Source organism: Balaenoptera borealis, assembly GCF_965194805.1.
Source record: "Balaenoptera borealis genome assembly, chromosome: 10".
In the NCBI taxonomy this organism is placed as follows: domain Eukaryota; kingdom Metazoa; phylum Chordata; class Mammalia; order Artiodactyla; family Balaenopteridae; genus Balaenoptera; species Balaenoptera borealis.
Window position 1 is genome coordinate 115,512,828 of NC_138874.1, and position 70,144 is coordinate 115,582,971.

The following is a 70,144-nucleotide window of genomic DNA, read 5'->3' on the forward strand; positions in this document are numbered from 1 at the left end:
TCTTCAGGACCGAGTTCGAAGCTCCTTGTCAGTGTTGAGTTCGGAGAGGGCGCAACCTCCCTTTCCCTAACCTCCCATTCCATCCCCACCTTTATGTAATTTCCTTTTAGCTTAAAATTTCACTTTGTTAAATATACACTCACATCACACACGCACACACCATTCTCCCAGCTGCCGTAGGAGTTGCAAGGAACGTACGGCGCCCCGACATCCAGGAGCCCCGGAAGCCAGGTTCCTGACAGTCCGGAGCCCCAGGGGTCAGGAGCCTGGGGCTCTCACTTGGCCCGCCGGTAAGCCCCAACCTCCCGCGTTTCACCGGCTCCGGGCTTCCGCGCGGGCCTGGGGGGAGGGGCTTCTGCGCGGGCCGGAGGCGGGGCGGGGCTTCCGCGTGTAGCCGCCCGAGCCCCTCCCCCATCGACCGCCGGCGCTCGATTGCTCTTGTCTGGCGGTGGCAGCATGGCGGCGGGGGCGGTTGAGGCGGCGGCTGCCGTTGTGGAGGTCGGCTCAGCCGGGCAGTTTGAGGAGCTGCTGCGCCTCACAGCCAAGTGAGCGGGGCGGCGGGCGGCGGGCGGCGGGCGGCAGAGGTGAGGGGACGCGGCGGGGGCCGGCCGCGCGGGCTGCCCGGCTCCCTCGCACCTGGCCCGGCCTGGGCGGAGCCGCCGGCGCGGCCCGGACCCCGAGGCCAGGTCCCCGCCCCGGAAGGGGAGCGGGGTACACCGCAGACCCCCGGCCCCGGCCCGCCGGGCGCCCCGAGGCCCGGGTCCCGCCCTGCCGCCCGGCCCGGCCTCCCGGGGCGCGGCGACGCGGGGACTCAGCCGCGGGTCGGGGGTGGGCGCGGAGACCCCGGCCCCCGCCCGCTTCATCACGGGCGGGCGGCGGAGGAAGGCCTAGCTGGGTCGGCGGTCCTGCCTCCTTTCCGAGGGGCGTTTAAGGGTGTTGGTGATGGGGCAGAGCGCACTGTGTGGCGCTGTCCGGGCCGAGGACGGGGGTCTCCTGTTTCCTGGACGGGCTCAGCCGCGGTCCGCTCTGGCTTGGCCCACGTGCCTCTCGCCCTTGGGACGGCGTCCGAAGGAGACCCACCGGGGTGCAGAGGCCGGACCTGGGGGAACACATGGAAACCCCGAGCTTGCGAGTCGGCGCCGGCGGGCGGGCACGGGGCCTCCGCAGCCGTCTCGCGGCTTTCTCTGCCCGAGCGCTCGGGGGCTGGGCGGCGTCTCGGGGCATGGCCGGTGGGGGCGGCGGAGCGCCAGCCGATTGCCTGGGAGCCAGCCCCAGAGCCGCTGCGCACGTTTCATAACCAGGCCTCAGGAGTGTCCTCTGCGGCGAGAGGGGTAGGACAGTGCCCACCCGGGGGTGTGGGAGCGGACACGCGTGCTGCCTGGCCGGCGGGAGCACTCGCGGCCCCTTCGCGCCCGGGCTCTTCTGCGGGCTGCGGCGCGGCTGCGCGGGCTCGCTGGCAGTGGAAGCGTATCGGCGCGAGTGCAGGAGCGGATCGCGCTTGGAAGCGGGTAGTGAGTACGCTGGCGAGCGGCTGAGCTGCGGAGTGCGGGTGCGTTGGGAGAGTTGCCGTCTGGCTTCGCCGCCGTGCTGAAGTTAAAAGGTGTTCGCCAGAGCCGCTCTTGCGGCGTTTCCGGTCTTGCTGGGAAACTGACAGAAACGGGCGAGTGGGGCGGGGCGGGCGGGGCGGGGGGGGGCGCGAAGAGAATGACGTGGACTCATTGATGAAAGGTGATTCATCCAGCGCTCCCCCATCTTCCGGCGGCCCACTTGTGGAGTGCCCCAGAGGCGGCGTCTTGAGGAGCAGAGCTCGTGTGGACCTGCCCTTCCTAAGTGTTCAGTTCACGGTCACCTGGAGGACTATTTTGCTTTTGTGTGTTTCACATTTTTGATTTTATGTATCGTTTTTTAAAGAAAAAAGTCATTAAGACATCACAGTTGGAAAAAGTTTAAATGTTAATTCTTGCCACGGGCCCGTACTTGTAATGATCCGGAAACCAATATACCTTTTTCGTGGTGATTAGTTTAAATGGGCACGTGGGAAGGAAGTGATGCTTGGCATCTGCGGAAGGAACAAATCTCTGCTACTTTTGGTGAAAGTGGCAGCATTTCAGAATATTAAATAGTGCTTGTTAATGTAGTTACTTAACGTCTACTTTACAAATCATCACTTCTCAATTTTAAAATTTCATGTGAATTGAAAACTTTTTGCTTAAGTCTAATAATCAGACGTTTATATGTTACTGAAACCTCAGTTGGTCTATACAGTGGGGATATTAATACCCATTTACAGAGTAATTAAGGTTTTTGCCCATTTGTAAAATATTTAACAGAGTCTAATACTATGTGATCTTAATAAATGGTAGCTGGTGTTGCCTGCAGAAGCATAACTATAAGAGCAGAACACCTGTAATAAGAGAAAAACAACCATTTATCGATCAATAATTATCTTACTGATAAAGAACCAAGGTTCATTACATTGTTTAACATCACAGTAGTTAGGGATTTGGATCTCGTCTTTCTCTAAAGGTTTTCCTTAAACAATGCACCCTGCATATTGGGCTGTCCATGAAGGTGGAGAGAATACTTACATATAATCCAAGAGAGGGTGACAGCGTTTATGTTTGTTTCAGGTTTATGTCCTTATGATACTAGGCATTGTGTACCTAATTGGAAAGGAAGTTAAGCATCTAAATATGAGAATATTGTGGATAATGTAAAATAACATTAATATCATTCTTTAATGTTTTCAAAGTGCTTGTATATTTTTGTTTGATCTTCCCAACCTCCCAGGGTGTTATTGCTATTTTACAGATGTAGAAGTTAAGTTAAATTACTCTTCCGAGCCACATTAGTAGTAACGGAATTTGTGTATGTGTACTTTTTTCTTTTCTTTTTTACATACGTTGGCACATACTGTTAAAAAGTTGGGTAACCTATTTTAATTTTTTAAAAATGTACTCATTGTGAGCATTTTCCCATGTCATTAAACATTCTTTGATATATGATTTTTAATGGCTTTATGATACTTTATTGTATGACCATTAAGAAAACTATCTTGTTGAACAATAGATTTTACAGTTATTTGCTATGTAAAATACTGGGAAAATATTCATATACGTACATCTTTGTCTCTTTAATGACTTCTGTAGGATAGATACTTGAAAGTGTGTCAGTATCTTGAAATTTCAGAAAGGTTCCAATTTAATTTTTACAGGTAGGATATGAAAGTGCCATCTCACTTTATCCTTTTTGTCATTGAATATTATGATTTTAAAAATCTCTTTTTCAGTTTGGTAAAAAGTGGTATCTAACTTTTAAAAGATTGAGGTATTAACTTATATACTGTAGTAAAATGCATAGATCTTAATTGCTGGGTGTGATGAATTTTGACATTTGTATTAACACGAGTAACCATCATTCAGGACAAGAATGTAGAGCCCCAGAATGCTCTTTAGGCTCTTTCCAGTAATCCCCCACCAGTGATCTGCTTTCTGTCACCGTAGATGAGTTGTGCCTCTTCTTGGACTTCATGTAAATGGAGTCGCAGAACTCCTGGTCTTTCATGTCTGGGTTGTTGTGCTCAGTGTGTTTTTGGGATTCATCCATGCTGCCGTGTATCTGTAGTTGGTTCCTGTTTTATTGCTGAGGGGTATTCCGTTGTGTCAATATACAGCAGTTTCTCCAGTTTGTGGACATTGGGTTACTTGCAGGTTTCGGCTGTTATGCACCGGGCTGCTGTGAACATTCCTGTGCCGTCGTTTCGTGGGCCTGTCTTCCTTCCCACCATCCCTTAGGCCCCAGAGGCCCCCCGCCACGCTGTGCAGAAGCTCTGCGAGAGGAGGCTGGAGTAGGCCGAGGCTCACGCGGGAGGCTTTGCGGGGCCAGGTAGCTCACTTCTGCCCCGCATCCCACTGGCCACAGCTCAGTTCCAGGGCCCCAGCCTGGGACACAAGGGAGACTGAGAGGTGTAGTCTAGCTGCATGCCCGAGAGGAAGAGGCAGCAGGGATTGGTGAAATACTTCCTCCATAGTCTCTGCCCACCTACCCGCTCGCTGAAGCTCCTGCCTTCTGCTGCTGCACTTGGAACCCATGGAGTAGGGGCCCTGCCATGTGTCCTTTCCCACCTTAGGCGGCTCTGCCTTTAGCGCCTCCTGCTTTACTCTTGTGTGCCCCTGGGCAGCCCTCCGGTCTTCCTCGGTCCTGCCTGTGACCCCTGTCCTCCATTTTCCTTTGTATCAGCACATGACCTTGCTTCCTACCTGGAAAACAGGGCTTCCAGAAGCATCTTCCAGAGCTCTTCTTCGACTTGCCCCTCCCCTGACACCTAGACATTTACTTGTAGCTTCACCCATTCTTGATTCCTTTGCTCCTGACCCGGAGGAGATTGTCCCTCTTCTCAAGGCGAATTCTTCTCTGTTCTCAATTTCCCTCTCCTGCCACCTTTGAGACCTTGAATCCTTAGCTGTCTCTCGTATCTTCAGCCTCTCCCTCCCCATTTGCACTGTCCCCTCACAAAATAAACGATGAAAATTTTCCTGTATTGAAAACAGCCCGTTCCTTGCTCCTGTCCTGATCCTTCCTCTGTCTCTGTTTGCAGCCCGGTCTTTTACAGAGTAGGTTTCTAGCTGTCTCTGCGTCCTCAGTCCAGTGGTCCACACGCTGCTTCTGTCATCCGCTGGACTGAACTCTCACTGTTGCTGCTTGCCCTTCCTGCTGCATTTGATGATTGTCTCCCCTTCCTTCTTGACTTCCGGGAGACCCTTGAACCTTGCTGTGTGCCTCTTAGGTCCCTTCTCTGGTCTACCACCAGGGCTCCTTTACCGCCATCTGTCCTAACTTAGTGTTGATGAGCCCCAGAGGCTCTGCCCTCGGCCGCCTCTTTATCCTCCTGTGTGGATGAGCATGGCGCCGGCGCTGTTTCTTGATTCCCAGATGTGCAGATCAGGCATGGACTTCTTTCCTGAGCTCCAGACTGTCACAGCCCACTAGACTTCCTTTTCTCTCAGGTTGGCAGCTTCTGTACTGTGATTCGTGGCTAGTGCTACCACTAGCCATCAGTCACTAAGCCAGAAACTTGGAGGTACTGAAATTTAGACTGTGCTCCAGTGCCACCAAATCCTGCCCCCCGCTCTCTCAAGTCCCCAGTGCCTCCCTCGGCTTCTGGCCCCCAAAACTGCATGGTAAGCTCCTCCTTCTCTCCATACTTAGCTCACACGAGCTAAGTATCCTATTCCTTTCCTTGCCCAAGGTTAGTTGTCCTTGTTTCCTTTCTCCGTGTAACATATTTTTCAATGTGTTTTAATGGGTTTTCAGATTTTTTTGTAGTCAAGGGGGATTATATTTGAATTTGGAATTCTGTAAAACTGAAGGGTTTTTCAGTTGGGTATGAGGATAGACTTAAATATATCTTTGCCAAGATAATTTTATAAGAAAATAGTTGATAGATATTTACTGAGATTCCTGAGAATTTCACTGACAATTTATTAATCGCTATTCTGTCTGTTCATACTGTCAATTTTTAGAAAATCTTCTGTAGCATAATAAAAAAAAGTATGTGAAAAGCAGCTCCCTTTTTTTTCCCTTTGTTTTGTGCTTATATACCTTCATTTGCAACGTTTTATTTCTATTCCTATGGTCACTTCATCACAGTACCATGTCTAAAAAGTAAATACTAACATGAATAGTAGTAACGCATATACAGTCATTTTTCACAAACGTTGTGCCTTGACTACAGAAATCTAGTTTCCATCTTTCTTTCCTAAGGGTCTCAAAATAGAGTTAATTTACGTGGCTAGTAGTTGAGGTGGATGAATATTCAGAACCACTTCATGTGAGCTAAGTATTGACTCAAGAAATATCATTAACTTGAAAATTCATCCGAAAGATTCTCAGGACCTTGCAAGTTGTTATATTTCTGTTTGTGTTTAATATAACAAGATTCTAGCAGTACAAAAACAATTCAGGCGGTCCTTGTACAGGTTTCTTTGCTAATAGATTTGATCTGCATCAGTATTTGCTTATTTCTAAAGCTACTATATTTTTAAAACCTGCGCTTTATGGATTTACAGGTCCCTCCTCGTAGTCCATTTCTGGGCACCATGGGCCCCACAGTGTGCTCAGATGAACGACGTGATGGCAGAGCTAGCCAGAGAGCACCCCCAGGTTTCATTTGTCAAGGTACTGTGTTTTCAGTGTCATGTCTTTTAAGAATTTAATTCTGATTTATGGGTTAGACTACATTTTATTAACATATAAGGGAGGACTGGTGTGGGATTCCTCATGTTCATAGCTGGTGTTGGGATCACAGTAGATTATTCTTAAACATCTTAAAATGGTTTTGCATTTTTCAAATACCGAGTGGTGTAAAACTCACCACACTTTCCCCGACACATGCTTGGTTGGGAGGACAGGATGGCAGTCGGGGGAGTGTCTACGTGGGCAAAAAGCAGATGAGATCATTCATTGTGGGGAATTGTGGTTTTAATATAGTAAAGATAGTAACAAGACTTACTTCATTGAAAAGCTAGGTGTGACATGGAAAGTGATTCAAGAAAGGGTGTGTGAAGGCCGCTGTAGGGACCTGGGGAGTAGGAAGAGGTTGCTCTCGGGGCCAGGGAGGTGCAGACCTGCAGGAGAAACTGAGTTCTTCTGACCTGCCAGGAAGCAGAGGAAAAGGAAGCCAGTCTCTCCCTTGCTGCCTTTTTTTTTTTCACCCCGTTGTGCATGCTCTGCGTTCCTAGTATCTTTCTTGAGTAGGTAGTACTAGGAAAGTGAGAGTTGTGACTGGATTAGCTCACTTGGTTTAGGCACATTTAACGCTATCAATCAGGACTTAGTACTCATTTAGGCAGCAGGGCCAAAATAGGAGCTGAATATCTTAGAAATGAAATTTGGGGAAGGGAGAAAGCTGAATCCTTAGTATTTAAAAAAGCAGACAGGAAACCAAAGCTTTATTTTTATTTTTATTTTTTTTAAATAAAGTTATTTATTTTGGGCTGCATTGGGTCTTTGCTGCTGTGCGCGGGCTTTTCTCTAGTTGGGGCAAGCCGCGGCTTCTCTTCGTTGCGGTGCACGGGCTTCTCATTGCGGTGGCTTCTCTTGTTGCAGAGCACGGGCTCTAGGCATGTGGGCTTCGGTAGTTGTGGCACGCGGGGCTCAGTAGTTGTGGCTCGCGGACTCTAGAGCGCAGGCTCAGTAGTTGTGGCGCACGGGCTTAGTTGCTGCGCGGCATGTGGGATCTTCCCGGACCAGGGCTCAAACCCATGTCCCGTGCATTGGCAGGCGGATTCTTAACCACTGTGCCACCAGGGAAGCCCAAAGCCTTGTTTTTTAAAACCAGGGTTTGTGAGTTCAGAGGATATGTTGGCAAGTATACCTGTATATGGGGTTAAAAGTGACATCAACTGTATTGCTTGTATGCCGCTTTTTATGAAAACTGAAGACCCAGAATTCTGACATACTAATCCATTTGTATAGTGAGTGATATAATTTTCAGACAGTTTCTATATAAATAAGTGTGCTTTGAATAGGTATTGCACTTAGATGGTTCAGAAATCAAAACAGTATAAAAAGATGCACATTGAGAAGGTCTGCCCCGCTCCTTCCCCTGTCAGCCCTGTTGTCCCGTAAGTAGCTGCTTGTATTAATTGTGCATGAATCCTTCCAGTGTTCTTTATGCAGATAGAGCAAGTATGACTATAGTGGTTAGCTTTTTAAAATTTAAGGACTGAATTAAAATTCCAGTGAAATGTGGAGTGAAACCTTAGAATGTAACCCTAAAATGTCCAATATAAATAATGGAAGGGAACATTAAAACTGCATGTTTGGTCAGTGATAAAAGATAATGATTACAAGTGAAATGAATGATTAAACATTCAATCATAAGATTAATCAAGATGATGGTAATTGTTGTAAGTCTGCTTTTATGTGTATAATGTTACTGGTTTAAGTAGCACGTTGTTCTTAGCTGCCATTTGAATGATTTATTTAAAGTGACTATAGAATTACTTCTCACATTGGTACCAAACTTGGCAGTGAGACTTTAAGTTGTTCAAGTGCTTAAGTGTCTCAGCAAGCCAAGGGTTGGGAAGCCCTTATCTGTTGGGGATACCTGAACCCAACTGCACCTGCCATTCACGGAGAGGGTGACAGGGCTAGGTGGGTAGTTTGCCCAGGTCGTTACTTTCTGCAAATTCACTCTGTGGCATAGTTTTTCTTACTTAGACATCCTCAGAGGTAAAGATCATTTGCATGGAATTTGGAAGGTAGGTACTTTTTTTTTTTTTTTTAAAGAGCTCCTGACTTATTTATTTATTTATTTATTTAGCTGTGTTAGGTCTTCGTTTCTATGCGAGGGCTTTCTCTAGTTGTGGCAAGCGGGGGCCACTCTTCATCGCGGCGCGCGGGCCTCTCACTGTCGCAGCCTCTCTTGTTGCGGAGCACAGGCTCCAGACGCGCAGGCTCAGTAGTTGTGGCTCACGGGCCTAGTCGCTCCACAGCACGTGGGGTCCTCCTGGACCAGGGCTCGAACCCGTGTCCCCTGCACTGGCAGGCAGACTCTCAACCACTGCGCCACCAGGGAAGCCCGGTAGGTACTTTTAAAGGCCACAGTGCTGAACAATAGTCAGCCCAGGAGAGGTAAAATATTTGAGAGATCTCTTGGCATTTCCCAGTAAGAGAGGCATGTGGTTCATTTCAGAACAGCTTTCTCAGTGAGAGCTTTGTGAAGCTTCTAGGGTATAGAATTGATGTTCTACTACCCTCTGTTTCTTTTGATTTCTTGGTCTTTTTTTTTTTTTAAATGACTGCCATCATTCGGCATTTTTGACTTGACATACGAGAGGTTAGTTCATTCTATGACTTCGATTTACAGAATCATTATATAGATGGTTTTAAACACTTATGTTTTTAATAGTTTGATTGTAAAGGTTTGTGATCATCAACAATTCCTTATTTTGTAGAAGATGGTAAAATAATACCAGAGAAAAGCTAGCATACATTTTTGGTCCCAGTAGTTTGTGCTCATTGGAATAGGTTGCCGAAAGGCAAGATTTTCACATATATTGCATCTGAATCCCCTCCCTTCCTGGACTGATGATATGGTAATAAAGTACCTGTGCTCCTTCCTGGTGCCATGTTTAGGCCGCGTGCTGGTTGCACTCACCTGCATCGGCTGCCATGTCCAGTCAGGTCCTGGGGCTGTGTCCCACCCTGATGTTCTCACACCTCCAGGGGCATGGAGGAGATCCATGAGTTATTTGTGTTGCTGGAAGTCTCACAGAAACCTTCGTGGGTTCAGAATAAAATTAACCAGCTAATTAAAATATCAAGTGCCTTTGCTTTTCAAATTATGTAAAGTCAGTTTAAAACATTAAATCAAATTGTTTGGTAGATAGACTATTTCAAGATAGTTTCTGGTAGGGGGGTGGGAAGGAGGAAGAATAGTACTGGGTCATGAAATTGGGTACCACTAGTCATATTCATGGTCCAAGTCAAATCCCTCTTTTAATAGGAGTGGCAATTTATTTTAAAAATTTTGTAGTTGATTTTATTATTTTATTTTTTAAGTAAAGATTGTGTGTATTTAAGGTGTACAACATGATGATTTAAATCAAATCCATTTTGTGTGAAGTCTTTCTTGTGTACCTCCATGGCTTTTTTTTTTTTTCTTTCCCTCTTTCCTCTCTCTCCGAACTTAGTCTGTGCCATTGTTTGGACTCTTAGTCGGGGAATATCTTGTATCTTCATCTGCTCTGTCGTTTCGTTCCCGTTTTGTTGGCTTCTTGACTAGATGGTGGGATACTTGAGGTAGGGACCTTTACCTTACCGTGTTTTGTTGTTGTTGTTGTTTGTTCATTTTTGTTTTTGTTTTAAATTGCTTTCCTTTGTGCAGGTGGGAGCAGAGAATATTGATCAGTTTATTTGGCATCTTAGAGAGCATGTGTAGGATTCCATTTTTTAGGAACTCTAAGATGTCTCTCAGATAATTCTAGTAGAATTGTTAAATCTTAAAAATATCCTAGTTTTAATCGATGCTGTCTTGGTAATGAAAAAATACCACAATTAACATAGTTTATTAGCTGTTTCTGGGCTAAGTTTGACAAAGTCTTAAAAAAAAAGTTATCAGAAATGTTAATTTAAATACTATTTTGAAATTTATATTTGACTATATGACAAATAAAGAATTTGATTTTGAAAATTTTTCCTTTTGTATCTTGTCACAGGGCAGAAAGAAGCCCTGTAGGAGGTATAACAGAATGTCCTGGAATGTCAGGTGGTTTTGTTTGCTTGTTTTATTGAAATACAGCTGATTTATACTGGAATGTCGAATTTCATCATTCTGGCCTTAACCTTGGAGGCTCATTGCCACCACTGGCAAGTAGTCATTCCCATTTTGGCTTAGGAATAGTGACCACTGTTAGTTCAATATTCTGTTCAAAATTTATTTCTTGAATACTTAATTATACGCCACACAGTATGCTAGTTACTGGGAATGTGGAACAGTAAAGGTACAGACAGTAAATGGGTAACACATAGTACCAAGGTAATTCAGGTGGTAGTAAGTTCAGCAAAAGAAATGAATAGGCAGGCTATGAAAGATGGGGACTTGGGTGGGTGGGGTGCTTTATTTAGGTTGGGCTGAAAAGGTGTATCTAATAAGTGAGAGTTAAAAAATGAGAAGGTGGCAGTCATTGGAAGAGCTGGGAGAGAGCTTTTAGGTAGAGGCTTAGCAAGTGCAGACTTTAGAGGATCAGCACTTGGCCAGTGGGGCTGGAGGGTAGTGAAGGAGGAGAGGCTCTGACATGAAGTTGCAGGGTAGGCAAGGGCCGAGTGGCCTTGTGGGCAGTGGTCAAGTTTTGGTTTTATTCCAAGTGCAGTGGAAGTGACATAGTCTGATTCCTAAGTCGATTACTGTGGCTGCCATGTGGAGAATGGTTTGAAGGGGGTAAGGGTGCAGACTAGAAGCAGGTATACTAGTTAGGAGGCTGTTTCACTGGGCCAGGTGAGAGATGCCTTGGACACTAGTGGGGAGAATGTTGAAATAATGTCGTGGTCTGAGTCGGCTTATATTTTGGAGGGGGGCACCCAGGAGACCTGCTGATGGATTGGATGTCAGGGGTGAAGGAAATAAGATGAGTCAAGGTTGTCTCCTTTTTGATTCGAGCAAGTAGATGGCTTAAATGAGATAGGGATGCCCTGGGGAGGAACAGGTTTAGTGGGAGATATCCAGTAGGGATCTGAGTGCAGATGTCGAGTGTGTGGCTTGGAGGTGAGAGGAGCGGTGTGGCCTGGAGAGAACTTGGGTGGCAGTACCATACTGGTGCTCCTTAGAGCCCGGGGGTCGTATGAGACCGCTCTAGGAAAATGAGTGTAGGTAAGAGGAGCAGACTCGGGACCAAGTCCTGGGATGTGCAGCCATGCAGTGGTCGCCCAAGGGTGAAGGAAGAAGCCAGAGGCTCAGTCTGAGAGTTGGAGGAAAAGAAACCACAGAAAGCCAAGGGAAGGGTGTCAGAGAAAGTGGGTGTGGTCATCCTTACTGAATGATACTGAAAGGTCCGTAAAATGAAGAAAAAAGGCGTAGCCATTGGACCCGGTGAAGTGGCAGCAGGGCCTCGGAGAGTGGAGTGAGGCTCTGGAGCCCGACTGCTCCACCGCCCCGCGGTGTTGTACTCGCGACCCTGTTACCTAGCCGCTTTAAGTCCCGGCTTCTTCCGAAAGACAGCACCTATTGTGACGATTAAGTGAACTCAGTGCCTGAACGTACTTAGAACGGTGTTAGCCCTTATCATCACGATGGTCAGTGGTGACCCTGGTAAATTGAAGGAGATGATGCAGAATTCCCTTCCTCTGGACTCATCTTGCTTTAGTAACACTTCCCTGCCCTCCTCCCCCTTCTCCACAGACACAAAGCACGCTGCGTGGGGAGGGTCCAAGTTTGAGATTCACGGTATAGGAAGCATGTGGTTCCCCCAGAGGCCTTCCGGCTGGGAATCCATTCTGGAAATATTCGTGTCTGTTTTGTCCTGAAGTCATGTGTAAGTCCTGTCTTTGAAATTTGATTATTTCTTGTTTGATTGTTGTAGTAGAAAAGTTAACCATAGTATAGTGAAAAAAGCACAGGCTTTGTAGTCAAACAAACATGGGTTTGTTTCTCAGCCCTGCTGCTTATTAACTGTGTCTGGAGTGACCTCTTTACCTGGCCCCCTGTGAAGCTGAGATGATTACATGCCCCATACTTCCCGGGCTGTGACAGGTCTAGGTGCTCTCATGTAAAGGCATGTCGTGGTTTATGGCACAGAGCAGGCCTCCAAGGAAGGTATTAGCTCTTATTGGCCATCTTTGATCTCTTTGGAATGCAGAAGAAAATTAAAATTAAAAATTTTTAGTATTTATACATTTATCTTCTACTTCCATTGTTATTAACGGTTATGTTGTTTTACATCCAACGGAAATATTTCCGAAGAGTTTTAGTGTTGTGAAGGTTTCGGACTTCAGGTGCCCTTGATATTCTGGGGAACGGCTTTGCCTTTAATGGTGCTCCTGGCCCGGGCTCAGGAGGATTTGCCTGTCACCGTTGCCTTTGTCTTATTAAGATCTCGTCTTCTGGGAGCTCATTTAAGGGAGGCACGTGTAGTGATCCTCCTGGCTTCAGCAGGAATTTCAAGAGCATCATTTGCTTCCCAGCAGAGTTGTCAGTAAGGGACCCTACTGGAAACCAGCAGGAATATGAGAAGAGATCAAGTTTCAAAAGCATGTAGGAATTTGATTTTATGAGTCAGGACGCTTCTTGTTTTGTTCTGGTTTAAAACTCTGTTATCTTGTTTCTGCTTAGTGTTGCCTGGTTTTTGACTTGTGTTACTTTTCTGTTAGAATCCAGGAGTGCCAGCGAGGGGGGGCGGTCTTCACTGAGCCTGGCCCAGTCAGTGCCCAGTGTGTGGCGGGCACTCACCAGATGCTAGCCGGAAGACAGATAGTGACGCGCTGCCTTTGGCATCACCTTTGTGCTCTTCTTCGGTCTGAGTGTGGAACTGTATGAAGGAATATGGCACAGAAGTTTCTTAGACTTTAGAAAGAGTCTCTTCTAAATAGCTGTCTCCGAATGCTTTACCTTCTCTTTGTTCTTTTTTCAGTTTTATGGGACAGTTGACATCGACTTTAAAATGTATATAATTTTTCACATTGGAGAATGCAAATAATTTAGAAGATTGTTTCAAAAGGGCGTTGTAAAGAAATGAGAATTAAGGTGGTAAGAGAGCACCCAAGGGCGTATGGGCTGGAGACACGCGCCAAAGACAGACGGCTGCTTCCCGCTTTGTCACTGCTGCCCGTTTGATGGGCTAGGGCTCCAGACAAAAATAGTGTCTCCAGCCCGGTGAGGGTCTTTCACTCCTGGAAGAATGCAGTGTATATAGTTTAAACTCTTTAACAGTAGAATTTATCAATAAATTTTATTTCCTACAGGTGTAGTGTGAATTTAGATTTTTATTGGTTTTCAGAGTTTATATTACATTGAGAGTCCTGTGAGGGAAAGATAACAATGTATCTCAGTTTTTCTCAAAGTATACAGTTTAGAAAGTCCACGTAAAAAGCTTGAGGTAATTGTGTTCTAATTATTTAGAAAGGACGTTACTAAATAATGTTTAAGTTTACGTATCAGATACCACATCAGATCTTGTTGAAGGGCTTCAAGGAAACTATCGAATAGAATGTGGTCATCTTATTTAAAATGCATTTAAATGTATGAATAGACCCAGAAGCAAGTAACCTAGCAAGATATCTGCTTTGGGTCCAGCAGCCTTGCAGGAGTTAAAAGTGAAATTTATCAGACATCAATAGTTTATTGAAGAAATACTCCTTTTTGCTTCATAATTTGCAGAAGGCTGCAACTGTCAGTCATGATGTACTGCCTCTTGAAATTAGTCAATAGAGCAAACAGCAAGAATTGCTGTGGGCAGAAAATAAGCACTGTAATCATGACATAACTGGGGTCAGTGATTTATGGATTTCAATATAGTCGTAGCTGCATATGATTGAAAATTTACTAGGTCACTAGTGCACCAAAAATTTTATTCACAGCCTCCAGGCATCTTTTGAAATGTGCAACAAAATAAAAACCTCTGAACCTGTTTTGATATCGCAGACTCAGTGGATGACATGCCAGCCCAGTGAGTCTCATTTAAATGTAAATGTGTCATAAACTTTTATACCATACTCTTTAAAAAACATCAACTACTTGAAGGGATAATGCATGTGAAACTGATTTACATATTGAAGTAGTAAAAAAGGATCTTTTTATAATCACGCTTAAATTCTTTTATTTTAAAGTTGGAAGCTGAAGCTGTTCCTGAAGTATCTGAAAAATATGAAATTAGTTCTGTTCCCACCTTTCTGTTTTTCAAGGTAAGGATAAAGATGGCAGAAGAGATCGTCTATGTGCAGTGGGCCACGGGGCTATCTGTGTTGGTTCCTTTGCCCTCTCCCCTGCTCCCTGAACATTAGGCATTTGCTTGCTCCTGGCTTCGCCCTTTCTTCTTGTAGTCTCATCGTTTGCTTGCCCTTAGGGGTCCTGGAAAAGGGGCATGGACTGTGGAGGTACAGCCACCAGGATTGGAGAAAATTCCAGATACGTGGTTGTAAACCCAGAATGTTCCCTGAGTTGGGTCAGAAGTTGGTTGTTTGGGGCATGTGCCTGGACGTAATGAAACATCTGGCTGGTTCTGGTTTGATTAATGACTCCTTTAGGAAGTGGGTGCACATCAGTGCTTCAGGGTACCCCTGGGTGTTGGCATAGTCCCCCAAGTACCTCATTTATACTTAAGAGTAGATTTGATCCCAGCGAGGGTGGGGAAATCCTTTCTGACCTGGTTTGAGAAGTAGTGCCGCTTTCCTAGTATGTTCCCAAAAAGGAAAAAAGAAAACAATTATTTATTTCTAAAATTGAGATGCATAGCAGGTAATCTGTAATCAGATTTTTAAAAAACTTTTCCAGTGATAATGTTGACCTCTTGAAAAACTGGCTAGAACTATGGATTTGTGCTCGTTGTAATTTTAGAGCCTAAAATATAGAGATGATGAAGAAATGCACACATACTCTAAATGACTTTTTTAACTTTAGAATTCTCAGAAAATGGACCGATTAGATGGTGCCCACGCCCCAGAGTTGACTAAAAAGGTTCAGCGACATGCGTCTAGCGGCTCCTTCCCACCCAGTGGTAATGAGCACCCGAAGGAAGACCTCACCCTTCGCCTGAAGAAGTTAACTCACGCTGCCCCCTGCATGTTGTTCATGAAGGGAACTCCTCAGGAGCCGCGCTGTGGTAAGGGGCTGCCCTGAGGATACTCACCGGGAGGGGCGCAGCTGAGGCGACGCGCTCTGTGCAGGCTGCGCCGTATATCTGATACTTGTGTTCAGACACCCTTAGAAGAGCGGGAAACGTTATAACTCCCAGGGGATTCTATAATTAGGTGTGAGAACTCGTTTGCAGTGTAGACTCGGAGAATGTTGGAACCAAAAGGCATCTTGGAAATCATCTGATTCAAAATCTTTGTTAACTACTGCCTAAGTCCCAGTGAAGGTGACTCGCTCGGGTCGCTGGGTAGCAGAGTTGGGATGAGGTTCCGGCTGCCAGACTGCTGTCTGCATTAATGGGCTTTTGGGTTGTTCAGTTAACTCTGCTCTTAACACTTACCTCTCTTTCTTGGCAGCCTCCTTTTATTCACATAGTCCAGATTCAGCAGTTTGAAAATGTACAGAATTGCAGTAGTGTTCCTATGTCTACCCGGTGTACTTCTGCCTTCCCTGTTGTCTCTCAGCATCTGATGACTGTATTATTCACCCATTGATGTCAATTACAATTTCTAGCTGCACATAATTTAAAGATTCCCAATTCTGTGGCTTAGAGTCACTCTTATTGTCTTACCACAGGTATGCTTGGAATTTTGTCCTTGAGTAAGTCTCAGAGTTATTTGGCCCCTCTGGTATTGGGGTTACGTTGTTTTCTTTTTACTGTGCCTTATACAACATTATTATGCTGCATAATGGAGCATTTAATGCCTTTTGGTGATGCGTGTTTGTTTCAACTGCACAGGAGGGATTTATTAAGATAGGTGGCAGGAAAGTTGAGTGTGTCATTGATATGATTACTGCATGTCCAGTGTGATTTTATAATATAGCCAAGCTTCCAATATAAAGTTAATTGTAAATTCTTCCCTGTATAGTTAGCGAATTACATATGAAAGTATGAAACAGTCTAGTTTTAAACGTAAAGTTTCATGATGAATTCTATCTTAGGAAGATAAAGGAATGGTTCCTTTTTCTCTCAGTTATGCTTGAAAATTTTCCTTGCCAGTATTTCCATGTCAGATGCCTGCTGTTTGTGTATTGAAAGGCTACTTTAGTTTATACTAGAGTTAACCAAAGATAGCAACAGATAGTCTCTGTGTTTTGGTTGTTTGTTTTTAATGGATGTTGCAACTGGTTCACTTTCTCCCATCAGGCATGAAAATCATTTCTGGTACTTTATGTGGTGACCTAATAACAGGGACTTAAATCAGTCCAGTGGATTTTTTTAAATACCTTCATTGAAGCCTGAAGTGCTGTAGAACTGGTTGTAAGATGTGGAGGAACCGGTGGGGCAGGTTATACACAGGAAACCTACAGTAAAACCAGTAGAATATTATTTCCTTTGGGAATGAACAGTAGTGTTCTCTTAATCGTTTCTGAATAATAACCTAATGAAATTGGCAGGTGGTAAAAACTGAAGCTTAGGGAAGGTATTCTGAGGCAGCAGAGGGGAAGGTGATAGGTATACTGGAAAGCCTCGCAGACTAGATGTCACGACTGGTGAGCTGCAGTCCTAACTGCCCCTATGCCTGCCACCTGCCTTGATAACTTGAGGTACAAATCAGTTACCTTCCGTGTGACTTCACTTCTTCCTTGGTGGTGTTGGGGGTTGGAGCCAGTCTTGGAGAGCCTTTTCAATTCAGATGTTGTATGATGACTCAAATAAATTAGAATTATACTTAGAAATAATCATTTTTCTGCTTACCTTTTACTTCATTAGACTGGATTTATGATGTATTTCTAGCCATTTTTATGTTAACCATCTGAGTGGCATTTGGAAGACTGTACAAATAACGAGGTAGAATAAAAAAGAAACTTTGAAACATTTCAGAGCAATAGGAAAAACTCTGTATTATAGACATTTAGATAAATACTTGGGGAATTCAAAAAGATTTTTTAGATACATATTATAAACAGAGTTTCATTCCGTACAAGTACTTATTTTATTGTTTATAATTTTTATAACTACACTTTAATAGGCTTTTCTGTTTCCCAGTATTTTGGTTTCTGTTACATCATGTCTTTCTATCACGTATAGTAAATAGATTATTTTAGAGTTTTGGTATTCTTTGAAAAAACATCTACTTAAGGATTAATTGGGAGTCTTTTATTGTGACTGTGCCCTGCTGCTTCCTTCACTGATGCTGCTCTGATTCTGTTTGTCCTTTTCTGTGTGCACTGCTACACAAACTGTCTTTATCTTCAAACTGTTCTCTTACAGGAATGTACACGACTTTCACCCTCTTCCTTTCTGAGCCTGTTTAGTGGACAATTGTTTTTGCTTTTCTGGTGGTATGTTAGAGATGAGGCGTAGGCAGAGCCTCCTTTATAAAAGAATGGCCATCAGTGCTCATGAGCTCAAGTGGCTGGTATTTCCATATTTTGCACAGAATTCACTTTGAAAGCACTACCGTCAGTAACATGCATTACTCCCTTTGGACACCCTTTGTGGAGTAGAGCTACACTTGATTTTTCATTAGCGGGCCCCCACCTTGCTTTCAGTTAATCAGAAAAACATGAATGAATAACATTTAAATTTTGCATCAAGGAGACCTTGAAAGCCATTTCAGGGTCTGCCCTGGAATCTACTTGGACTCAGCCCAGCCCCTGCACATTGCACATCTCTGTCTTCTCGACCTTCACTTTTGGGCTCTACCTAGAGAATGGTATGATGTATTAGGAGCCTGACATGTTGATAGGGTCTCAGTCGTCAAAGAATTAGATTATCCTTATTCTGTGCTGCTCAGGAGGACAGGAAAGAGAGGGCTCTCATGTTTTAGGATGATTTTCAAGAAGAGCTGAGATGTACATCTTTTTAAACAGAATGATGAATCCTTCAACATGCAGGTTAATCAAGTTATTTGGGAATTCTTGTATCTATTTCTGCTAACAAAGCTTTTAGCAAAGCAAAAGGTATTTGAACCACAGTGCAGAAATTTCTCCTGCAGTGAGAGTCATCTAACTGGGTTTTACTTTTTAAATCAGACACAAAAACATTGCAGGTTCCGCAGTGTTCTTTAGGGTCTCGTTGTTGTTACGTAGTGGGGCAGTTAGGCTCCTTATTCATGTCTTCTGTCATGAGCAGAAATGATTGTGGGTAGAAATGGTGGTTCTGGGACAGTTAAACGTGGTTTTTCTATTTTTAAATATTTTTATTGCATGCATGCATTTTTCCTAAACAAAGTGGATGTAAACATTTTGTTATTAGAATAAAGCCTTCTCACTATTTTATCCTTAAGCATAACATTCCAGTCTGCCACTTTAACCCTTAAAAATGAAACTCTACCAATCAATCTTTCTAGTCTGCATGTAATTGCCTGAAGCAAAAATAAAGCTTTTTCTCAGCCAGTTACAGTAGAAATGAGTTAATATATTGGCAACAGAATAACCATCAGCAATCAGCCGTTAGCTGTTTACTAATGAACTCCCAGATGAATGAAAAATTTCAGAATCAGTGTTTTACTTCAGGCTGTACATGAACTTAACACTTCAGTTGTAGGAAAAGCAACTTATGTGCTATACAAATAAATACTGGTGCTTCATCTCAATGAACGGCAGATCTAAAAATGTCTGGAGCCAGTAATAGATCCATGTTTTAATAGTAAAAGTGCTTTTTGCATGACATCAGGTAAAGCCTATTCGTACAATTAATTTTATACTGAATTTCATGGTTTGATTTTATTTAAAAATAATTGCAGATGCTGTTAAATCTTCCAGGAATTTTGAATCTGAAGAATAGGTTATTTTCCAGCAGATTACGACGGTGTTTGAAAAGAAGAATGATGGAATGTGAAAGGGTAGAGTACAGAGTATTGAAAAACAATCGGGAAGAATTAGCTTATAGAAAGAAAAATACTCTCTTTTCAGACAAGACTAATAGGTTTATAAAAGACTGATATTCACACTCTTATTCTTCAGTACTAATGTCATAATAAGAAAATGATGTCAAAAAAGTACAGAACAAAAAAAAAGTATAATAAAATCATGGAACATACGATTGTCACTACAGTGCGGTAAAAATAAAATCACATTACATACTTTGGGGAATGTAAATAGTTTTAGAAAAGAAACTGTCAAGTTATGACACGAGATGAGAAAGAATACCAGCAGTCTACTGACAGTTCATATATAACAACAGAGAAGATAGCTTTGAAATTCAATGTGCTATATCCATTTTAGACTAAAAGAGAACACATTGCTTCTTGATTTTTAATTTATTCCGTTTAGGGATGGTAAAAATTGAGAACTATTGAAATGGGTACACAGGAAGTAGTAAAAGGGCAGTAGAAAGCAAACAGAATTGGGTTTCCAAGTATGGTCAAGTAGTAGTTAAAGATAACAATTGTAGAGCTTTTTCCTCCAGCCGGTGTTGATTCTCTGGATTCACAGAACTGCAGAGCTGGGAGGGACTGTCTGGGCTTCCACGTCAGTCCCCTGATTGGTGGGAAGGTGCAGGGAGGCGGAGGGGGCTGTCCGGGCCTGAACTGTGCCTCCCCTTGGTGAATGGAGCCGGTGCTGGGGCTTGAGGTCTCTGCTTTTTGGCCAGTACTGTTCCTCCTACAACAAAAATACCTAATATTGAAGAGGAACTTCGATAAATAAACATACTTTTTTTTTGTTTTTGGTTTTTTTGTTTAAACTCACGAGTACTTTAAAAAGTTAAGCCATACCTGAACATGTGATGTGGTTCAAGGTCAGAGAAGGGGTTCTTGGAGTTTGTTTCCTCCTTACATGCTATTCAGCCATGCTAATTAAATCATTGGTAAAATAGAGGCAGACATCTACGTTCAGTAGATAATATGTAATCTGAATTAATTTAAAATTGTGTGTATTTGAGAGAGAGAAATTAAGTTCTTGATTTTCTTTTTCTGTATGCAGGTTTCAGCAAGCAGATGGTGGAAATTCTTAACAAACATAATATTCAGTTTAGCAGTTTCGATATCTTCTCAGATGAAGAAGTTCGTCAGGGCCTCAAAACCTATTCCAATTGGCCCACCTATCCCCAGCTCTATGTTTCTGGAGAGCTCATAGGAGGACTTGATATAATTAAGGTTAGACTTGAGAAGACTGTACCTTATAAAGAATTTTCGTATTTAAGCATACTTTTATAAGTGCTGTATTAAATCTAAAGTATAAATTTCTTAAGGCTCTACCTTTATGAATATGAATCTGAAATAAATACAAAGTGTTTCTGATGAGGTGATTCATTAATATTTTGTATTATGGCATGACCAAGGAGATTTATGTTATAATAAATGTTTCTTAAACTTACATGTATGTTTATTTTAGGAGCTAGAAGCATCTAAAGAACTGGAGACAATTTGCCCCAAAGCCCCCAAGTTAGAGGAAAGGTAAGCGTTTTAAAAGTTTGTCTGCTATTATTTTAAAAACATTTTTAAATTTTCAGTTTTTGCATTACTCTTTCTATGTAGAAATCAGAGATTTGCTTTTGTATGCCAAAGTCATAATTGTGTCGTTTGCAAACTAGTCATGCAGACTTGGGAAGGTCTGATTTGGATTGGAGAAAATTTTGTATCAATTTAATGATTATGTAGAGGATAGTCTTTGTTTTATAGAAACGTCATTGTCACCATGGAACGACCAAATTTTAGTTCTCTCCATTTCGGAGCTGGGATCCAGTTGTCTTGGTGTTCAGGTTTTAGTAGCGGTTCCTGCTCACAGCCTAAAGCTGGCTTACTTGTGTTTTCTTCTGTTGCTGTCACTATCCTGGTAGAACACTGTGAAAAGTGGTTGAGTGTGGAAAGCAGATGCTGTGCATGGAGTTCGTGTGTAAACACTTGGGGGATTTCTCACTGCTTTTAGAAGAACTGTGGTAATTTAAAAATTCGAGGAGATTTTAGAGCTGTAAAATCTCTTTGTTTTATGAAGGATCTCAATCTGCTTTCAGAGACTTTATCTTATAGAAGGTTTGGGCTTTGGCCTGTAGGAAGACTTAAAGTTAGGATTTTAAATGTAATAAATATTAATTAACGTAGAGGATTAAAAAGCAATTTATTTTGAAATACAGCAGCATATCAGCCATTCATAGTCGGGGCTTGACTTTGTAAGGTAAAACTTCTGTTGTAATTTTCTTATTTAACATTTTGAGATTTTCTAAAAGTGTTTAATAATAAACACCTCATTTATCTGTTTTTGATTAATGAAGTAATTCTGATAGTTTGCATATATGTCGAGCTGACCTTTAAGTGCCACATTTTCTCAAATGATTTACACCCTTTACTACCTTTTAGGTAAGAAAGTGCTGCTTCTAGTTCCTTTGATACTCTAGTGCCTTCAATTGGGTTTCTGCTGTACGGCCTGGGTGGCCATGGAGGCTGTGTGGCCTCAGAAGACTGCTGTGCTTTTTCTAATTTCTTTTTACAGATACACTTGTATTTGCTTTCCGTTTATTTTCCTCTGTGTTGAATACACTTTTGCTGTTGTTTTTGTCCCTGTCTTCATCAGACCTTCTCTCTCTTTTCCTGATGTGCTGTGTTTGTATCTCCTGTGGTTTCAGACACCAGAAGATAACTGGCTAGAATTACATAGAAAGTAATATCCAGTATATTTTGAGTAAAAATTTAAAGGGCTCCTGGAAAGCAGAGTGCAGGAGCCTGAGTTCCTGGGCTTGGCCATGTCTCTGTGGGTGGGACAGAGGGACCTGTTTGGTTCCCTGGATCCCGGTAGTTGGGTCTCCAGGTGCGTGATTGGGGTCTTTCTGAGAATTAGCTGATTGTACCACATGAAAGTGTATGTGACGTAGCTTTGTGCATGATTTGTGTGTCTCGTTTGTGATACCTTTTTCCTCTGAGGAGATTTGGAGCCATGAATGATCCAGAGCACGTGGAAGGAGGAGAACACGGTGCTGTGACCACCATTGTCCACTGGGGCCTAGAGGCCCTTCAGCAGCCCATTGTCCTGATGCGGACTGTTTCTGGACTCTAGGCTACATGCAGATAGTTAGCATTCCTGACAGCAAGTTAGATCATGAGGTTTGAAAGATGGTATAAAGTACCAAACATAAAGTCAAGACGAGAGCATTTGATTTTAGCAGCTGGTGTTGGTTGGTGCTCCAAGATTTAGCGCTTCTCCCTGCAGGTGGGACCTTGTGGGCGTGAAGAGTGTAGAGCCATGTGGGCCTCATGATGGGAAAGGGACACACACGTCTAGTTCTGGAAATTCTGGGTGGGCTCAGTCTATAGGTCCCTTGCTGAACAATTCCTTACTGAGTTGGTTATTATTATTTTTTTAGTTCTGTGAGTTGATGGGCTTAAATTGCAACTTGAAGGCACATTCATTGCCTTAAAAAGCCATATTGTGTTTTACAGTGGCTCAGGGAGACAGTGAAATAAAGGAAAATGTCAGTGCGTTTGCTTGTTTAATGCCACTCAAAGCTGTGGACTCTCATCCTGCTATCTCTCAAAGATGTACGCTGCTCATGAAGCGGAGTGAAAGTGGTGTTTAATAATTTAGCTGAGCCGTTTTATATCAATTTTCTCTCTTCAGGCTCAAAGTACTGACAAATAAAGCTTCTGTGATGCTCTTTATGAAAGGAAACAAACAGGTAAAGAAAACTCAAAAATGGTTTTATTTGTAATTTCTTTTGAATGGTTTTATTTGTAATTTCTTCTGATGTTAACATCTGCAACAAGGGGACACTTAAATCTTTTTTTCCTGGCTTTAGCTAATGAAGCAGTAGTGGTAGCAGGAAGTTTTCCAGGCGTCAGTTGGTGCTTATGGAGATCAAACAAAGTGATCTACATTTTGCTTGACTTTATCATCAAATCTCAGTGGGGCGCATTTCTTCCTGCTGCCAAACTTTGTCAGCTAACGTGGTCAGCACTGTTAACACTGGACTGGTTCTGTTAGCTGTTGTCGCCTCCTGGAGTGTGCAGTTTGGTTCTCTACTTCCCGAGTTACACCTTTTATTTTTCTTCTTGGTGGTTATTTAAAGCAGATTTTTATCCTTTTTTTCCTGGAAGCTCAGGAAGTATGCATAAATTCTAGGAACAGAATCATTAGTGCAGTTAAGGTGTTTATGTGCTGCCAGGTCTTTCCCACAGGATTGGGAGTTGGAATCCTGGGGCGTGAAAAAAACTGTAAGATTTTTCCATAATCTCGGAAAAGTTTGGTGCTCTATAGTGTGAAGGTAGATTTAAAAAGTGGGAGTAGAAGTCCAGTTGGGAGTAGGAAAACAATGACCCTAATCATTGCAGAAAGGTGGAGTTGAGGCCGTCTGAGTGAAATAGAAGGGGCAGCAGAAGCCTCAGGGTTTAACTCAGGACCTTTCTGACCACAAAGGTTATAATGTTAGAGCACGGCTCATCTCCAGTGGTTACAAACCAAGGTAAGTCTAGGGGCCGTGCGTCTGGGACGACGTCTGGATGGGTCAGTCCTGACGGTGCAGGTCTCATTCCTCTGACGGCTCTTGATGTGAAGAGGCCCTGGGAGGTGGCCGCCTTCTGCAGGTGCTATCCCCCTTGACGGAGCATTAGATACAACCATGCTCGTGGGCTGTGTGGGAAATGCAGTGCATCCTAAAATTTGTTTTTTTCTGAATTTAGGAAGCTAAGTGTGGCTTCAGCAGACAGATTCTGGAAATACTAAATAGTACTGGGTAAGTAAATCTTGTTTTCAAATGGTATATTTTAAGAAATTCTAACTTTTCAGTTCTGCCACTGATGCTTTTCAGTCGTTATATCTGTTCATATATTTTTATCTATTTATTTTTGCTGTAACGTTTTGCAAATGCTTTAGCTTAGACCACAACAGAATTTTCTGGCCAGTGTCCAACCTATCGGTAACATAAAGGAGGTATTCTGGCAATCATCAGAATAACTCTTTGTCTACTTTCCCAGAGGAAAGTTGATAACTGAGTTCTTACCATGCATAAAGATATTTTAGGGAAAGTGTATTATAGGCTTTTAATTTTCTTTAAAAAAAATTCTAGTTTCCAAATAGTTCATGAAACTGATAGGATACATATTAAGATGCATTATCTGGATCTGAGAAATAGGGTAGATTACATTGCAGAGCTCATGCTTTTGCTGTCCTTAGTGATGGAGCTGCCAGGTAAGAAAATTGTAATTGAGTTTTGTGGTTAAAAACCAAACCACTTGGGACTTCCCTGGTGGCGCACTGGTTAAGAATCCGCCTGCCAGTGCAGGGGACACGGGTTCGAGCCCTGGTCCTGGCAGGTCCCACAGGCCGTGGAGCAGCTAAGCCCGTGAGCCACAACTACTGAGCCTGCGCTCTAGATCCCGTGTGCCACAACTACTGAGCCCACGTGCCACAACTACTGAAGCCCACACGCTTAGAGCCCATGCTCCTCAACAAGAGAAGCCACTGCAATGAGAAGCCCACGCTCGCTGCAACTAGAGAAAGCCCGTGCGCAGCAACGAAGACCCAACGCAGCCAGAAATAAATAAATAAAATAAATAAATTTATTAAAAAAAAACGAAAACAAAGAAAACACCAAACCACTTGTTTGGAGATACTTAGCACATGTTTTATGGGGTTGTCAAATGTTTCTGCTTATTTTTCTTCCTTATTATTTCTCAACTGCTTCTTTTCAGTATTGTAAGGATTCTAACCGTAGCTCTAAATAGAGTAGCCGACCCTGTGAAGTGACACGGAAAGTTATCTCCAAAGCATTTGGGCATTCGTGGGCAGGGTGGAGTAGCACAGGTTCAAATACAACTTTAGGGACCAAAGAAGAAACACAGTTGTTCTCTTCAAATGATTGTGACGTTTCACAGAGGAGAGTCTAGTCGCTTTTGTCCCGTGGCCTCCAGCTGCCTCGTTTCCACCCCGCCCCAGGAGGCAGGAGAGGCTGGCTTGGCTTTGGTCGTTTTTTTACGCCCCCTTTCTCTGTCTTCCCTCTGCCGCAGCTCCCAGTGAGTCGCCCTCAGGCCATCTCTCCCTAGTGCCAGTGTGTCCCCTCAGATCCTGAGGCCAGGGTAGGACAACCCTAGGTCCATCACCGCTCAAGTATTTGGTGGAAAGTCTCCATAACTTTACTTTGTGTCCCATGTCTGTCTAATCCTGATTGGATTGGAAGCACCAGTTAACCCCCAGTGGAGCACCTTCTTTGGGAGAGAGTGCCCTCCCGGCTCGAGACTGGCCAAACGCCTCCCAGGCTCTGTTAACTTGAGTGGACCGCGGTCTTGCTGAGAGCCAGTAGAATGTGGAGGAAGCTCCTGGTGCTTTATTCCTTTCCTCCGTTCTTGCACGTGTCTGTTCCTTCCCTAGCCAAAATACGCGTGCCTTGAGGGGCTGAGTACCTAGTGTGTATTGGGTATGAAAAGCACCCTTTACAGTGAACTTCTAGGAGATGTATTGGCTGCTGTGACTCTATATACCTATGTACATTTAGGCCCAGCACTTCTTAGATCCTTTATAGATAGTTCCAGAACTCATTATTTGTATCGTACCGTGTCAATTAGGAGATCTGCCTCCTTAGTTCAACTTGAAGGGAGACTTACATTGGGTGATTCTTTTTTTTTTTTTTTTAAATCATTTTTGCTCTTCTTTCAAACATTCCTCTTTTGGAACTTGCTGCTGATTATCCTGTCAGTTTATTTTTTTGACTGTTTCCTGCATCATGGACAGTCTTCTTTGGAACTTGTTTACTCAGTAAACAAGATTTCCCTATGAAGATGGTTTTGGTTTTATGGAAAACAAAATTTGTTTCTTTATATGTGGCATTTTCTTTGGCCAGTTTTTGGAATCGCACATGTACCCACAGTCTCCCTGCAGGGATTCAGTCTTACATTCTTACTAATTCTTTGATCACCTTGTAATGAAATCCTCCCCGAGTAGATGTGGTTGAATTTTCATTAATTTATACAAGTAGTGTTCATTACGCGGCATAAAGCCACAACACTTTCACTGGTTTTGCGCATATTGAAAATAGCACATGGGACTGCCCTGGTGGCACAGTGGTTAGGAATCCGCCTGCCAATGCAGGGGACACGGGTTTGATCCCTGGTCCGGGAAGATCCCACATGCCACGGAGCAACTAAGCTCGTTCGCCACAACTACTGAGCCTGTGCTCTAGAGACCGCGAGCCACAACTGCTGAGCCCATGAGTCACAACTACTGAAGCCCGCGCGCCTAGAGCCCGTGCTCCGCAACAAGAGAAGCCACCGCAATGAGAAGCCTGTGCACCGCAACTAAGAGTAGCCCCTGCTCGCCGCAACTAGAGAAAGCCCGCGCGCAGCAACGAAGACCCAACATAGCCAAAAATAAATAATTAAAAAGAAAGAAAAAACGTATAGCATGTGTGTTCTGTGATAAGTTTATTGCTGTGTGGAAGGCACATCTGCAGAGGGTAGAGTTGGTTGGCAGTGTTTTTTCCCAGCTGGTGAGACCCCAGCCTCCATCCATGGGCACCAGCAGGGCTGCTCCCTCCTACAGCCTGAGCAGCTGCCAGTAGGTTAGGAGGCAGCAGTGCCGAGGGGGCTGGAAATGGAGTGAGGGTGTTAACGACAGGCCTGCATCAACGCTGAGGCTAACCTGAACTTGGCAAACTGCAACTGGCCGCCTACTTACGTAAATCAAGTTTTATTGAAACACTGTCCTTTCATCTCTGCCTTGTCTGGCTGCTTCTGTGCTTCACAGCAGAGGTGAGCAGTTGGAGCAGAGACTGTATGGCTTGCAGGGCCGAAATGTTTACTCCCTCACCCTTTACAAAAAGGTCACCGACCCCTGTCTAACCTGATATTGTGTAGAGAAAACTCCAGATAAATTGGTGTCTTGGGATGACTTATTCTGTGTAGTACCTGACAGATTAAGAAGTAAAATAATTTCTATTTTTCCACAGTAAATTTTGTTAGCAACAAAATAGTTTTACTTTTCTTGACTGTTTTTGAAACACCAAATAGTTCTTATAATTTTTGTCTAGAACTGTATTTCTTGTTAAAATGTTTTCTCCTTTTTTGTAGTGTTGAATATGAGACATTTGATATCTTGGAGGATGAAGAAGTAAGTTCTATGTCTTATGTTTTGTCCTTTGTCTTAGTTTTAATCATTAGGATTATCATTTAATCCTAATCTGACAGGAAGGTTTCAGGGTCCCTGTTGTTTCCGTAGGTTCGGCAAGGATTAAAAACTTACTCCAATTGGCCGACATACCCTCAGCTGTATGTGAAAGGGGAGCTTGTTGGAGGACTGGACATCGTTAAGGTGAGGTTGGGATTCGTTCGTCTGGGAGCCCAGAGAACTGAAAACCCGGGCGCGTTTCAAAATTATCATTTCATTGGGGTTGTCCTCGATGTTCTTTTCTGGCCTCATATCTAATCACTTCTAGACCAGCATTACCATCTCTACGACCATAATATCTTGTTGTTCTCTCAGCTCTCACCTGATCCGGGCAAATCAGCCCCCTTACTGTGCGGCCTTTCCTGCCACACTGGGTCCTTTCAGAACCTCCTCCAGCTCTTGCGGGACTGCTGGCCAGGGTCCAAAGTGTGACTGGGCATTCAGAGCGGCTCTGGGTGTGGCCGAGCTCAAAACTTGATTTGTTCACACTGTACGAAGTTCTTCCATGTTTTCAGCTTTTCTTCACCCTGTCTCTGCTCTGGATTTCCGTGCATATCTCATATTGAAATATGCTTTCTATATCCATCAGGGCCTTTCTCTGTGAATCATTTATAGATTTTTTCCAGCCAGAAGTGTGTGTTTTGCTCCTGCTTCTGAAGTTCTCCTGTCCTTTTATATTTATATTATCATAATTATATTATTTTCTGGTGTCATTTTATTTTGCTTTACTCACATGCACTTGGGTGATGGAGTGAAGAGCACCAGGCTGAGGGCCGGGGGCCTGAGACCTAGTGCTGGCCTGGCCCTGCTGGCTGTGTCACCAAGGCCTGAGGTCATCTCCAAGTCCCCCTTTGATTCTCAGATGCTAGAACACTGGAGAACTCTGTCAGATCGTAAGCGTGTTTCAAGGACGCTGTTTCTTATATGTCTTTGATGATGAATTTCCTTCTTTGGTTTGCTTTAAGTAAATTCTAACTGAATTTTAAACGAACATGGCTTTTCTCGTAGAATTTCAAGTCCGGAACTTAGGGCACCCCCACCTGGTAGCACCTGTGTGTTCCGGTGCTCTCCTGATTAGCCCAGGACCCCAGAGGGCAGCTGCAGCTTTCACGTCCTCAAACCCTACCCCCGACCCAGGCCCACCCTGGGCATCATGGTGTGGGAGGAGGGTGGCAGTGGGTGGGCACAGGAGGGCCTGGGCAGGAATGCAGGGCTCTGCTCCAGAAGTGCCAGCCTTCACGAAAGGCGGATGGTGGAGCTGCTGGGGCTCAGGCCCTCCTCAGCCTCGCCGGTTAGAGGATTTTCCCTGAGGTCAGATCCCTGGTATTTTAAGTGGAAAGCAAGTGGTAAGTACTGCTGTCTCTAGTTATAAAATGAAAGTTTTTAACTCATGCTTTCGTACCGTGAAAGAACTCTGGCCCAGCCCTGAGTGCCGGTAGGTTTTCTGAACACAAGGCCACGGTTTCATCTGCCCAGATTTTGTCTCCTGCCCAGTTCCAGGTTTGACATCACACTTCTTGAGCAAGCCAGTGAGGCATTTCCCCCAGTAAACTGTCTCATTCCTGGAGGGAAAAAAAAAGGTTTAACATAGTAGCTTTTGAATAGCCCTGAGGCAACAAAAATAGATCTGCATTTGTTATTTTATATCTATTTTTTATTTTTGTAAGACACAAACTGTCTTCCGACCGGAATACCCTTGAGCCTGTTCTTGTCTGAATGTTTGATAGCCTGTACCTCAGCCACTGGTAGCCCTTGGGGAGCTACAATCAATAAATCTCATTTAATTCTAAGGCTGAGCTGCATGGGCACCTTCTTTTTAGGTATATAACAGGGTGTCCGTTATATGACTTTCTGTGTCCACCTGCTAAGAACTTGCACATTTGGAAGTGTGTGATAGTGTTAGCATGTTTCTTTGAGGAGATAACTGGGAATAGCTGTTAGGTTGCCATTTTGGTCTGTTTCTGGCAGAGGTCAGTTCTTCACCTTTGGGTCACTTAAAGCAGTGGTCCCGAGCACTTTTGGCACCAGGGACTGGTTTCGTGGAAGACAGTTTTTCCACGGACGGGGGCGGGGGCGGGGTGGCGGTGGGATGGCTCAGACGGTGACGCGAGCGACGGGGAGCGGCAGGTGAGGCTTCGCTCGCTCGTCCGCCGCTCGCCTCCTGCGTTGCGGCCCGGCTCCTCCTGCGTTGCGGCCTGGCTCCTAACAGGCCTCGGACCGGTACCGGTCCGTGGCCCAGGGGTTGGAGACCCCCGACTTCAAGCCTCAGCTGTGTTGCCAACGGGTTAATCCTGACTGCGCTCAACAGGAGCCGTGAGTGCTGTTCTGGTTGAGTGGGTGATTGAATGAATGAATTACTCGGTGACTCAGTGACTCCATCAGGCTAATGTCCTGAGAAAAATATCTACTAGTTAATACGTACACAGTGCGTTAATGTTACCTCTAAAGAGTGAACGGTTCCTCACCGCAGACTGTTTGGACGCAGAAACAGCTGAGAGGCAGAATATTTAGATCCGGTTGCTGTTTAGCCCACTGGCTCACAGTCACCGCGGCGTCCGGAGGGCCTGCACCACACCAGGCAGGCCCCTCTGGCTCTCCGTGTAGGCCGCCACGTCTCATCCTCCGGCGGGTGACGCAATGGACAGAAGTTAGGGGAGCTGTGTGCCCCGTCGCAGCCAGGGAGCCGTGGCCAGATTCCACCTGAGGGCCGCCCGGCCCACCCACCTTGCCGCGTGGCCTGCTGCCTCTGAGTGGTGTGCTCTGAGAGGCCCTGCTTGGCCTTTTGGCGTAGCTGGACGTCTGCTTGTTAAATGGGTAGAAGATCCCAAGACCTTGCTGTCTGAGTTTGTGTGACAGGATCATGCCTGTTTGGGTTCAATCCAGAGAGCAGTGCGAGTGGATTTCAGTGGTTTTATTCATTGATGTTCATGCAGCTTAGGGAGAACCTAAAATGTTCTATCAAATTAAGTGTTTACCTTAAACTAGAAAATCTTATTTATCCTCCATCGTCATGTTTTAAACTTGATGGCTGTATTCCATATTTTAGATCTGAAAGATAGGCACAAAAAACTTTTCTGAATTACTTCATCTCTTTAATGGTTTCTGGCCTTTACATTTACGTACTAGTACCATGGCTTTTCCAGGTTTGTTTGAAATAGTGAAGCCTGTTTACCACCTGTAGGGCCGCAGGTATCATGTGCATTGTATCTGAGTGGACCTTAATATCACAGCGTTTCTTTTTTCAGTCACTCAAAGTTCATTTTCCCTGTTTATTGCTATTGTTTAATAGGAAGCTTCATCGTGTTGCTCTCATTGCTGTATTCGCTAATGCTAAAAAATCTGGTGGTGTTCGTTTTAGAATGCCTTTTAACTTTAATTTTGTACTGATAGTGTGCCCAGTTTTTATGGCATGATCCTTTGTTCAAGTGTGTTGGTGGACTGGAGTTTTCATCCAATGGGGTGTTTCTTTGGGTTCTCTGATATAGATGCAATCTTTCATTGTTTAGATGTTTTCATTTTTTATATATACGTATGCATGATATTATTGTTTCCTTTTTTATTTTTAGGAACTGAAAGAAAATGGTGAGTTGCTGCCTATACTGAAAGGAGAAAATTAATAAACGTTAGACTTGGTGCCCAGCTACTGCAAGAAAGCCTTCATTCCAGTGGAGCAGCTCATGATTTAGTCCTCAGAAGTGGGCTAGGAGTAGAAAATGCTCGTTCCAGTTACGCTTTGTGTATTTCACAAGGTTGGCCTAAATAAACGTATGTGACGTTTCTTCCACCAAAAACAATGCAATAAACACCTTCAAGTTCAGTTAAAAATAATTGTGTAAAAAAGTGTGTCTTTACAGTGTTGTTAGACATATAGTTACTGTAATTAACCCACTTTTCATCTCTTATTCATCATATGTGGGCATCTTGAAGCAGTTAAGGAATAGACAGTCTTCAGAGAGTGGAGAACTGTGAGAATCTGAACCACAGCAGCATTTAGAGCCACTCATAGACCAAACCAGTGGCTCCCCTCACTGGCCGAAGATCTCTTTGCAGCTCAGAAAATTCTGCTGCAGACCTTGTCCTGACAGCATCACTGAGCTGGGCCCTGGTGCGGTCGCAGTGGCAGTGTCAGGCGTCTGCAGATTGAGGACCCGTCTCAGAAAGCCCCAGCAGCGCAGTACCAAGAAACGTTTGAGAGGAAGGTGACTTCTCAGTGGGTGTGTCAGCAAGGCTTCTTTTGTAACTTGTACAAGGATGGTAGCCTGGCAGAGAGCAGAATGGTGTTGTCGAGTTGTGCGTTACACATCACAACTTATTTTAATCATTGTATTGAAAGTACTGATTTAGCCCTTAAGTATGTTGAGAACATCCAGAATTCCATGAAAATTTCAATAGTATTTTTGATCCTGAATCCAACGTATTGAAAAAACAGTTGCTTCAGTAGGCCTGTGCTGTGCATGCCTTAAACAGACGGTTGAATCCACTGTCATGGTTCTTAGACTTTTCTGGTACCTGTGGCACATGTTAGCCTCGTTGAGTTTTCCCAGTGTTGATCTGAAAACTGTCTGGTGGTTGTAAGGAAAGGGGTGCAGAGGCCAGCAGTTTAGGTAAGAGAAACAGGAGGAAATGCAGGTTAGCCCTTCACCAGGGCGCTGGCTTTTCCTGTCTCTTGAGCGACAGGCCATTTCTCTGCTTTTTGGTTGTGTGGAGAGGAGGGAGCTGATGCCCTGGTGTGTGTTACAGAGGACATCTGCACGAGATCGTAAAGGTGGCCGTGGCCTTGCTTCCTGCCGGGAGGAGGACACCATCATGGTGGATATTCCTGCCACTGTGTGTAATCGGGTGGGTCTCTTCTGGGCATTAGTCTATGAACTACATTTTTCCATTTAAAATGAAAATAACTGTATAAGCAAACCTTTAAAATGCAGATGGAAATGGAATTTTGACTGAAATTTTATTAAGCCATTGGCTTCAGGGATGTGTGTGGCTCACAGAGGGGTCCCTAATTCCCTTGTGTGCTTTATCCTAAACCTAAATCGTCTGCATGCTGCTTTCGTGATTTCTGCTCTCCACGAGTGCTACCTGCCCTGGTACATTTTCTACTAACTCAAATTTTAACCTTACCTTATCCCAAGCAACATTGTCTTTGCTATCACAACAGTATCTTTACTAGTTTTTTTTTTTTTTTCCCTCTTGCACATTCAAATAAACAAAATATATAACTTTTAACAAAAACGCCGACCTCCAATTTGGGAACCGCCCTTCTGGCCAAAGGTGTTGCTCTGATAATGTAAGATGCTACATGCATTTTAGGACAGCCTTCCCTTCCTTCAGGTGACTCTTGCATGGTGAAAAACTTGACGGTGTCATCTTTGGTTGAGCATCACGGTTTGAGTAGGGATGAGCGTTCAGAGTTTTTGGGGAGTTGTCCCTGTGTTGAACGTGAGGTTGTCCTCTTGAATTCTGTTAGTTTTTGGCTCTGTTGGCTCCAGGTATGTTGGAGTGACAGTGGCGCAGATTTCTGTTTTGCAGGTGTTTCCAGCTAGACGTTGGGAAGGCCAAGAGGCCTCCATGCAAACTGATAGCCATTCCTCATTGACTTTTCTGGGTATATTGTAGGAGTAAGGCAGGTGATTCTTGTGCCTGGTGGAACTTCACATTCCATAGGTAATCCGCGATCAGATTTCCTAACCAGCAAGCCTGTCCTAGTCATAACATTCTGTCAAAATTGTAATCTTCTCTGGGATCCACAAATCCTGGAGACAAAGTAGTTCTCAGCACCCGAGAGACCGTTGGCAGGGAAGGTGACAGGGTGTCACTTGGATGTTGCCCGAGTCTGAGCTTTGTTGGGAGCAGACTTGGGGCAGGGGCTGTGTGAGGGTTTTAGCGAGTTTGTCTGGTTTGGGGGAGTAGAGGCGTGCGTGTGGATAGAAGGGCTGGGAAGCGCTGTTGTCTGCTGGGGAGCGGGGGGCCTCTGCACGGCCCAGCCCTGCCAGCTCCTCGCCTAGTGGCTCCCTGTGCTTGAGTTCGCTTGTGACATGGGGCTCATGGTGGGCCTGGGGCTGGGCAGCGGCAGGTCACCGTGCAGGGTGCTGCGGATGCTGGCACTGGCTGCCGTTACGACTTTGTCTGTTAACCCCCAGGTTGCCCTTCAAGAAAGTGACTGTTCCATAGGAACCGGCAGGGCTCACTGAGGAAGCAGGCAGCTCCCCAAGACTTGGGTGTCGAGCCTGGAGGCAACTTCCTTGCGAGGGAAGGGTTCTTAGGGAATTGGTATCCACTTGGGGAAATAGCTTGCAGGAAGGGACTAAAAAACACAAAACAAAAACCCCAAAAAACTCTGATTTTGCTTTGTAACCAGAAGTGGAAAGAAAAAATAAAACCAATGAAAGGAATTGGGAATTTGGGTGAGGAACTCAGGGAGATAAGTGAGTTGTTAGCGCAAAGGCTCAGCTGCAGGCCTGGGCTGAGATTTCCATCCGGGATTATATGACTCCCTAGACCTGAGGCTCGCCCCCTCCCCGCGGCCACCCCATCACGGCGTATGGAATTAAGTTGCCTTTGTACCTGTGATGGGAAATGCCGGGTGACTGGCCGGGACTCTGGGCTCTGGCTGAAGTCTGTCCCTCTCCTGAGCACTGGGGAGGGCAGTTCATCCTTCCTCTTTCTTACCACCTGTTACTTCGTAGTCCAAGGATTGATTTGAAGAAGGCCTAGGAGGTAAATGTGTTGAGATTTGCTAAAATAATGTAAATGGCCCTTGGAACATAAAAGGATGGGGGGGTTGGCCTTGCCCTGGTGGTGACGGGGACCTTGTGTCATTCTGTGGGACAGCTGAGCCTTGCAGGGCAGGCGTGCTGTTCTTGGCCTCGGTCAGGAACTTCAGGCCCTGTCCGTCTTGATTGATCATTAACTTGCTCAAGAAGGAAGAAAAAAATGATTTTCCATTTGCAAACTTCACAAAACACCTCCTGATGAGTTTGAGATAGAGACAAATTTTTTAAAATAGGAAGCATATGTTTATAATTAGAAAATCTCATTGTATTAACTCATTTTTAAAGAAAGTACATTTCTAGTCATGCTAAGAAGTTTAATTGACCTCTGAAACAGCTGTAATACATTTGAATGACTTGATGCAGGTAATCATTACCTGCCTCATTGGAGGAAATTACAAAAATAAGACCTATCCCGTGGCCAAATCAGAAGTTCAAAGCTTAAGACCAAAATATGAAGCATGATTTTCGGTTTAGGTTTTAAATAAAGTCAGTTTTCTTAAACGTGACAATAGGTACTTGTTACCACAATTCACACATTTTTTTCCAAAGTAAAAGTAATTTGGTTCTTTGCAGATAAATTCATTTTTTTATACCCCATTTCAGATGTTGAGTTGTAGGAATGGATCGAAGTTGGTGCCTCATTCACCAAAATGGGTAATTTCAAAGACAGGGTTTTATAGTTAGTAACCCCACTCTGGTTTCAGAATGCTAGGGGCTTTGTCTGATGTTCACAGATGTTCAGATCCGGAAGACGTGAGTTCGGCCGGCTTCGGGGCATTCGGGCCCAACGGGGAGGGCGTGTGTCGGGCGTGTGCCCGGGTTCGCCACGCGCCGAGGCCACAGCATCCCCCGAGGAAGGCTCCGGTGCATCTAAGGTACTTCGCAGGGGTCCAGGGCTAGCCGCGGGGGTCTGAGCCAGGAGGGACACCAACTCCAGCCCTGGGCACTGTGCTTTGGGCATCGCGGCGCGATGGCTGCAGCCAGAGGTCTTGGGCTTCCGAAATCCGTCAGGAGTACCGTGGCTGTGTAAAAATTAGGTGCCAGGACTCAGCCCTTATGACCAAAAAGGCCTGTCGTGTGCTCCCCCACCTTCATCTAAATGGTTATCATTTGTAGATAATTTTTAACCATCTCCTAAAACAACGCGTTTTGTTTAAGTTATAAGTTTCCCGTATGAACCCCTAGAGGGAGAGCCTGACCCTTTGTGGGGTTGCCTGGGGGATGCCTGCCACGTGGCCTGGAGTTAGGGTGTTAGGGTTCCTGTCTGCAGGAACCAGGTACAGCCCAGCCTTCAAACCCAGGCCTGGAACCTGGATATGGGGTCTATTCAGGAAGAAGAGAAGCTTGGTATTTTTACGGGCGTTTACATAGTTTTTTATGCTACTGCTCTGTGTTTTGTGTTTTAAAAAAGGGCCATGATGACAGATAGGAGCTTGGATGCCCTCAGAGAGCCCCTCCCTCCCTTCCTCCCTCTAGAGGAAGGTTGCAGGCCATTTGGCCGCTGGTGCAGGCAGGCAAGAGGCCCCAGCTGTTTCTGGGCCCGCAGTGGAGATCTGGCCAGGACTGGCGCAGTCCAGGGCACTCGTCCCTCGTGTGTCCCGAGGGTCTCACTCCAGCGTCATGGCGTCCTGCTGGGCAGGGTGTGTGGGTCTGGCTGTCAGGCTCCGTGGAGGGGGACCAGCCGAGCAGGTGGCTCGCGAGTACAGCGCCGGGCTCTGTGTCACACGTCCAGTCCCTCCGTTCCTAAGTGTGTCCTGCTCCGGAAGAGAACGCTCCTCGGGGCACTTCCCTCTCCTGGGAAGCAGCCTCCTGCGTCACCTAGGTGGGGCCTGAGTGCTGGGCCCAGTGCAAAATGAAAACTCTGGGCCTTTGTTCAAAGAGCAGGAAAAAAAGTGCCCTTCGAGGTGCTAAAACGTAAAGCTTTTTTCTTCCACATTCTCTATGTCATGGTTTTAAAATTTTGCTGTTTAATGCCCTAGTAAAGAAAAATTAAAAATTTAAATTATTAGCAGGTGTCCGCTTTTCTTTGTATTGTGCAATGACAACTTTAAATGCAAATATAAGAGCATTTACCTGTACATGGAGGATGTGAAATGACAGTTTTTATAGCTTGGGCGTGCACATGTATTTTGTTACCAAACGTTGGAAATGCTGCAGAAAACTCAACCTTTTACTCCCCTTCTTGATGGGTGCGCATTCAACACTGCCCCGGCTGATGCAGGAGGAAGGGCCCGGGGTGGGGGCGGGGGTGAGGGGGGGGCTGGGTACCATCTTCGCCTCCTGTCAGTTCACCGTGAGTGGTCGGCCAGCACGAGGGATACCGCGCGGAGGGACAGACAGGGTTCCTGGTCACGCGTGGTTCTTGGAACGCTGTTGCCTTCGCTTTGTGTAGAAGCAAGCTGTGGTTTGAACGGAAAGCATGGCCTCTCAGGGCTGCGGGCTCACCTGTACGTGTGCTGAGGCTCAGGGACCTCCTGTGCACAGGGGCACTGGGACTCCATGCTGTGTGTGAACGGGGTGGCGGCAACAGGTGGGCCCGCACGTTGTCCCCTTAGACTTCACCTAGCAAACACAAGTCCAGAGATACAATGATGCATTTCAAGGTGACAGCAGAGTGTTGAACAGCATGGGTTCCCTGAGTGAGGGAGGGCCCTGCCAGTGGGACTGCGCAGGCCCATGAAGCCTTGGGGGTGTGGTCTGAGGGGGGATTGGGGGGGGAGGTCCAGCCCTGACCCTGTTCTTTCCTAGAGGTCCTGTTGAAGAGCCACTTAGTGTAACTGCTGTCCCGCTAAGGAGTGGTCTTTTTGAACTTGACCAAAACTATTCACTAGGGGAACGTGCACATTACCCTCAACACAATCAGTGTCCTGAGTCCTTGCTCTTCATGCATTCCTGTGTTAGTGATGTGGTATAACAACAGCAACACCTACCTACCTGGTGCTGATGATGTGTCAAGTACTGTCCTGTATATCTGACACAGTGAATCGCTTACTTCTCACAACAACCTATAAGGTGGGCATTATCAACCCCATTTTATAGATGGGGAAACTGAGCACAGAGAGGTTAAGCCACCTGCTCCAGGTCACACAGTACCAGGTGGAGCTGGGATTTGGCCCTGGGTCACCTGGCTCCAGAGCTCCTTCCCTGGTGACTTGGAGGGAGGCCATTCAAGTTCCCGGTGGCCAGAGGGCACTGAGCACAGGGCGGAGGGCTGGCCTGTGGATGAGGCCCCAACTGGCCCTAATGGGGCAGAGGGCTGGTGCAGGAGGTGGGGGTGGGGGGGAGAAGACTGACGATCACGGGAGCTGCCCTTTGCTGAAGGCCAGGCTCTGCTGGAAGCCCAGTGCTTGTTAGGTAGAAACTGCCAAGGACCCAAGCACGATGGGTGTCACAGGTGCCATTTTTGGCGTGGGAGGAACAGGTTCAGAAATTTTCCAAAGTCACTCACCTCAGGGGGTGGTTGAGCTCCCAATCCCTGCACCCTCTGGACGCGGCGAATGGTCATTCTCAGCAAGCGCTGTGCTCTGGCTGGGGTGGCGGACAGCAGCCACTCGGTGCGGTCGGCAGGGCAGCGCCTCTGCTCGGGGCGAGCCCCTTCCCACCCCGTGGGTCCCGGGTGGTTGCTGTCACCCCGGGGCAGCCTGGGGAACAGCCCGGCGCTCACGGAGCAAGCCTCCCACCCTCTGTGCAAACAATGAAGTTCTAAATCAAGCGAACAAAACGTTACAATTTGTGCTGTCCTCTTACCATGACAAATACACCCTGCTAATGACCCAGAGGACTGCATTTGAATTGAGCACGATCACCCTTGGAGGGGCTGTTCTGGGTGGCTGCAGATCGCCCGCCCGGCCGGGTCCTCTCTCCCCGCCCTCAGTTTCCCTCGCCCTCCGCGAGGGCCCGGGAGCCAGGACATGCGCAGGCCCAGCCGGCGCCACTCCAGGAGCACGTGTGCGCCCTCGGGGCCGGGCTCGGGGAGGGGCGCGCCGGGCACGTGCGGGGAGGGGCTGCGCAGGCTCTGCGTCCTCTCCTTCCTGGAGGGCTCGGTGCTTGCGCGCAACTTTCTGGAGCGGTCGACCCCAGTGCACCCCGCTTGTGGAGAGGTCGGCTCCCAGCACTCCCCGCCTCTGGAGAGGTAAGTTCCGGTGCGCCCCCCTTCTGGAGGGGTGGGTCCCGGTGCGCCCCCTTTCTGGAAGGGCCGGCCTGGGCGCGTCTGCGCTGGCGCGGGGTCGCCTCGCCCCGGGAGACGTGCAGCCCCTGAGCCTGGCCGTGGGCCGCACTGCCGGGGAGGACGCGCGCAGATGCCAGCCCCGGAACCAGAGGTCGGAGCCGGTGGCCAGCCCTGCCTGGCTGGGTGGGGTCCCTGCCCGTGCCCCCCGTGTGCCGCGGTCGTGGGACCTGCAGGGGCGCCCCTCTGCCCCCAGCCACAGGGCCGGGTGACGGCAGGCGACGCCCAGGGCCCCGCGTGACGCTGAGCTTTCCACCCCTCACGGCTGTCCTAAACGGAAAGAGGTCCCCCAGGGCTTCTCAAGCGTCAGTTCTGTCGAATGCAGAACGGCCCACGCCGGTGCGCTCGTTCTCCGGCCCCTGCTGGATCGTAGAGGTCCGCTCGGACTTAGCGCGCGGCCAGGCCCCGGAGTGGCCTCCTCGCGGGCCGCGGACCTCCGGGCGGGCGGAGACGGCGCGTGTCCACGCGAGGGCGCTGCTCACCGCGCTGGCGGCTGGCCCGTACCGCCTGCAGGGGCGGCCGCCGGGCGCCAGGGGGCGCGCGAGGACCGAGGAGCTCGCGGGAGCCGGCCCGCGGATCCCGGAGCGCGCGTCCGGCCGTGTGCGCGCGCTGGGGGAGGAACCAGAAGCCGGAAACTTCCCCGGAGGGCGCCCGGCGCACCTGTGCAGGTGCCGCTTGGCCGCGTTACCCGCGTTCAGGTTCCGCCCTGGGCCCGACCGTGGGCCTCATTTTCCCGCCCGGGACACGGAGGCCCCGGGGCCGAGGGAGTCGGGACTGGGACCCAGAGCCTGGCTCGGGGCGCTCTCCACCCCCGCTGCCCCCGTGGCAGGCCGGCCCTTCGGGGCCCCTCCGGGGATCTGGGCCCTCGGAGGCCGCTGTGGTCCGGGCGGCGGTGTCTGGGGAGCAGGGGACCCCAGCAGGGCGGGCACCCCGAGACCTCCGCCCTGCCCGGTCCTTGGGGGGCCCGGGTGTGGTGCGTATCCCGCGCCCCGGTGTCTGCGGTTCCGCGAGGGGGGACGCCTGCGACCCCTCCTGGCCTCGCTGCGTCGCTGCCAGCGGGGAGCAGCAGCCGGCACCCTCATCGCGTTTGCGTGCATCTCGCAGCCCACCCGGCTGATCCTGACGACTCCCGGGGGGGAGGGTCGAGCCCCGCTCTTCCCGAGCGGGTGTCCCCGCGCGCAGAGGGGACCGTGCCTGGTGCTCCGGACGCAAAGACAGGTCTGCCCGGGCCCCAGCACACACAGGCCTCTGGCCTCTTTGGGGCCAGCTTCCCCTCCTGAGTCTTTTGTTTTTTAGCCCCAGTAAACCTTCAGTGTCCTCCAAAGGAGGAGCTCAGGGACCTTGGGGGACAGTGGGGACAATCAGGGGTTAGTTTTTTAAAAAAATTAATAGACTTGAGTTTTTAGACTAGTTTTAGATTTACAGAAAAATGGGGTACAAAGTCCAGAGGGTTCCATATCCCCCTCAACACCCTGTTTCCCATCTTATTAACAACTTATGCCAGTATGGCTGATTTGCTATAATTAATGAATCAATATCGATACATTATTCTGAGCTAAAGTCCATACTTCATTGAGATTTCCGTAGTTTTTGCCTAAGGTCCCTTTTCTGTCCCAGGGTCCTACCCAGTACCCCACAGGACACTTAGGGGCGGTGTCTCCTGAGGTTCCTCCCGGCTGGGGCAGTTTCTCAGCCTCTCCTCGTTTTCCATACACTTGGCAGTTTGAGGAGTACCGGTCAGGCGTTTTGTAAGACGTGTCTCTGTTGGGATGCAGCTGAGGTTTTTCTCGTGATTAGACGGGGGCAGTGGTTTTCGGGGAAGAAACCCGCAGAGGAAAGTGCCCTTCTCATCACGTCCTACCCAGGGTATGGGCCGTGCTTGCCACATGACTTACGGCTGCTGATGGCGACCTTGATCACCTGCTGATGGCGACCTTGATCACCTGCCTGGGGTCTGTCTGTCAGGTGCCTCTCCGTCAGGTCACTGTTTTCCCCTTGTTCATAGTGTCCTCTGGGAGGAAGTCACTCTGCACGGCCCACACTTAAGGGGCATTGTTAGGGAGAGTATCTAACTAACTACTTGTGGTTCCTCTACACGGAAGTTTTGGGAGATTTGTCTCTTTTTCCCAATAACATATTTATATCAGCATGGAGTCATGATACCGGTATTTATTTTATACTTAAAGGGTAGGAGAGAGTATGTTTCAGATTGGGTAAGGCTGGTGGTCTGTACATGGCTTTTATTATATGGGTCCCTATTCTTGTCTGTTTGGAATGTTTCAAATGAAGTGAAAAGAAAATGAATTTAGGGCCGATATCCAGGGCCTGAACCAGGCTGGTGGACAGCCACTGTCCCCGTGGTGTCCCCGTGGTGTCCCCGTGGCAGGGCGGCCGTACCTGCCCCTTCTCCCTGTCTGTGGTCACAGCCAGGGCTCCTGGGGCGCACGCCGGACATCCCTTGGCATCCAGAACCTGCCGTACTCAGAGTCCGGTCAGATGTGATTTCTGCCCCAGATGCGAACCCTACCCTGGGTTTGGGTCATGCCCACAGCCCAGTGAGGCGGGTCTGTGGCGGCCTGGCCCCTCTCCTGAGCCCACCCCGCCTGCTTGGACGGCTGCCCGCCTGGGCTGAAGGATGTGGGCTCATTATCTTGTCTGTCTTGGGGGAAGGTATTAGTTTGGCAGTTAATAAAGGATTTTAATTAAAGAGGGAAGAATCATTTTGGCAAACTAGTCTTGTTCCCAAACTCAAATGACCTGTCAAAGTTGTAAGTTTGTTTCCTTTCCATCTGAGCCTCTGCTGTCTGTTTGGGGGGCCCCTGGGGGAACTGGTCCCTCTCTTCCCTTTAAAGCCCCAGCAGCCATCCCACCCTCGCTTCTCCAGGTCACCCCCTCCTGCAGCCCCCGACCCCCAGCAGGTCCCCATGTGCCCCCATCTGCTCATCTCTCATGGGGTCCCGCCTCCTTCTGGCCTCTTCTCCGAGTGCCAGCCAGCCAGCGGGGCTTTGACAAAACTTGAGATAATTGTAGGCTCACATGCAGTTGTAAGAAATAACAGAGGAGTCCTGGCTACCCTCACCCGGTTCCCCCGAGGGAACGTCGTGCAGGGTATTGACAGCTGCGACACTGTCCCCTGATCTCCATCAGATCCCACCAGTCTGTGTGCCCTGATGTGCGTCCTCGCGTGTGCCCCGTGTGCATGCATGTGTGTGCGTGTGGGCACATGTGTGTCTAGTTCTCTGCAGCTTTACCACATGTGTAAACTCATGTACCCACCTCCGCTGTCAGGACACAGAACAGCCCATTCACCACAAGGCTTCCCCCTGCTGCTCTTCTGTGGCCCCAGCCGCCTCCATCCCTGCACCTGGCCAGTGAGACCTCTTCTAACCACATCCCTCCCGCTCCCCGGTTCTCCCCTTGTCTCCTGACCCTCAGCCTCCATGGCTCAGCCAATGGGCTCTTGGTGTCGGTGCCGGATGCGGCTCCTGACTCCGAGCTGCCCGGTGGGCTGGGGCTCTCTCTGGCCCTCCTTTGCCCCTGCTCTTGCCCACAGGATGGGACAGGAAGGAGACGGGGGTCCCGGAGTCAGCCCCCTGCCCCTGTGCCTTTGCTGGAGTGGCGCCCACTGCCCCCTCCAGCGTCCTCCCCCTTCTCTCCCCCGGCCTCCCTTCCTCCACAGAGGCACGAGGCTTGTCCTGCTTGTCGGCATCTGGCATCCACGTGGGTCCCTTGGCCTCTCGGGGAGTCAGTGCAGCGGCCGAAGGCCCCCCTGTCGTAAGTGTGGGGCTGGGCCTCGGCCCGCAGGGGGACAGGGAGCCCCAGCAGGCCCCTGGGCGGTGGTGATGGGAACACACAGTCCGCTCGACGAAGCCTGGCCTGCGAGGGGAGGCAGGGGGAACCGTGCCGGGGAGGCTGGCCTCGAGGAGGCTGCGGCAGGAGTCCGGGTGCAGGTGGGCTGGACGCGGCTGTGGACGGGGCGATGGAGGAGGTAAAGGCCGTGTTTAGGTGTGAGCCCAGGTCCCAGGGGAGGCCCCAGGCGGCAGTACTCACAGCCATGCCGGGCCAAGGGCGTGTCGTGCATCAGTGTCAGGACCTCTGCCGGGAGGTGGGGGTCGGAGGGGGAGGAGTGTCGCAGGGTCTCCTTACCCGCGTGATTCTTAGCAGGCCCGTGTGTTGAGGGTCTCCTCGGCCCTGCTGTTGCAAAGCTGCCCCTGGATGGGCGGCCCTGCCCTGGTCGTCACAGCGGGACTCTGGTTTGCGGAGCCGGGAGCTGGGCGACACCACTCTGGGCAGCCTGGCCGTCTGATGAGACTCTTCCTCGCTGGGAGCGCTCGCTGTCGATCGTGCAGGTAGGACAGTGCCGCTGTCACCTCCTGCCAGTGCTGTCGCCACCGTAGCTGCAACCCGCCCCTCCCCGCCCCCGCGCTCAGTGCCTCTGGGCCCTTGGGTGTCTCTGCGGAGGGGGGTCGGGGGCTCTCCCACAGGTGGGATATGCGGGGTTGGCCGGGGCAGGCTGGCCCGGCTTCACGGCTCAGCTGACCCCCAGGGGGCACCTCATCTTCCCCCCCGGCCGGCCTGGGCCTGTCCTCACGGTGGTCACAGGGTCCAAGACAGTGGGCGGACACGTGCAGAGCTCAGGCTGGCGCTGGTGCCCTGTCCTTTCCTCTGCAGCTGCAAAGCCAGCCCGGGTTCCAGGGGCAGAGGGAAACTCTGCCTCTTAGTGGGGGCTGCAGAGGTGCGTTGAGAGGGGCCGGGCTTCAGGGGCGGAGCAGAGCTGGGGTCCACGCTCCCGACCTGGGGCAGCTGAGCTGCAGGCGACGACTGGCCTGGTGCCCCAGGCAGAGCCTGGAAAGAGAGGCCTGTGTGTGCATGTGTGCCGGCGTGTGTGGGTGTGCGTTGTGCACACGTGCATGTCCGCATGCCCGTGCATGTACAAGTGCACGCGTGTGGGAAGATTCATCCCATTTTTGACACATTTTTTTAGCATTCCCGCCTACAACCCCGGGACATGTCTTGTGGAGCCAGCATCTGAGTCCAGATGCGGGCCAGGGCAGGAGCTCCAGCCTGGGGTCTGCAGCCCCAGACAGAGCGTGGTCCACCTCTGCTTCCAAGGGGAGCCCCGAGGATGCTCGCACACCCCCTCGGCTGCAGAGTGTTGCTGGGAGCACGAGTTAGTGCAGCCCCTGCTCTGGAGTGACCGTTCTCCATGACAGGATCCTGTGAGGCCCCGTGGACACAGCAGGCCACAGTGGGGCACCAAACGCCAACTTGTCTGTCTTGGGCCAGGTCAGCATCCGGCCGGCCCGTCCATCCCGCTGGAGGCTCAGGGCATCGGGGCTCTGCCTTCCTGACAGTAGCGGCCTGGTGTGGGCTGGGCTCCAGCCCACGCTGACCAGGCCGCCCCTTCCCAAGTGGAGGGGCCCATGGGCCCTGACGTCGGGGGAGGTCCCCTGGCCCCTACAACCCCGTCTGCCCCGAATCCTCTGTGTTGGCTGGAATCAGTCGGGTTTGATGTAGCTTCCTTCTCCCGGCACAGAGAAGTAGTGTGGGCAGAGAGAATCTTTCTTTTATTAGGAAATAAGAACTGGGAACTGATTCCTTTTAGTGCTTATGGCTGAGACCCTCGACATAAAACAGGGAAAGAGATAACGATGCTACCAGCTTCTCCACAAACCCCAGCAACGGGGAGAGACCTTCTAAGTGTTGTGTGTTACTGAGCCGAGTGGAAGCCGGGGAAGCGTCACCTGCGAAGGTACCAGGTGCTCGCTCCCTCTTTGAAGCCCCGCGCGGCAGGCGTCCTTGTCCCTCAGCACCAAAGTCAACACAGTGACCAAGGCAAACGGCTGTGGACAAGTTGCTGGGGGCATGTTTGGCTGCCTGTGCAGGAATGTGAGTCATTGATTTCAAGTATAGCTCCAAACAGAACGTGTAATGAAATTTTGGCTGATAGAAGTTTGTCTGTTCTGTTCTTGCTAGAAGCAGCCCTTGGAGCTCTCTGAGAACTGTTCTCTCTTATCCTCCAGCTGGAGGTGGGGAAGGAGATTCCAGCTGGGGTTTCAGGGCACACCTGGTTGTGCTGTGACAAAATCCCTCCCACAGAGATGCCTGCCAAGGTCAAGTTCCTGTAAACACCTCACGGGGTTCTCACTGAGGTCCAAGTTGCAGAACATTGTGAAAGCATGTCGGTGTCATCCCTTTGATGTAGACGATGCATCACAGATTTAGGTAGAAACAAGATACGCTGGGTGCGTGCTTTTTCCCAGTTAGGGACACGTTCTGCACGCTCTTTGCATAAACATCAACATAAAAGTCTAATTCTGCTGCTTCTCCGTAAAAACACCGAAGGGCGGATGACACCGGTGCTGCGGGAGAGCCCGGAGACCCCAGGGGCCCCTGCAGTGGGAGGCTGCGGCGGCTTCCTCGGAGTCTTTGGCAGCGGCAACCGGGGCCGGGGCGGAGGCCTCGGAGCTCGAGGAGGCAAGGCTGAGGACAAGGAGTGGCTCCCCGTCACCAAGCTGGGCCGCCTGGTCAAGGACATGAAGACCAGGTTCCTGGAGGAGATCTGTCTCTTCCTTCTGCCCATCAAGGAATCTGAGATCATTGACTTTTTCCTGGGGGCATCCCTCAAGGCAGAGGTTTTGAAGATTATACCTGGTCAGAAGCAGACCCGTGCTGGCCAGCGGACCAGGTTCAAGGCATTCGCTTCCGTCGGGGATTACAAGGGATGTGTCGGTTTGGGTGTCAGGTGCTCTAAGGAGGTAGCCACTGCCCTCCGTGGGGCCATAATTCTGGCCAAGCTCCCCGTCGTGCCCGTGTGGCGAGGCTCTTGGGGGGAATGAGATCGGTAGGCCCCATACCGTCCCTTCCCAGGTGACTGGCCGCTGTGGCTCTGTGCTGGTGCGCCTCGTCTCTGCCCCCCGGGGCACTGGCATCGTCTCAGCTCCTGTGCCCAGGAAGCTACTGCTGATGGCCGGAATTGACGACTGCTACATCCTGCCAGGGGCTGCACCACCACCCTGGGCGACGTTGCCACGGCCACCTTTGATGCCATTTCCAAGACCTACAGGTGTCTCACCCCTGATCTCTGGAAAGGGTCGGTACTCACCAAGTCTCCGTATCAGGAATTCACTGACCATCTTGTAAAGGGCCACGGAAACCAGAGTTTCCGTGCAGAGGACTCAGGCTACAACTGGAGCCACCACATTGTTTTATATGATAAAAATAAAGTAAATGAAGCCGGTTAAATAAGTAAATAAATAAAAAGAAAAGCCTAATTTCTCCTAAAACACCCTTTAACTTGCACTTGCTATTTTGCGCTTGCACATGAGGCGACACTGCCCCAGGACCGGCTTCCAGGTGGGGCCCTGGGTCGCGTGGTCTGGGTGACCCTGGCCCCCCGCTCCCACCTCTGACCACTGGACTGTGGCTCAGGTGGCCCAGAAGGCCCAGCCTCCTCCTGACGGCTGCTTCCAGAGCTCTGGTGGCTTCGTTGTTGCTGCTTGCTTTGTAAAATGCTCTGCTCTGTGGTTTGGATGTCACTTAGAAGTGAGACTTCAGAGGTTTAGAACAGTCACACGTGCCCTCAGAAGGGTTTGCCAGTCCCTGGGAGATGGAGATCAGTGACACTTGGCGCTAATCCGTTTTAGTTGCACTGTGCCCAGAGGGATGTCCGATTTCGAGGTATTTGCATGTGGGTGTGGCCGGCTCTCCTGAGCTGCAGATCCCGTGTTTACACTCTCAGTGTCTCCCAGCCCCATCCAGCAGGTGTCTGTCTTCAGTGGCCTCCGGGAATGTCTGTGCTTCTTGGGCTCTCACCCTCCTTTAAGGATGGGGTCGAGGAGTCCGGGGTGCGTGGATGAGAAAGGGGACAGGGAAGGGGAGAGGAGGAGACCTCCCCCTACACGGGATCCTCCGTGGCTGGGGGAGCTGAGAGAACCTGGGACGTCTCCTGGGACGGTGGCGGGACCCCACGGAGGGGATGGAGGGAGGTGGGAGCAGCTGGGCCCCAGACATGAGGCTCTCCTGGGGCGGGGCGGGCGGGAGGCCCCCAGCGGGGCTGTGACCCTGGGGTCTCCTTCCCCGACGTCTGGGCTTCGTGCCACAGGGAGGCCCCAGGAGTGACAGAGGAGCTTTCCTGCCTCTGAACCAACGTTCCTGCGATTCAAAGCAAAGACAAGCAGTGCTGTTTCTAGAATCTGGGGGACGTGCCCCCCATTCCCTCTGGCTGTGGCAGCCCCACGCCACCCCCCATCTCCAGCTGCCCTCTGCACAGGCGAGTCCTTACCTGTGCCACCCTGGTCGTCACTGATGGTCTTCTGCCTCGGTTTGCTCATCTGTAAATGGGGCTGGCTGGAAGGGGTGTGGCGGAGGCCCCACGCGAGGGCTGGGGGTGCTGAGATGGGCCTCTCAGGATCCAGTCCCCCGGTGTCACGTGCAGGGTGGCAGTGTGCTGGGCACCGAGCGAGGGATGCGGGCGGAGAGGTGTAGGCTGGAAGGGAGGAGGGGCGCAGGGGGGCGCTTGGGGCAGGCGGGGGCCTCCCGGGGAGAGCAAACAGCAGCGAAACCATAATGGGGGCTCTGGGGTTGAGGGTGGAGGGACCCAGGTCCCCGAGAGCAGCTGCCAAAGGGTTTTGTCGGGTGGGGTAAGAGCTGCCGTTCACCGAGAGGGCAGCCTGCAGGGCTCCCCCCTGGAGGAGCAGGTGCCACCACCCAGGTGAGGTGTCCGATGGTACCGGGACTGAGGGTCCCTGGGCGGGCAGGTGCCGGCCGGGCAGAGCACAGGCCGCTCGCTCCCTGGCGGCTGCCGTGTGAGCCGAGCCTCGGGGGGCCAGCTCTGCAGGCAGACTTGGGCAGCCCACGTGGAGGGGCCCCTCCAAATTGCTCGGGGGTTGAGCCGAAAGCGCCGGGGTTCCGAGCAGGTGGTGCGCGGGGCAGGACGCTCTCAGCCGCAGAGGACGGTGTTCCTGGGGGGATGATTCTCAGCCTGGGGTGTGAGGGCGGCCACGCTCCTGCCTCTGAGGGGCTCGCTGCATCTCTGGGGACCCTGCCCGGAGCCGCTGTCGTCATCCTTCCCTGGGCAGGAAGAGGGGGTGGAGAAGCCCCCGTGTCCTTTCATTAGGAGAAACCTCTCTCCTGTGCGCAGCGGCCTCCCTGTACGTCGGCCAGACTGGAGCCGTGGCCCCAGAGTCCACCTCTGGCCGAGGGAAAGGGGTCCAGCGAAGGCGGTGGCCCGTCCTGACTCAGCCCTGGAGGGGGGGCCACCTTCCTGGTCAGACTCACAGCCCAGTGGCAGGAGCTGGCCTGAGGGAAGGGGAGCGTCTGTGCACGGGGCTGCTCAGAGGAGAGGGTCTTGGATGTGACAGGGTCCGTAGGGGGAAACTGAGGCCAGGGGAGGAGAGCGGCCTGCCCAGGGCCTTCCGGGGAGCTGGTGGCGGAGCCGGGCGGGAACTGGACACCCTGCCCTGCGCTGCAGGATGGCGTGGAGGTTGGGGGATGGGGATTATTGGTTCCAGCATGTCCACGCGGATTGATGGAGTGAGGACGGGTGAGCAGGCCCGCCCTCAAAACGCTCCGTCTCCTTGAAGCCGAGAGCCTTGTCTACACGCGTGATGCGCCGGAAAGGCAGCTTGAACGTCAGGGGTTTGATGCAGGGGGGTCATGCACACCCCATCCTGAGCCCTGAGCCACTTTCACTAACGGTGTGCATAGGATCGGGGCAGCATCTGTGTGGGCTTGGGATTCTGAGTTACCTGTGCAGTTCAGGGTCAGTGTGTGTGTGTGTGCATAGTCCCACTCAAGGGTTTCACACTCAGTGCGCCGCAGGGGTCGTGGGGTCCTGGTTCATGGGACTTTTTAACATGTGAAAAACCCCGGGAATGGACAGTCCTCCCCGCATCCCCCAGGCTGCCTCTAGGCTGCATCCCTCATTGCCCCTCGCGTGCCTGCCTGTGTTGTGAGCAGCGCCCTTCTGTTTGAGTGGGTGTCTTGCAGCCTTCTGCAGCCGGGCAGCTCACCCCCAGAGGAGGTCCCGGGCCCTGGCAGTGGGCAGAAGGGCCAGCCGGTGAGAGCCAAGTGCCCGCAGACCCCCCACCCATCCGCAGTGCCGGCCGGGGCCCCAGAGCCACTCCATTCCCCTTGAAAGGATAACGGGAGATGACCACCATCTTTCAGAATTAACTTCTCCTTCCAGTGAACATCAGAAGTCCCATAACTTCATTAGGAGCAATCAAAAACTCCATTTGCTTTTATTAGTTTGAATGCTGCTCTCAGGGCCACGTGTGGAGTGGCCCCAGAGGACAGGGCAGCTCACAACACAGGAAGAGGAGAATCCAGCTGAAGGTCACAGCCGCCATGACCTGCGGCCTGGCCCGCAGACTGGCCTCTCCCATTGGGCGCTTCTGGCCTTGAGGCAACCTTGGAGGCTGAGGACAGCTTTCTGTTTTTTTTAAAATCTACATGCTTAAATGCAATGGAATATTATTTAGCATTGAAAGGAAGGAAGTTCTGACACCTGCTACCACGTGGATGAACCTTGAGGACATTATGCTGAGTGAAGTAGGCCAGTCACAAAAGGATAAATACGAGATGATTCCATTTCTGTGAAGTGTCTGAAATAGTCAAATGCATAGAGACAGGAAGTAGATGGTGGGTGCCGGGGCCTGGGGGAGGGGAATGGGGAGTTAGTGTTTAACGGGGGCAGAGTTTCAGGTTTGCAGGATGGCAAATTCCTGGAGCTGGATGGTAGTGATGTTACTGAGTCCAAGCTTGTACTGCTCGCCGCACGACAGGCCAGTGAATCGAGGGGTGAGGGTTGGTGCAAGGGATAGTGACTTTATTCGGAAGCCAGAAGACCAAGAAGATGGTGGACTCGTGTCCCAAAGAACCATCTTCCCCAAGTTTGAATTCAGGCTTCTTTTATACTAAAGAGGGTGAGGGGGAAGCCTGGTGCTGGTCAGACTGTGGAGGGCATGGGTTAATTCCTTCCTTCCTGCAGGCTTCACAGGTGGGCCCGGTCAGGATGTTTCCTGTGAGTTAAAGGTATTTGAGCTTAATGATCATGACCTGGGAGGCAGGGTCCCCAGAGATGAGCCATTATGTATAATTTAAGCTTATAGGCAATATCCCTTTATTGGTGAACTTGTAATAGGATACAAAGGTCTTTCCCTATTACAGTGATGGTTACACAGCACTGTTAAGTGTACTTCATACTGAACTGTGCACTTAAAAATGGTAAATTTTATGTTCTGTGTATTTTACCACAATTAAAAAAATAGGAAATAGTAAATTCTCTTTAGCATTGACCCTTGAGACCCCAGTCAACCTGGAAACACATCAGCATGTGTGATGATAAACCAGCATTAGATCTCAGGTCAAGCTGCAGTGTGTGGGCACGGAGAGCTTTTACTGCCAACGTCTGGGTCTGCTGGTGTGCCGTGAACATGTCACTCTACCCTTAGCCTCGGATCTCCTCTGTGGTGGGGAGAAGCCGAGGATGAGGATGGGCGCTGGGGAAACGCCTGAGTAGTGAGTGTGTTTGCATCAGATGAGCGTTTGTTCTGGGTCCCCAGATACCAGGGTGGGACTGTAGCTAGGGACCGCACGTCCCAGCTTGGCTGGCCCAGTTCACGCCTGCAGAATGATTGGTGGGGCCCTGTGACCATCCTCCAAAGCCTCTCCTTGTGTGGGTGACGTTATAGGGCCGTCCTAATAGAAGATGCAGGGATGTGCCCCAGCTCCTCTTGGGGTGCAAAGGTTTATGTCCCTGGCTACTGGGAGGCTGTGGTCAGGTCAGCCCTCTCTGGGAGTTGCCCTCTGCCAGCCCGAGGTCATGGCAAGAGGGACCCAGGTCTCCCTCACAAAGGGCTGCTGGCCCCATGTGACCTCGAGACCCTCCTAGATGAGCTGGAGTTTACAAAACCACCTCCCGGATGTTGGGGGAGACCTAATAGCCACTGCTGAGCTGGCTCTGTCCAGCTGAAGGGCACTTGGAGTCCCGGGGAGCAGGCAGGCCCCGTGGCTGGGGACCAAGTTTGTCCTCTCTTAGGTGGGGACACCCGTTCCAGGGTGGGGCAGAAGATGATCGAGGCACTAGCGTCCCACCCGGGCGCTTGGACATTAGCCCGCAGGCAGTGGCCCAGGAAAGTACTATGTCAGCTAAGGTGAATTACCACCTGCCAGTGAGGGAGACGGCGGACCTGAGGAGGTGAGGGGGGACTTCGGTGAGGGGAGACTTCAGTGAGGCAGTGACAAAGGTCAGCTTGACCTCTGCCTGCTCCCAAATCTTTTGAAAAAATTGATTTATCGTTTAAATCATGGTAACATGCACACAGCATAAATTTTATCTTCTTAAACCATTTTAAGTGTATAGTTCAGTAGTATTAAGTATGTTAATATTGTTGTGCACCCTTTGCCCCCAAATCTTCAAGTTCCTGAGGTTCTTCAAGAGCCCCCAAGCCTCATTTTTCATAACTAATTGTTCCACTTTGCTGGTGGCTTAGGCCCATGCCTGATGGTTGCAGAGAAAGCACCTAGCCTCCTTCGGGTTTCTCCAAGTCTCCACCATTAACCTCTTTGCAACTGAGACTGAGAATGACCATTGTTCCTAGGTCTTAATTGGATTTTAATGCATGAAAGAATCTTAACTGTGACCCTCCCCTGAGGAAGTCCTCAGCTTTTTTTTTTTTTAATTAATTTATTTTATTTTATTTATTTTTGGCTGTGTTGGGTCTTCGTTTCTGTGCGAGGGCTTTCTCCAGGTACAGCAAGTGGGGGCCACTCTTCATCGCGGTGCGCAGGCCTCTCACTATCGCGGCCTCTCTAGTTGCGGAGCACAGGCTCCAGACGCGCAGGCTCAGTAGTTGTGGCTCACGGGCCTTGTTGCTCCGCGGCATGTGGGATCTTCCCAGACCAGGGCTTGAACCCGTGTCCCCTGCATTGGCAGGCAGATTCTCAACCACTGCGCCACCAGGGAAGCCCGTGTCCTCAGCTTTTTAGAGGGTTTCCTGAAAGTCAAAATAATTCCCACTGATTGTATTTAATGCTCGTTACAGGAATTGCACAAGGAATAGTCAGCAGTTGGACGTAGTTTTTCTCCTTTAAGCTCCGAGGTTGTGTTAGCCTGGAGAGCCCTGCCCGCCTGCCACTCCCTCCCCTCCTCCTCTCCCTCCCCTCCTTCTCTCCCTCCCCTCCTCCTCTCCCTCCCCTCCTCCTCTCCCTCCCCTCCTCCTCTCCCTCCCCTCCTCCTCTCCCTCCCCTCCTCCTCTCCCTCCCCTCCTCCTCTCCCTCCCCCCTGCTCTTCCCTGTCTGGTGGCTCAGGGGGCTTGCAGATGTCAGCCTAATACACACGGCTCTTCACGTGCCTCCCTGTGTCTCCTGCCTGGTGCTCTGAACAGCAGAGGTCATTCAGTGCCCGCTGTGGTCTGAGCGTTGGTTGGTGGGTGCCCACCACGAGGCCCAGGGGCAGACCCGTGCTTGGGTGCAGCTCTCAGCTGCTGTGACTGGCTTGGACCTGCCAGGCGGTATCAGAGTTGGCGTATGGTAAAGGATGTCTGTCCAGCCTCAGCGTCCTAGGTCCGGCCCTGGGTTCAGGTGGTTTTCTGGACCGTTGCCTCATTCATGGAAGCAGGGTCTCCATGCCTCTGGCCACAGTGGGTGATGGCCAGGGCAGGAGGTGTCCTCACTGTTATGGACACAGCCTGTTGTTGACAGCCCTGGGCTCCCGGCCACGTTCTGTGTGCCTGCAGACCCCTAACCGGGCACACACGGGGTCCTGCCCCAGCCTGCCCTCGATGAAGATGCGCGGGTGCGGGGCTCCTGGCTGCCTGTCTTTCTGACCTTGGCGGCCAACGCTACAAAAACCCGCTGAGACTCTAATAGTACAGATTCCTTAAATACTGTATTTTCATGTCGAAATTGCTGGCCAGGAGATTTAACCAGTCTTGAAGGTCACAAAGGGTTTATGAAGCCAATTTGGAAAGTCGCTTGTGACGAACACAAACTTATGGACATTTTTCTGTTTCTTGTGGGTTTTCACTGTTCAACAGGCAGTGAGATTTATCTCATACTTTTGTTCTCATTTTCCTCCAAAGGTAATTATGTGTGATACACTCTGGTGTGCTGAGTTCCCCTTTCTGTGTTCCTTGACTTTGAAAATGTGAAGGTGTTACAAATTGTGCAATAAAAAGCTGATTCTGTATCGAATGAAACAAAAAGACTCTATTTCTAATTGCATCTGTTAATCTTGTACAGATCTTCATTAGGGGTTTTAGTATATTGGAAAGATGCATCAAAGTTGGCGATTAAGGAAGCGTCCTCATCAAATATGGGTTAATATATTTTCTGTGTCATCAGCCACGGGTTAGGGAGGCATCTAGGACGTGGCTCAAGCCTGCACGTGGGACGTGGCCTCTTCCACACTCTCGGCCGAGATGAGTGTCCGCTTCTCGGGGTGCACAGACTTGATAGTGATGCCGAATCCGGCCTCTGTATCCCAGCACCAAATTGAATCTCAGAGACAGTTTTGGGTGGAGTAGAAAAGAATAACTTTATTGCTTTGCCAGGCAAAGGGGACCATGACGGGCTAATGCCCTCAAAACTGTGTGTCCCATCCCGGGAGCGGTGTGTGAAGGGTCATAGTCAAGGGATGGGGTTGCTGATAAGAAGCAGGGTACCTGCACGGCCCACATTCCTTCACTCCAGAGATCTTCTGGCTTCAGGTGGTGATAGGCGAATTGTGACCTTCTCTGGAATGAAGAGTGCTTCATCAAGTAGTTAACATCTTACATTTGGTGGGTGTTTCAGTTCTGCAGAAGAGCTCAAAGACGCTGTTCTGTGCATCCCTTGAGGGGGACCCAGGACGCTGCCCCCAGGCTGCACTATTGCTTCTTGGCTGTTCCTCCCTGGTCTCCACATCCCTTCCCTTCCCTGAGTAGCAGCTGTTTGAACCTGCCCTTTGGAACTAGGGAAGGGGACACAGAAAGGCTTTTGTGCCCAGGAGCCCCACTGGGTCCTGCTTGGTTTCAGGAGGGGCTCGGAGCCAGGCATTTTACATGCACTTCTTCTTGCAGCAAAACGGAGTGCTAACCATGACTCTCTTCTGCAGACAGGGAACAGGTTCAGAGAGGTCAGGAGAGGCACAGGGCAGAGGGCGGGGATCTGAGCCCAAACCCCAACTCTCTCCCTTCAACCACAGGCCTCCCTGAGCCTGAGGGGCACGTGAGCCCCAGGGAAAATCAGGAGACAAGGGGTCTTGAGTATTTGTTTGTCCTACTTTCCCCGTTTGGGGCTCACACCCCCAGCTGGTCAGGGGAGGAGCTTGGCTGCACACCAGACCCTCTTCTGTCAGTTCCCCTCCAGCACCACGGACAGAGGGGGGAGGGTAGGAAGGGGGAGCCCATGGGAGAGGGACTGGAAAAGGAAAAGGACAAAGAATTTAAAACCTCTGTCTCTGCCTAGTCAAGCTGCTAAATGTAGACATCTGGTTTCAAGAGCTGAGCGTGAGGAATTAGGAGAACTTTTAAGGGGAAAACACTTAAGTAACACTTTATTGGTCTAGTTGAGGAAAGAAGGATGGGAATTTATTTTCCCAAGGGGCTGGATATTTAATCAGATGCTGATAAACAGGCCCTCTCAAGTCTGACTCAGAATTTCTTTTTTTTTTAACATCTGTATTGGAGTATAATTGCTTTACAATGGTGTGTTAGTTTCTGCTTTATAACAAAGTGAATCAGCTATACGTATACATATATCCCCATATCCCCTCCCTCTTGCGTCTGCCTCCCACCCTCCCTATCCCACCCCTCTAGGTGGTCACAAAGCACCAAGCCGATCTCCCTGTGCTATTTGGCTGCTTCCCACTAGCTATCTATTTTACATTTGGTAGTGTATATATGTCAGCGTTACTCTATCACTTTGTCCCAGCTTACCTTTCCCCATCCCAGTGTCCTCAAGTTCATTCTCTATGTCTGTGTCTTTATTCCTGTCCTGCCCCTAGGTTCATCAGAACCATTTTTAAAAAAAATCCATATATATGTGTTAGCATATGGTATTTGTTTTTCTCTTTCTGACTTACTTCACTCTGTATGACAGACTCTAGGTCCATCCACCTCACTACAAATAACTCAATATTGTTTCTTTTTATGGCTGAGTAATATTCCATTGTATATATGTGCCACATCTTCTTTATCCATTCATCTGTCGATGGACACTTAGGTTGCTTCCATGTCCTGGCTATTGTAGACAGAGCTGCAATGAACATTGTGGTACATGACTCTTTTTGAATTATGGTTTTCTCAGGGTATATGCCCAGTAGTGGGATCGCTGGGTCGTATGGTAGTTCTATTTTTAGTTTTTTAAGGAACCTCCATACTGTTCTCCATAGTGGCTATATCAATTTACATTCCCACCAGCAGTGCAAGAGGGTTCCCTTTTCTCCACACCCTCTCCAGCATTTATTTGTAGATTTTTTGATGATGGCCATTCTGACTGGCGTGAGGTGATACCTCCCTGTAGTTTTGATTTGCATTTCTCTAATAATTAGTGATGTTGAGCATCTTTTCATATGTTTGTTGGCTGTATATCGTCTTTGGAGAAATGTCTATTTAGGTCTTCTGCCCATTTTTGGATTGGGTTGTTTGTTTTTTTGATATTGAGCTGCATGAGGTGCTTATATATTTTGGAGATTAATCCTTTGTCAGTTGTTTCATTTGCAAATATTTTCTCCCATTCTGAGGGCTGTATTTTCGTCTTGTTTATGGTTTCCTTTGCTGTGCAAAAGCTTTTAAGTTTCATTAGGTTCAGTTTGTTTATTTTTGTTTTTATTTCCATTTCTCTAGGAGGTGGGTCAAAAAAGGATCTTGCTGTGATTTATCTGACTCAGAATTTTGAGGGGCTTTATTTTCCTCTTGCCGCTGCCTTGGTGAGCGGCTTAGCTCATTTTGTCTTTCCCATTATTTTCATTCTGTTAATTAACTCAGCCAGCCAGATGCAAGATTTATAAAAGGCATCGGGAATATTCTGTGCAGAAGCCACGTTCACCTGAGAAGGTGCTTTGCTATGAGTGGGAATGTCGAATTTTCACGGAGAGGTTGTTACGAAGGGCCCACACACTCGCCCCCGCCTGGCAGGGGTTCTGAGCCCGGTGGGTGGAAGCCAGGGTGTCCAGGCAGGGTCACCCTCATCTTGCGTCAGGGTGGGCAGCGCAGATGTGACAGATGTTTGCCAGCAAGAGGAAGCTTCTAGAGGGAACATCACTGGGCCTGAGAAGTTCTGGTGTATCAGCGCAGATGGGCGATGTGATCGGCCTGTCCTTGTGTGGCCAGGGCTGCTTTGGGGGAGAGGAGCTTCGGGTCCTGATATGTCACTAAATGGCAGTGATTCTTCCTGAGGTACCGACACCTCCCACCCCAATCCAGGCAATAGAGGTGTAACTGTAGTAAATGCATAAATACTTAGGCTGAATATTCAGATGCTTCTGTGTGGCCGGCCCTGTGCTCAGTCTTCTCATACATTTAATTCTCATTTAATCCTCAGAACAACCCTGTGAGGTATTGTTTTTATTCAAAAGATGAGAAAACTGACACTTAAAAAATTTAGAATCTTGATCCAAGCCATATACCTAATAAGAAACAGAAATTCTAAATACTGGGCTTAACATATAATGCATATCAGTGAATACATGGAATGCATTTTAGAACATTCTAGAATGTGAGTTTGTTGAATGTTTTCTACTGTTAGGCACCGTGGTGGTTTCAGGAGCAAAGGTGAATGAGGCACGGTCATCCTGGCCCTCAGGCCCCTGTAGGACCAGGGTAGACGTGTGCCAGCTGGGGCATTGGGGATGGCCCATGAGGGAGGGTAGCTGCTCTGGACATTCGACAGCCCCTTGTACCCAAAAGTCCTCAGCACAAGTTCAGGCTGCAGAAGCCCGCGGCAGGGCAGGGGTTGGGTGAGCAGGCTCTGGGTTGGACCTGGATGGGCATTCTGGCCCAGCACTGTTCTTGCTGTGTGGCCTGCACAAATTACTTGACCTCTCTGTGCTTCTGCCTTCCCATCTGTTACAGGAGGTGGTGACAGTGGCTGCTTTGAGGCTCAGTTAGTGCGGGCACGTGGCCTCTTAGCAGGCAGCAAACAGTCGTGTGGGCTGCTAGAACCCTTATTCACCTGCACGTGGTTTTGGAGAATGTGTTTTTCTTTTCCTTTATAAATTACAAAAGTAATACATACTTACTTAGAAGTTCCAACAACGTAGAAGTGATTAGTTGTAACGCAGAGTGCAAATCTGCTTCATGCTTTGTCTGCACCTTCCGGAGGGGGAACCACTGGCAGCCGTTGGCAGGTAGCTTCCTAGATCTTTTTTCTAGGTGTTTACAAGTAGGGATCCATCATATGCGTTTATATCATTGCGATCCCTCAACATTCATTACACTGCATATATAGCAGCATATCCTGGACGTGCTTGCGTCATTTGACAGACGATGTCAACATTCACAAATTTTGTCTTTTCCATGGCATAAGCTACCTCAATTTTTAAATCACTCCCTTACTTGATGGACATTTAGGTGTCTGGCCTGCATCCTCCCCACCCCCATATCTCATTTAGAAAGAATGTTGCATCAGATGTCCCTGTACATTCATCTTTCATTTGGAGGAAGATTTGGATTCAGTGAAAGAAACACCAACACATTCAGTGTCTGCCCAGTGGTCCAAGAGTCTGCCCTGGTGATTTGGTGCTCCATCTCTGAGATATTCCAATGGGGCAGGCTGGCCATCTGTTAGTGACGTCCTATAGGGGATTGCTGGGCTGTGGGTGCATACCTCTTTGCTCTTGGAAGAATTTTGGCAGTGAAATTAGGAGTCTGAATAGACTTGTTAATGGCAAAACAAAATGGTGAGAATTATATTAAGAAAATTATATTGAGAACTAAATATTAATTGACCAATGGGAGTGCATCCAGGGAAGGGTTTCCAGGCTGGCAAAGGATTTAAATACTGTGTTTTAGGCAGCAGGAATTTTCAGCCTGAAAAGCATGGGGACCACCATCAGGGGCCACGATCAGGGACCATTATCAGGAACCATCAGGGACCACCATCAGGGGGCCACCATCAGGACCACCATCAGAGACCATCAGAGACCACATCAGGGGCCACCATCTGGAACCATCAGGGGCCACCGTCAGGGGCCACCTTCAGCGACCATCATCAGGGACCACTGTCAGGGGCCACCATCAGAGACCATCATCAGGGACCATCAGGGACCACTAGCAGGGACCACCATCAGGGACCGCCATCAGGCAACACCATCAGGGACCACCTATTGGAAGGACATCCCACACAAGAAGAATGAACCTTTTCTAAGTGGCTCCAGAGGGTGGAGATAAGACTAACTAATACAACTTAGAGGAGGCTGATTTAGACTCAAAATACAGAAGGACCTTTGAACATGCAGATTTGTCTACAGAAGAACTGGGCTGGACTTCCAAGCCAAGATGGGGCAGGGTAGATCCAGGCATAATCCTCTCTTCTCTGTTCCTGACTCAAATGTGTGATGAGTAAACTGTTAAAAAAAATAAACAAAAGAAGACATGTTCAAAAGGAAGAGGAAAGCACCCAGGCCCAGGGGTGGAGAGAAGGCCCGGGGTGAGCAGAGGCCGGAGCAGCGTATTCAGGGGAGGCGGGGACCGGATGGAGAAGTGGGCCCAAGGCTTCTCAGGCCCTGAATGCTTGTTGTGAGATCTGCTTTTAACCACACAACTTGCAGGCCAGGCTGAGGCAACTGCAAAAGCAGGTAAGAGGGAAAACGTCCACGGCACAAGTTGCAATCAGAATGATAAATCCCAGGAAGAGACTCAAGGAACAATCAGGAGATAACACACATGGGAGAATGCACACTCAGGGAAATAGAAATAATAACCGTCTGAAAGGAACTTGAAGGTGGGAAGGTTCAGAATTCTCAGGGAGACTGAGGAGGGAACACAATCCTTAAAATGGGAACAGGAGGGTATTGAGCCAGGTCTGGTCCAGTTCCCGGGAATCAGACTCTGAGATGAAGACTTCTGTGTAGGACATTTATCTCGGGGGCTCTCAGAGCGATGCCTGTAAGGGCGCGAGGGAAGACGGGGCAGAGGGAGGAGTTGGACACTGACGCAGCCACAACAGAGGCCACAGACAAGCCCACAGGGAGCTCTGGAGCCTGATGGCTCTCAGAATTGTCTCCTGGGAGGCAGGGGACATCTGTACCCCTGGGCAGGGCAACTGTGTTCAGCCAGGCTTGGGGCTCAGGGCCTGGTTCTGGCAGTGATTTTGGTGCAAGGACGCTGCCTCTTCATTGTGTGGACACTTGTGGCTTCAGGTAGGTGTCCGGGGCCCAGATGTCTCATTTCTTTGTTGGTTAATACAGTGCTTTTCCTGGTCCAGACAGGGTGATCAGATTTGTGCTTTCTGCAAATGTTGTTTCTCTTGTGTTATAACCTAATCAAATGGCTCCCAGCTATACAACCCTTTGAAGCAGTTATTCTAACTACGAGGAAGTTTTTCTAGCTAAAAAACCGTGCACGATAACGTTCATGTATATTTTATCATTGCTGTTGCTTGAAAGCATTCACAGTTTACAAAAAAAATAGAAATTTGTTGCTGTGAAAAGGTAACAGAGCCTGAAACCAGTGGAGTCACGGAAGACTGTGTGTGTTTCACGGAGAGAGCTGCGGGGGGAGGTGCGTGCCTGACTGTTGCTGATGTTGAGCTGGCCCTGTGTCTCTGGGGACGGGAGACACAGCAGGGGGCAGGGCCAACACACAGAGTAACCCCTGCCCCTCCTCCCCTTGCCGGTTCCGGATTCCAGAGAGCCAGGTTCTGTCCACATCTTGTGATTTCAGGTTATTTTAAATGCTTGCTGGTCTGCAGTTCATTGGCTGTGATAGGCCTGTCCCGTGGATATGGAAACCCTTCCCTAGAATAAGCGATTCTGAATGTTCAGTGTCGGCTTTGAGAAGGCACTCTCCCATTCTACCCACAGAGGTCTTGTTACCAAACCAAACTCAGGTCCTCTCGCCCATCCGCAGTAAAGCCAATCTACTGACCCCAGGTGGTGGGGAAGGAAAGTGCAGCATTTACTGCAGGGCCAAGCAAGGAGTCCAGGCAGCTAGTGCTCAAAAGGCCTGAACTCCCCGAAGGCTTTCAGGAAAAGGTTTTTCAAGACAAGGGGGCGTTGTGGGGTGTGTGATCAGCTCGGGCACATTCTTCTGATTGGCTGGTGGTGAGGTCATCAGGAGTCACCATCATCCACCTTCTGGTTCCAATGGGTCTGGGGTCTGTGTGCTTGTGGGCAGCAGTTAACTTCTTCCACCTGGAGGGGGCTTCAGTATCTGCAAAAGAGCTCAAGAACGTAGCTCAGAATAATATCTATAGCCCTTGAGGAGGAACTAAAGGCCCTTGACATGGTTTAATGGCTAACTAGTATTTTGTCTTGCTTGACTGTTCTACTTTCTTTCTGCATTTTCTCACTTCTCTGATTAAATTTATTCTTTGGAACTTAGGGAAGGCCTAGGAGGCTGAAGTTTTTCTAAAGACAAGAGGCATGTGGAGGACATGGAGGGGGTGTGTGTCCCGGGAAGGCCCCACAGGGTCCTGCTCGGTTACAGTCTTGAGTTTTCAGATCCCTCTGCTTTGGCCAGGACTCCTTCCTTTCCCCCACCTGCTCGAGTGTTCCTCCAGGACCAGTAATATTTCCCCCGGTGGCTCAGTAGAAACAGGTTTTTATACTGTCTGCTTTTGTGTAGTCCTTTTTGCAGGTGTGCTGTCAGGGCAGGAACATAACAACCGCTATTTGTTTTCCTGCTGGCCACACTGGATGTTTGTCAGCTGTGTGAGTTTCCTGGGCTGCTGTAACAAATGATCACAGACTGGGAGGCTTAAAGCACCAGGAGTTCATCCTCTCACAGTCTGGAGGCCGGAAGTCTGAAATCAAGGTGTCAGCAGGGCCGTGCTCCCTCCAGAGGCTCTGGGGGTTCGGCAGCTTCTCTTGCCTCTTCCGAGTCTGGTGGCTCCAGGTGTTCCCTGTTTGTGGCCATGTTGCTCCCATCTCTGCTTCTGTCTTCACATGACTGTCTTCCCTCTGTCTTTCTTTTTTGGTCTCTTAAAAGGACACTTGTCATTGGATTTAGGGCCCACCAGGATAATCCAGGATGGTCTCTTCTCGAGTTCCTTGATTCAATTACATCTGCAAAGATTCTGTTTCCATATAAGGTTGAATCCACAGGTGCTGGGGGTTAGGACGTGACCACACCTTTTGAGGCCACTCTGTTGCCACTGCATCACCCAAGATGCACACAAAGTTATGGACTCAAGGGCACCCCCGGAGTCTGGGCGCTGTCAGTAGTTTCATGCTTGAAGGACAAGAAGGAGATGGGCTTTCTTAGGCTGGGAGTGTCGCTGGGCTGAGCGTGTGACAGTGCGGACGCCGAGAGGGCTTGCTGCACAGGCCAGGGAAGCCCGTGGAGGCGTTTGAGGGAAAGGGGTGGTCAGGGCCGGGGACCCGTACGTCCACCACGGCTGCGTTGCTCCGGCGGCTCTGTCCTTTAGTCCATTCGATGGCCTCAGCCGGGCGAGCTGGGGGGCCCTGCGGCAGTGGGGGGCGGGCCCTGCCTTCCAGAGCTTGGTCCTGGTCGGGCTGGCTCTAACTCTGACCCCGCGTGGGCTTGGCTGGGCTTTAGGTTGACGTGGGGTAATACAAGAGTATTCGTGTGGACAGTTCCCTCCCTTTACTGTCAGCCTGTGGCCTCGAGTGGCCGAGCTGGAGGGGCTTTGCTGTGGCTCCTGGGGGGCTGCTGAACCGATGTGGGGGTCTGGTGGCATGAGGATGGGGGCTGTGGGTGGTGATGGCGGGGTCCGTGCTCTTGCTGTGTCAGGGGTCCCTGGAGACCCAGGGCGAGATGGTGGGAGGATACTCTCATCTCCAAGCCCTCCCAGGGTGCCCTTGTTGAGGGCTACTCTGACTGCCCCCCACCCTCCCCGGGAGCCAGCCCTCCAGCCCTGGGGGGCGGTCTCATTCCTTCTCACCCTCTGCCTTCTGCCACCCTAGGGAGGCATCTGGTATGGGTGCACTCATCCCCCCTCCTGCCGTACCGGGGCCCCTCCACTGCCCTCACAGGTTCGGTTCTGTCACTTCCGCAAGGGCTGCATTAGGACTTCCCTGGGTCCCGGGCACCTTGGCCTCTGCGGGCCCTTCCTCCATAAAAACATACTACAATTATACTTTATGACTACGTTGGTATAAAGACGAACAGAATGCAGAAGTTATGAATCTTGCTTATTGGGAGAAATGAAATGTTTCCGTGGGCCCTGGCCTGAGCCTGCTGTGGCCGGCGGTCGGGTGGACCGCCTCCCCTCCTGCCCAGGGGCCCGCGCCCCTGCTCGGATCTCCTTCAGTGACAGTACGGCACTCAGCATTCACTGTCCCCCACCTGCTCTGCACCCCAACGTGGGCGGGACCCGGCAAAAACACTGCACTCTTTTTTAGACTGAAGTGTAGTTGATTTACAACATTGTGTTAGTTTCAGGTGTACAACAAGGTGATTCAGTTTTATATATATATATATACATTGCAAGTTATCTTCCATTATAGGTTATTACAAGATATTGAACGTAGCTCCCTGTGTATACAGTAAATCCTTGTTGCATATCTATTTTATGTATAGTAGTGTATATGTGCTAATCCCATGCTCCTAATTTATCCTCCCCTGCTTCCTTTCCCCTTTGGTAACCATGAATTTGTGTTCTGTGTCTGTGAGTCTGTTTCTGTTTTGTATATAGATTTGTTTTATTTTTTAGATTCCACGTATAAGTGATACCGTAAAATATTTGTCTTTCTCTGTCTGATTTAGTATGATAATCTCTAGGTCCATCCATGTTGCTGCAGATGGCATTATTTCATTCTTTCTTTATGGCTAACATCCCATTGTACATATGTACCACATCTTCTTTATCCGTTCATCTGTCGATGGACATTAAGGTTGCTTCTGTATCTTGACTATTGTAAACAGTGCTGCTGTGAACATTGGGCTGCATGTACCTTTTTGAATTAGAGTTTTCTCCAGGTACGTGCCCAGGAGTGGGATTGCTGGGTCATACAGTAGTTCTATTTTTAGTTTTTTAAGGAACCTCCATACTGTTCTCCATAGTGGCTGTATCAGTTTACATTCCCACCCACAGTGTAGGCGGGTTTCTTTTTCTCCACACCCTCTCCAGCATTTATTATTTGTAGGCTTTTTAATGATGGCCATTCTGACTGGTGTGAGGTGATACCTCATTGTGCATTTCTCTAATAATTAGCGATGTTGAGCATCTTTTCATGTGCCTGTTGGCCATCTGTATGTCTTCTTTGGAGAAATGTCTGTTTGGGTCTTAAGCCTGTTTTTTATTGCTTTTTTTTTATATTGAGTTTTATGAGCGGTTTGTATATTTTGGATATTAACCCCTCGTCAGTCACATTGTTTGCAAATATTTTCTCCCATTCTGTAGGTTGTCTTTTCATTTTATTGATGGTTTCCTTTGCTGTGCAAAAGCTTTTAAGTTTGATTAGGTCCCATTTGTTTATTTTTGCTTATATTTCTTTTGCCTTGGGAGACTGATCTAAGAACACACTCCACTTTTGAATAAACAGATGTCAGAATGACTCCTAACCCCAGTGGTTCAGGCACCCACTGGGATTTCACAGAGCTCATAAATCTAATGATTTTTATTACTCTAGGATTTTACATCGCCCATTACCGTAGCAGTTGGGAAGTTAATTGGCAAAATTAAGGACGCATACTTAATAATGTACAGTAAATATTCCCTGATGGATTAATATGGGCCAGTTCTGCTGGGGCATCTGGCACAGTCACAGCTTTCCTGCCTGAAAATTTATCCCAACGTTGGAGGAAGATGCAGGGAGCCGCTTTCCTGGACTGGACTTTCTTTGGTGCTGTGAGGGGTGATGACTCTTGGGAAAGGGTGGTCAGGGTGAGTGGAATTTGGATCTGTGAAAGCAGGAAAGGGGGAAGGGGACTAAATAGAGCGGCTGTCTGTCACCTGGGCATTGGTGTGACAGCCTAGGTTTGGAAAAACGAAACCTACCATCACTGACATCCTGGTGAGGATATAAATGAGGGATGATGGCTATGGGAAACCGATGGGGTCTCCCGCTAACACACCCTTAGCACCTGCCATGCTACGGGCTGTGTGCCAGCAGCTGCAGAGAGCAGAGACAGGTGCACAGGGGTGGCCTCCCCACCACGCGGAGCCTTGTAGGCACGGTTGTTGCCCTGAACGGCAGGTGGGATTACAGGGTGCTCTCAGGGGTCCCTCCAAAGTTTGTAAGTCCATGTCCCCTTAAGAATTCTAAATTAACCCCAAGTAGAAGGAGTACCATGAGGGTTTAAAAAAAAAATCAAACAAAAGCACAAGGGTCTATCCACCATCATCTTTTTGGTTCACGCTCTGAGCACTCAGAGATCCTCCCACTAGACAAAGCACCTGATGTGCTCTCTCCCGCAGGATCCTTGTGGGGTCCAGTGATGGGGGCCCAGCCGGGTGTCCGGTCCCTCCAAAGTCAGCTGTTTCCCCCAGGGACCTGCAGAGGGACTGCCCTGTTTCGCGTTGTCGATCCTTCTGTTTGGGGTTTTCCTGTGTTGGGTGAACAGGGCTGAATCTGCGGTTCACCAGGCGGCCCACCTGGGCCCTGGACATTCACCTTCAAGGTTATTTTCCTGGGCGGGTCAGGAAGGGTCTGGGGGGCAGTAATGAGCCCTATCGCCTGATCCTGAGGACCAGGTCCTGCCCGACTGGAGCCCGACCTCAGGACCAGGTGGAGGGAGGAGGCCGTTCTCAGGGGAAAACTGCATGGTCAGCCTCGCCTGTGAGTTCTGAGGTGATACCGTCGCTGCATTTAGAGTCCTAAGGCCCGGATGTGCTGAGCTGGCTCTCGGGAGCCATGTTTTATGAATTTTTATTTCAACGTGTTTTCCTTCTAAACCCAGTTTGTCCTGTTAGTAGATCAGTTCCTGGACGGAACAAGCATCAGAATCACTGGAAGAGCTTAAAAATGCACATCTCCAGGCCCACCCCAGCGGCTCTGAGGGGTCTGGGAATCTGCCATTTAACAATCCTGCCACCGCTGGCCCCTCATGTACATCTAAAAAATCAGGGCAATATTTTAGCAAGCTGAATTTTAAGAATGAAGAAGAAAGGAAAAGAGAAGCAGCGGAGACACCAGCAGCTTCCCTCTTTGAGTGATGAGCTCGCCCAACCCAGTGGTCACCTGACCCACCTGAGCGCTTGTTGAAAATGCAGGTTCCAGGGCCCCACCCTAGAACTACTGAACTGGCCTGGTGTGGGGTGGGGCCTGGAATATGCATCTTAGACACGTTCCCTGGGATTCTGGAGCCAGTGGCCCGTCGATGGCTCTCACATCAGGCCGCAGTAGCTACGAAGGGCCCGTGCGGGGCAGGCCCTAAGCGTTTTCCCTAAGCATACAGATTTAGCTGCCAGGACCCTGACGAGGACCACAGGATGCCCTTTTAGCGTGGGCAGGATGGGGCTAAGAGCCCCGGGTTTAGCCTGCCTCCCCTACCTCCTGGGTCCTGCCGGGCTCCTCGTCCTCTGCCCTGCAGACCACGAGACGCTTACTGCCGTGCCCTGTGGCTGGGAACAGACAGTGGAGACAGGGCATTCATTAATAATGCAGTCCAGGGGTCAGCGGCAAGTCCTTCCATTAAAACAGGATCCCGCTAACTTCTGACACAAGATCAACGCCATGAACATCAGCAGGAGCAGCCTGGGCGGGGGGCTTTGATGTGCCCCTGAGGGCTGGGCCACGTGGCCTGAAATTGGGGTGGCTTTTCTGGAAAAACGCATGCACCAAGCAGCATGTGCACACCCTTCGCCCGAGTTATTCCTCAGCTGGGACGCTCAAGACGCAGCCTTCGGGATACATGTCTCTGCCATACTCGTGATAGTAAAAGCGTGCAGGCAACCTACATGTTCTCCATTATGAGTTAGTTCAAATGAAATGTGGTCGAGCCATATAATGGCGTGTTATACAGTCATTAAAATACAACATTCAAATAGAAGAGTTAATCATACGCGAACTATTGTAACAGGTAACATTTTAAAAGGCATTAAAAGAGTAGGGGAAGTAAATCTTATTTTGGTTGAAGATGAGAAATAAAAACAATATACTTGAATGTGTGTCTATGCACATGTGTGGATGGCTCTCTGGAGTGTGTGTGTGTGTGTGTGTGTGTGTGTGTCTTGTAGGAGAGGAACAATTCTTCTCTACCCTCTTTGAGTCTCTGGCTGGGTCTAAGAATTAAATGGACATAAGACAGATTAACAGGAGAAAATTTTATTGAATTTGTACATGTACACGAGCCTTGAGAAGAGAATGAAGATGTGAAGAAGTGACCAGAGCAGGAAGCTTTCACACCTCTTAGACAAAGGGAACAGTAAGTTTGTGAAGAGTTGACAGGACAGAGGAGTCTGGGCCACGGGTCGTAAATGGTGAGGATGTAACTAGGACGTAAGGGTTGGTTTAACAAGGTTTGTGTGTACAGATCTCTCGGCCCCTGGTTCCCCGTCCCTGGTGATAAGAATGTCCTCCTTCTTCGTGGTGCGGAGAGGGCCCCTTTCAGGGGTTTTGTCTCCTGCTTTTGGGAAGAGGAGGGAGGGTCAGGGTGTCTTTCTTGCCCCTGATGTTTCAGTGCGCCAAAGCGGCATATTGTGAGGTGACATGGTCTGCTTCCCTTCAGTCTGGACGTACATACCGTGTGCCAGAATGTGAGAGGGGTCATTTCTGGGTGGCAGGGTTACTAATAACTCCGATTTTCTTTTGTGTTTTAAAATTTAGATGATTTAGATGATAAAAAATTTAGATGATAAAAATTTAGATGATAAAAAATGCAGGTTTTAAAAATCGTAATACAAAAATAACCCATAATGTGTGGGTTAATCTATTTTGTTCTGGAGGGGTATGATGTTCAGGGGCGCGGGGGGAGCCACATTGATGCGGATGGAGGGAGGGGGCCAGAGACTCCGGCCTGGAATCAGCGTCCCGCGCCCGCAGCGCGGTGGGCCTGGCGGGGGGAAGACGCTCTCGCTGGACCCAGGTGGTCGCACCTGGCGTTGAGCTTTCTTTTTGCGGCTGTGGTCCCGTGCCAGCCCTTCTCCGGAGGGCGCCTGTGGGGTTCTTCCGAGCCCCCCATTGCCGAGGTCTCTCTTTTACTCCCCAGCCCCCATCTGAATGTGCTGCTTCTCTCTGTATCTCCCGTCGTCCCCTTCTCTCCTTCCCCCTCTTATTCTCCTGTCTCCCCACCTGTGTTTTCTTTTTCTTTCTTTTTAAAAAATTGTGGTAGGATACGTATAACATAAAATTTAACGATTTAAAAATTTTAACCCTTTTTAAGTGTGCCATTCAGTGGCATTAAGTGCATTCACATTACTGTGCAGCCGTCACCACCATCCTCTCCAGAACGCTTTTCATCTCCGCAGAGAGACCCTCTGCCCCCATTGAACACCAGCTCCCCTGCCCCTGCTCCCTACCCCTGGCACCCACCATCCACCTTCTGTCTCTATGAATCTGCATCTCCTATACACCTTGTACGGAATCATACAGTATTTGTCCTTTTGTGACTGGCTTATGTCACTGAGCATCATGTCCTCAAGGTTCTTCTGTGTTGTAGCAGGTGCCAGAATTTCATTGCTTTTTGAGGCTGAATAATATCCCATTGTACAGATGGACCCCATTCTGTTTATCTGTTTATCTGTTGATGGACATTTGGGTTGCCTCTACCTTTTGGCTGTTGTGAATCATGCTGTTGTAAACATGGGTGCAAATATCTGTTTGAGTCCCCACTTTCAATTCTTTTGGGTGTGTACCCAGGAGTGGAATTGCTGGATCATATGGTAATTTCGTGTTTAATTTTTTGAGGGGCTGCCATACCGTTTTCCACGTTTTCCACTCCCCCCGGTGGTGCATGATGATCTGGGGGAGGAAGTACTTGTCTTCACCAGCTCAGCTAGTCCGAAACAAGTCTGCCCCAACGTGTCAAAATTGTTGCACATTTTTATGTTTTGTTTGGCCCGTGAGTCTTACAGAGCAGAGCCCTGCTCAGGCCTGAGCTAGGACGTGGCCCAGGGACAGATAGGATTCAGGGTCTCTTTGACCCCAAGCACCAGAAACCAAGCAGAAAGCTGCAGTGGCCTTTCTGTGCTCCCCTGGGGGGCTGCCACGCTGACCACCACGGAGTGTCATTACTGAACCAGGATTGGCTCCTTAGGTGATGGGCTAGTGCAGAAAGAAAATGTGGAGCCCCCCTTCCAAAAGCTGTTAACAGTTTCAAGATTGAGCTAAACCCAGTGGGGGGGGGCCCTTCTGGTCGTGGGTCCCGCGTGACTGCGCAGGTCGCAGGCCCGTGACCTGCCCTGATTGCCGTAGATCGTGCTTTGATACACGGCAGACTCTGCGGGGTGCTTTGTAAAGGATGCCCCCAGGCCACTTAGTAGGTCTGACTGTGCTCCCAGCCTCACCAGCTGGTGGGCGCCAGGGGGTGGGTGTAGGTCGTCCCCACCCATGCCTGACCCTCATTCATTTGCTTAGAAAGCAGTGACTTAGTGTTTCTCACGCTTCTGTGCCTTGGCTGAACAGTCCTGCTGGAATCTCCTGGGGTCACTCATTGGCTGCATTTACCTGCTGGGTCCCCGGCTGGCTGGTCTGGTCTGTGTGATCCGTGCAACCTCGTCTCTCGTGTCTGGGGCCTCAGATGAAGCGGCTGGAACGGCGTGGGGGGATGGCTGGTCCCTGTCTCACTGTGGCCTCTTTCTTTACGACATCTCTTGTCCTCCAGGAAGCTGGCACAGGCTTCGACAGGGCGTGGTTGTGTGTTCCTAGACAGCAAAGGTGGAAGGTCTCTGAGGCGCATGTTCCAGAACTCACCCATCACGTTCTCCCTGGTGTTAATCCACGCAAGCCCCGAGCCAGTCCATATCCAAGGGGGTGGGAGATGGAGTCCACCTCTTCACGAGGGGGCTGCAGAATAGCGTGGCTCTTTTATTTCAGGTTGTCATAAGCATCAGGAGGAAGGAAGTCCATTTTCAGTGCAAAGCAAATACTGTAAGTCCTGCTCCCATTTGCCATCTCTTGTTCACACGAACAGCAGTATTTTCCTTCCCGTCCTAGCTCCCCGCAGGAGCCCTCCACCGCGTCACCACCGCCAGTCACGCTTCTCTCCCAGGGCTACATCGCTGCCCCAGCAGAAGCAAAGCATCTGTGTCTGCTGCTGTGGCCCTGTCTCGAGCATTCTCAAATTCTGCCTTTCTGTCGTCAAACCCAAGCTCACGTGCACAGTAAGGCCAAACAAGCCCAAGGCTTGTTTGGAGCAGAGAAAGGTTAATTGCAGGGCCGTGCAAGGAGAAGGCGGCAGCTCGTGCTCTAAAGACCCAGCTCCCTGATGGGTTTCAGGGAAGCGGTTTTAAAGGCCAGGTGAGGATAAGAGTCTCGGGGTGCGTGCTCAGCTCAAGCACAGCGCTCTGATCGGTTGATGGCGAGGTGACGGGGGTTGACATTGTCAATCCTTAGGCTCCACTAGGTCTGGGAGCTCCGCGCTCATGGTCATCATGCAGTCAGCGTCTTCCCTTCAGTGGCAGTTGTAGTATCGGTGAGACCACTCAGGAGTGTGCATCAGACACCGGAAGATTCTGGGATGCTGGTGTCCTAATCATTAACTGCTTGAGCCTGCTGCTTTGCGACTCAGGGAGGCCCAGGAGACTCCAGCTTTTCTACAAACAAGAGGCAGGGGACAGGGAGGGGCCTTTGCACCTGGGGGAGGCCCCCCCCCCCCGCAGGGTTCTGCTCGGTTGTATTACAAAACACAGGAACGGAGGCAGGTAGAATGTCTGGAAGGCAGAGGAGGCGGTAAGGAAGCTGAACCGGCCCAGAGTGCACGTGTGCGCATGTATGTGTGTGCACGCATGTGAGCGTGTATGAGCATGCCAGTCTGTAAATACGCTCACGTTACCATTTTTGGCCCCAACTCTCAGAGCAAGGTTTCCGTCCTGGACACAACAGTGATTCCTTCTCCTGTCTCCATACTCCAAACAGGATGGACCTATAGCCCAGGGGCATAAAAGCGGAGGATGTGCTTTTAAAAATCCCCAGCCTCGTGAAGCCACTGTAAGGCAGTTCCTTGCACTGTACCTGTTTGCTGGTTGCAGCTGAACTTGAGTGCATCTCAAAAACATTATTGGTGACATTTTCCCTTAAAAAAAGGAATTTTCCTCAAGGATTTACAACCACCCTTAGGCTTCTTCCTTATCTTTTGAAGGAACAGAAAATCTGATTTCTTAATTACTTACAGCTGGAGCCTCCTAAGGGGCGAACCCTGGCTGTGGAGTGGAAATTTCCCCCTCTGCCCTTCTTGAGTTCTTGTAGCTGCACTAGTAATAAAATTGACCCAAGACAGATTAACAGGAGAAAAAGAAACAAGTTTTAATTGTGCACATGGATGTCTCATAGAAATGGGACCTTAGAAGTGGCCAAAGCAGGCAGCTTTTATACTCTTTAGACAAAGCAGCAATAAATTTGTGAGGAACTGAGGCGACAAAGAAACTTCAGTTTTGGGTGCGCATTTAGTGAACCTAAACAGAGTCTGGGCTTGGGGGGGGGCAGTTATCCCCTGTCTCTGGCAATGAGGGTGTCCTTCTACCCCCAGGCGCAGGGAGAGTGAGCGCCTT

At 49.2% G+C, this 70,144-nt stretch overlaps 1 protein-coding gene and 1 pseudogene across 5 annotated transcripts; both read left to right on the plus strand.

The window, feature by feature from the left end:
• The first annotated feature begins 400 nt into the window (after nucleotides 1-400).
• GLRX3 (glutaredoxin 3) lies at nucleotides 401-31,213 on the plus strand. Of its 4 annotated transcripts, XM_082407394.1 has the most exons (11): nucleotides 401-545; nucleotides 6,069-6,177; nucleotides 14,326-14,400; nucleotides 15,116-15,317; nucleotides 20,222-20,394; nucleotides 20,633-20,694; nucleotides 22,850-22,907; nucleotides 23,908-23,960; nucleotides 27,289-27,328; nucleotides 27,437-27,529; nucleotides 30,952-31,213. In XM_082407394.1, exons 1-11 carry the CDS (start codon nucleotides 457-459, stop codon nucleotides 31,000-31,002), a joined length of 1,005 nt encoding a protein of 334 aa, XP_082263520.1. In that variant the 5' UTR covers nucleotides 401-456; the 3' UTR covers nucleotides 31,003-31,213. The 4 variants fall into 4 exon arrangements, with proteins under 4 accessions (XP_082263520.1, XP_082263523.1, XP_082263521.1 ...); XM_082407395.1 differs by lacking the exon at nucleotides 6,069-6,177 and having other exon boundaries at nucleotides 439-545; XM_082407396.1 differs by lacking the exons at nucleotides 401-545; nucleotides 6,069-6,177 and adding an exon at nucleotides 12,011-12,035.
• An 11,479-nt stretch (nucleotides 31,214-42,692) lies between these two features.
• LOC309635638 (small ribosomal subunit protein uS5 pseudogene) lies at nucleotides 42,693-46,337 on the plus strand (annotated as a pseudogene). Its single transcript has one exon. The product of its transcript is annotated as a small ribosomal subunit protein uS5 pseudogene (transcript).
• Nucleotides 46,338-70,144: the final 23,807 nt, after the last annotated feature.

What these genes read in the sequence shown, in the direction of transcription:
- GLRX3 (XM_082407394.1), top strand. Translation starts at nt 457, where the DNA reads ATGGCGGCGGGGGCGGTTGAGGCGGCGGCTGCCGTTGTGGAGGTCGGC. An exon ending in CTGCTGCGCCTCACAGCCAA is followed by an intron (nt 546 to 6,068) that starts GTGAGCGGGGCG and finishes ATGGATTTACAG; the next exon opens with GTCCCTCCTCGTAGTCCATT. An exon ending in CCCAGGTTTCATTTGTCAAG is followed by an intron (nt 6,178 to 14,325) that starts GTACTGTGTTTT and finishes TTTATTTTAAAG; the next exon opens with TTGGAAGCTGAAGCTGTTCC.